This window comes from Sarcophilus harrisii, chromosome 1 (genome assembly GCF_902635505.1).
Source record: "Sarcophilus harrisii chromosome 1, mSarHar1.11, whole genome shotgun sequence".
NCBI classification, from domain to species: Eukaryota; Metazoa; Chordata; class Mammalia; order Dasyuromorphia; family Dasyuridae; genus Sarcophilus; species Sarcophilus harrisii.
In genome coordinates, this window is record NC_045426.1 from 20,177,604 (window position 1) to 20,249,692 (window position 72,089).

Here is a 72,089-nt window from a genome sequence, read left to right on the forward strand (position 1 = left end):
TTTCTAAATTCAATGATTCCAGATGTGGCACTTTTTGTACCTATCTGTGTACTTACCATGTTGTCTTCTCCAAAGATCCCTTATTGTACTTTCATCCCTTCTAGGATAATATCAAAATTTCCTATCAGAAACATGCACCTGAGCATTAGGTATATTTATTTCCCCTTCATTTTTCCCTTCACTCCATCAATGGACTCTCTGGGAACATAATTTTCTTTTAGTCCCCACATAACATTGTCTAATTCATCATCTTTCCTTTATTCCTCTTCTTAGTATATTAATATTTTATTAATTAATATATTAATGTTAATTAATGGGTTGGAATTTAGATATTTGTTTTTCATTTCTTCTAGCCAAGAAAAAAAGCTAAATCCATCAAACTTCAGGCATTTAAAGAAATTAGATTCAGTTAATTAAATTCACAGGGTGTATCTGAGGGCTTATTTTCACATATGTGTTTCCTTGCAGGGAAAATGCACAGTAAACACAACATAAATACCAAGTAGATAAATGTGACCATTATTTGATGACTTAGCACAACCATATTTTGGTGGGAAATAGAAACTATTTATCAGCCTCATGAACCCCACATTTTGCAAATCATGGACTCCATCTATTGTGATAATATGTGCTTTGCAAACCTTAAAGTTTTAGAAATTTTCAGAATCTGGTAACCTTTAAAGTTATAGAAATGATTATTATTTTCATTCTTATTATCTCTCATTTACATGCTGTCCTGGACACACTAGGGATAACACTTGGTTTTGTGCTTGGTACAGTATTTAGGACTTCATTGTAGGATTTCACATAGACCTAGAAAAGACAGTAGAGATCATCTAATCAATCACATTTTACAAATGTGGAAACTGAGGTCTAGATTGGTAGAATGACTTTTCCAAGGCCCTCATTTTCAAAACAGCAGACAAAGGAGTAGAAACTAGGTGTCCTTACTCCCAACTGAGTACCATTGATTTTTATCTTGGGGCTAAAAGCTGAAGTTTTATTTTGGTGTAGGTAGCCCTTTCCCCCATCCCTTTCCCGAATTTTCAAATTATTCTTGATCAAATAGAACTGAGACTCACAGAAAGGACATTTGAAGACCTCATCCTACCCGGAGCACGGGTCTCTTCTACAGTGCTCTTATATATGATTATCTAGCAGGGGTCCTCAAACTACAATCCACGGGCCAGATGCAGCAGCTGAGGACGTTTATCCCCCTCACCCAGGGCTATATTTAAAGGCTCACAAAACAAAGTTTTTGTTTTTACTATAGTCCAGCCCTCCAACAGTCTGAGAGACAGTGAACTGGCCCCCTATTTAAAAAGTTTGAGGACCCCTGTCGCCTCTGCATGATTGTAGGAACATGTTCCTACATGATATGTAGGAACAACTAACACACTATTCCAGAGGAAAGATCAGTTTGTTTTTTGGAAAGTTTGAATTATTGGATATCTAATGAGGGATATCAGCTCAAGGATGTAAATCTAACCTCATACATATCCCTGAGATTTTGATAGAATGAGACATGAATATAACATAAAAAGAATATACCTTATTCAAAATAATTTTTAAATTATAGTATAGTATAGTCACATCAAGAAATTAATCTGTGCAGAAAGTCTTTCCCTTTGTCTAATTAAAGTCCTCAAGCAACTTCCATCCAATTGTACTATTTTTGCCTTTTGAGATGAAATAGAATCAATCTATTTTTTCTTCTACCAGTTCAAAATAGATATTGTTTCTTCTTGTTTTGGCTAAACACTCATTTTTTTTAACCAATCCTCACAGAATCTAAGAATTAGAAAGGTATCCCAGTCAGATCATTCTATATCATAGTCAAAACATGGTCATCTAGCCTCTGCTTGAAGACCCCAAGTAAGATGAAACTCATTACCTTCATCTGTAGCTTTTTCCATTTTCTAATTGTTATGAAAATTTTATTTCTATTTAGCTGCAATCTTCTTCCCTGTAAATTATACCCATTTCTCTAATTCTACCTACTGGGACCAAGTAGAACAAGAAAAATGCCTCTTCCACACGACAGACTTTAAAGTATTTGAAGATGTATATCATATTTCCCCTATGACTTCTTATTTTCAAATTAAATATTCTGAGTTTCCTCATACCATTTTCTTGTAGAATGATCTCTAATTCATTGGCCGTAATCTAGTTGGCTCTTCCAGCCTAATCTGCATCTAGTTTATGTGCTTAATTTAATTCGATAAACATTAAACATCTCCCATGTACAAGACATGATGATGAATTCAGAGGATATGTAAATACATGAAGGATTTAAGATTTCATTAGTGTGAGGGAACTTTATATGTGGGAAATCCAACCCCCAATTTAGATTTAATCCATCTTTGATTTAATGGATAAGTCACTGGGAAAGTTGAGACAAGAGTTATTAAACTACCTATATTCTTTGACCCAGCATACCCACTACTTAGACTGTTTACAAAGATGGTTAGGGATAAAAGGAAAAGAACCTATTTGTTCTCTTTGTAGTGGCATCAAAGTGGAAATTACAAAGGCACCCATCAATTTGGGAATGACTAGATAAGTTGTGGCCTATGATTATGATAAAATACTCCTGTGTTATAAAAAAAAAAAAACGATGAGTTCAATGATCTAAGGAAAATATGGGTAAAACCAAAGACTATTGTATACAATAATAGCAATATTGGTTAAAAATGACTTCAAATGAATGTCATTTTTACCATTGTAAATATCCAAATTTACTATAAATGACATTAAGAAAGAGCTATTCACATCTGGAGAAAGAACTAATAACTAGAAATATATATATATATATATATATATATATATATATATATATATAATCAAACGCACACACATACATATTTATATGTGTCTAATGGTAGCCATGTCTAGGGTGAAGCTAGGGAAGAAAAAAAGACAAGAAAAGTTCACATAAATTTATTGTGCATATATTTTTTGCTGAGGCAATTGGGATTAAGTGACTTGCCCTGGGTCACACAGCTAGAAAGTATGGATTTACGTTGAATTGTAGAGGAATAACAAAGAACCCTTCAATTCACCAAGATCTGAAGAGCTTCATTTGGGGAGCTAATTGATTAATTAATTGGGAGTGTTTTACAGCAATAGTGTGATATTTCTTGGTGGTGTTTTTCTTCAACATTTTCCATTTTGTTTTGCTATAACTGGTCTTGTTTCATGGTGGATTTGAATGACCCTTAAAACACTTGATTTCTCCACACCAATAGTCCTTGTAATTAGTCTGATATTGAGGGGGGGGAGAGAGGGAGAAGTGGAAGAAAGAGGGAGAGAGCAGGAGAGGAAAGTAGGAGGGAGAGGAAGAGTGTGAGGGAAGGGGGAGACAGAAATCAGAGGACAGAAAGGGGAAAGAGAAGAGGGAAAGAAGAAGGAAACGAGAGAGAGATAGAATAAGATACATGAAAGAACCTGTGGAAAGTCTTTGTAGGGAAGGTGCCCAATGACTTAGGCATCGAAGGACAAGAACAGAATTAACAAATATGGAGATGGGAGTCAAGAATAGGGTTCAGAGTCTATCACCATTGCTCTTTTTCAAACATATGGTGAAAGATTTATGAATAATAGAAAGCAGAAAAAAATGTTGGTTGAGTGGAAAGAGAATGTAACCAGAATTCAAACTCTGGCTCTCATTCTGTTCACAGGTATAAATTTAGTTGGATAAGTGCCTTCCCTTCTCTAGCTGGCTTTAATTTCAGCATTTGTAACACTAAGGCATTAGATCCCTAAAATTCTCATCCAGCTCTAAATTCTATGAGTTGATGACTCCAAACTGCATGGAAGTACTTAGAAATTGGCTGGAATTATGATGAAGACAAGGAAATGGATTATATTCTAAGCCTTCAAGAATAGTAAAAACAACAAGAACAAACAAATCAAAACAAAGCAAAGACATATCAGTACATATTACCTTTTTCTAATCTTCTGGACTCCAGTCTTTATATTGTCTTGCCAAAGACAAAGCTAAGTATTGAATATTCAAAAGCCACATGCAAACTATCTTCTTATTTTTTTTATTAAAGTTTATTTACAAAATATATGCGAGGGTAATTTTTCAACACTGACCCTTGCAAAACTTTCTGTTCCAAATTCTTCCCTCCTTCCCTCCCCTCCTCTAGATGGCAGGTAGTCCAATACATGTTAAATATGTTAAAATATATGTGAAATCCAATATATGTATGCATATTTATACAGTTATCTTGCTGTATAAAAAAAAATCAGATCTAGGGAAAAAAAAAAAACCTGAGAAGGAAAACCAAATGCAGGAAACCGTCAACAGAGAGTGTGAAAATGCCATGTTGTGGTCCACCCTCATTTCCCACAGGCCTTTCCCTGGGTGTTGATGGCTTCCTTCATCACTGAACAATTGGAACTGGTTTGAATCTTCTCATTGTTGAAAAGAACCACACCCATCAGAATTCTTCCTCTTATAATCTTGTTGCTACATACAATGATCTCCTGGTTCTGCCCATTTCACTTAATGTCAATTCATGCAAGTTTCTCCAGGACTCTGAAAACATCCTGTTGGTCATTTCTAACAGAACAGTAATATTCCATAACATTCATATATTATAGTTTATTCAGCCATTCTCCAATTGATAGGCATTCATTCAGTTTCCAGTTTCTAACCACTACAAAAAGGGCTGCTACAAACATTTTTGCAAATGTGAGTCTCTTTCCCTCCTTTAAGATCTCTTTGGGATATAAGCCCAGTAGAAACACTGATGGGTCAAATGGTATGCACAGTTTGATAACTTTTTGAGCATAGTTCCAAATTGCTCTGGTTGGATCTCTTCACAGTTCCAACAGCGTATCAGTGTCCCAGTTTTCCCACATCCCCTCCAACATTCATCATTATCTTTTCTTATCACCTTAGCCAAGCTCATAGGTGTGTAGTAGTATCTCAGAGTTGTCTTAATTTGTCTGAATTTTGTCTGTTCATACCATTTATCAGTTGGAGAATGGCTTGATTTCTTATAGATTGAGTTAATTCTCTATATATTTTAGAAATGAGACCTTTATCAGAACCTTTGAATGTAAAAAATATTTTCCCAGTTTATTGCTTCCCTTCTAATCTTGCTGCATTACTTTGTTTGTACAAAAACTTTTTAACTTAATATAATCAAAATTATCTATTTTGTGTTCAATAATGATCTCTAGTTCTTCTTTGGTAACAAATTTCTTCCTCCTCCACAGAACTGAGAGCTAAACTATCCTATGTCCTTCTAATTTGTTTATACTATCTATCATTCTTTATGTCTAGATCATGAACCCATTTCGATATTATCTTGGTATACAGTGTTATGTATGGATCAATGCCTAGTTTCTGCCATACAAGTTTCCAATTTTCCCAGCAGTTTTTGTCAAATAGTGAGTTCTTATCCCCAAAACTGGGGTCTTTGGGTTTGTCAAACAGTAGATTGTTATTGTTATTGACTGTTTTGTCCTGTGAACCTAACCTATTCCATCTTCTCTATTTCTTAGCCAATACCAAATGGTTTTGACGACTGCTACTTTATAATATAGTTTTAGATCAGGTACAGCTAGGCCACCTTCATTTGCTTTTTTTTTTCATTAGTTCCCTTGAAATTCTTGACCTTTTGTTTTTCCAGATGAATTTGGTTGTTATTTTTTTTCTAGAGCAATAAAATAGTTTCTTGGGAGTTTGGTAGAGCATTAAATATATAGATTAGTTTAGGGAGTATTGTCATCTTTATTATATTTGCTCAGCCTATCCAAGAGCACTTAATATTTTTCTGATTGCTTAGATCTGACTTTATTTGTGTGGAAAGTATTTTGTAGTTTTGCTTATATAATTCCTGAGTTTCCCTTGGCAGATAGATTCCCAAATATTTTATACTATCGACAGTTATTTTAAATGCAATTTCTCTTTGTATCTCTTGCTGTTGGATTTTGTTAGTGATGGATAAAAATGCTGATGATTTATGTGGATTTATTTTGTATCCTGCAACTCTGCTAGAGTTGTAGATTATTTCTAATAGCTTTTTAGTTGATTCTCTAGGGTTCTTTAAGTATAACATCATATCATCTGTAGAGTGATAATTTGGTTTCCTCATTGCCTACTCTAATTCCTTTAATCTCTTTTTCTTCTCTTATTGCCAAAGCTAGCATTTTTAATACAATATTGAAGAATAATGGTGATAGTGGGCAACCCTAATCTTATTGGGAATGATTCCAATCTATCCCTACCTTCAAGGCACTTACATTCTAGGAAGAGAGATGTGTGTATGTGTGTGTGTGTGTGTGTGTGTGTGTGTGTGTGTGTGTAGGGGAAACAAGAAATTTACAGGCAAACCAATATAACACATATACAAAATAGTTAAAAAGTATTTGGGGCATAACAGAGCGGGAGCTTGTAGTACAAGGAAGATCAGGAGAGATATCCTGAAAGAAGTGGGACTTTAGCTGAATCTTTAATGGAGTTAAGGAGCTTGAAGAGAAATGGGACCGAGGCAGGAGAAGACAGCCTGTACAAAGGCTTGCAGATAAGGTGTCCATTACTGTGAATTGAAAGTAAGCCAGTTTGCCTAGAACAAAGACAAAAATTGAGAGGAGTCTTACATTTAACACCAAAGGGAACTTTAGAGGCTCTCTAACCTCTTTATTCTATAGGTAAGGATATCAAAATCTAGGAATGGTAAGGGCAACAGTCACACAAATAGTATTTAAGCCAGAGGCTGGATTTGTACCTGGGTTCCCTGATTTCCAGGTCAGGGCTTTTTCTGCTGTAAGAAATTAATTCAGAATGCTCAACAGAGCAATGCATATTTTATCCTGGAGGAAATAGGAAGCCACTGAACTTTTTTTTTTTTTTATTTTTACTTTAGAGTTTTGTGCTCAGGGAACTACTTACCTGGCAGTTTCCTATGTTGGGCTCAGCTGCCGGAGAGATCAGGACTCAACTTTGAAGTCCATTACCCCAAAAGTCTCTCTTGCAATGAACTAACATTATCTTGTTTCTTCAAGAATTTAAGGTAAATTTGAAAGAAAAAATTACTGTGAGAGTAGGCTGCCTTTCCCCCTCTATCTGTCCAAACTCAAGTACATTATCAGCTCTGGCTCTGGCTAGAGAGGAGAGTCATCCTAATAGAGAGAACTATTGTATTAAATGTTAAATAACCTTTAACGGAACCAAATATTTAATCATAAAAAATGAAATTGACAGGAGCGCGGTTCACATAGTATCCCTTCAAAAGCCAGACAGCCACATTTCTCATAGATATTGATAAGCACAAGACATCCATAAAATCATAGACTCTGTAGTCTTCTATTTATGAGCGGTGAGCTCAAGCTCATTCATTGTGGGTAATATCAGTAAGTCAATTCAGCTGAGGTTGATAGCTCATAACTTTGCCGACTGTTGTATTTACCCAGCCATAGACTCTCCTCCCTTCAAGAGTACTCAAGAAAATCACTTGTAAGACGATTTCCTTTTAAGATATAATCAAGTGCTTTAGAATGAACTGCTTAAAGTAAAATCCTAAATAGTATTAGGCCTTAGTAATAATATAACTAGATAAAAATATTGCTTTAATAAGACTTAGAAATTTTCATGAGGCACCCCCAGCTTTCCTCATGTGAGCTACAGTGACTTCTCAGACTTCTGGTCCTATGGGCAACTGTCTATTTCTTAGTTCTTTTGGGAGGGAAGTGTTCTGGGCTATTTCAGTTCAGTTTCCTGCTCCATCTAGTCATCCTTTGGGCATTTAACATCCTTCATACTCTGGTTATAGGATAATAACATCCTTCTTCTTCGCTCCTACACACTTTATATATTAACCTTTCCAGTCAACTTGTTGCCCATATGCAGCCCTCTTTCTCCTTCTAAATTATCTTGCAGGTCTGGAATTAAATCCTTAGCTGGCTGTCTCCCTTGACCTCATCCTTTTGGAACTCTTTGCTGACTTCAAGTCTCAGTTCAAGGGCCATCTATCATATGAGGCTTTTCTTGATCTTCCTGAATTTAAATCTAACCTTAGACAATAACTAGTTGTGTGACCCTGATTAAGGCACTTAATCTGTGTTTGCCTCAGTTTTCTCATTTGTAAAATGGGGATAATAACAGCAGCTCTACTCTCTCAAGAGGTAGATTATAAAGCATTAAGCATGGTGCCTGGCTCATAGTAAGTACTATATATATGTTAGTTATTATTAGTGTTACTTAAAATACTTTCCCCATATGCTTTTTTCCTCCCACCCAATACTGTGTCTATCTGGAGCGCAGATAAATAGGAACCTTTCAAAATAGTAGCAAGGAGCAAGAAGTGATAAAAATAACCACAGGCTCATAGATTTAGAAATGAGAAGGAATCTATAGGCCATCTAGGCCAACACTTTAATTAGTTTGAAAAAGTTCCTTGCAAAGCTTAAAGTACTTTAAAAATTTTAGTGCTAATCTTTATCAAAGCAAAACTCATTAAAGCATCATTGACATCCAGGTTCGCAAGACTTTTACAAGTGTCTGAGGAAGGATTTGAATTCAGGTCTTTCTAAGTCTAGCATTCTAGGCTGGCATTTGTAGCCACCACTGGGGAGAAAATTGCTCTAGAGAAGGAAATCACCTTCCTTACCATTACCAAGACCAACTGATGGCCAACTGCTATCCATGGACAAGTAAGCCCAACAGCCCAGGTGGCAGTGGCACTCAGATGATTAATCCTGCTTCCAGTCCAGCTCCTAATCCCATGGTCCCCTGTGGCGATGTGGTACCTGCTTCTGAAGATGCTGTAGTCCCAGCTACTGAAGACCTAGGAAGGTCAATTCTCTCCACCATAGACCTGGGCCCTGTCAAATGATTCAGCAGCAGAAACTGATTTAATTTCAATTATTTGTTAAAGGAAAAGCACTGCTACCTGCTTGTATCATACAGTAAGGATCAAGGGAAACTTTCTATCTGCCCTGTAGCTGAAACTTCCCATGTGTGCTATTTCCTCCTACTAGACAATTCTTGTACATCACGGACTGTCATATTTTACTATGTGTATCTCCAGCACTTAATACATTGTATTGTGCATTTTAAGTATTTCATAAATACTTCTAAACTACTTAATTAATCCATCCATTTATCCATTCAAGGCCAAACTAATACTATCATAAATAAAATAAGATTTCATATATAAAGCACTTTATAGATTTTAAAGCATTATACAAAATGTCAGCTATTGTTCTGTGATCTGAGGAAGACTTTAAAATCTGATTTTCCTGACTCCAAGTCCAGTGTTTTACCCATGATGCCTTGCTTCAAGTGGCTACAACAGGTAGTATGGGGTAGTGCATACATTGTTAGACCTCCACTCTAGCCACGAGAAAACCTGGCCTTCCATTTCTTGCAACCTTCATCTATCCATTTTATTCAGTTAATCAATCAACAAGCATTTAATGGAGCCAAATATTATACTTGACTTTGGGGATAAAGAGACACAAATGAAAATAGCCTTAGCCCTTCAAAAGGCTAGTCAATTAAATTATCTGTCCCTTAGTTTCCTTATCCATAATGTTGGGATCAAAATATCTCCAGCTCTTCCTTCATCAGCTTATTTTGAGACTGAAAAGGGATGATATATTGATGTCGACTGTTATTATTATAATAAGCCTTGACAAAATCTGGTTTAAAGGAAGACCGGAGGGAGCAGCTTTTTCCTGTTTTTATTGTTATTGTCCCTTCTATGAAAGATCCATAACTTGATCTTTGAAACCTTGGCTGCTGCCTAACTACCTAACAAATGGATCTGCAAGCCAGGAAGTATTTGAACACTGTGTCTTTAGAATACCATCTGCTGAATGTGGCCTGGCACATGCCAACTGCTTGACTTTTGGGATGTGAAAGTTATTTATGTTTCAGATTCCAATTCTAATCTCCTGGAACATTCTCACTAGTAGGAAGCCTTTCCTCCCTTCTTTCCTTTCCTTGCTTGTTTCCTTCTTTCTTTTTTCTTTCTTTCTTCTTTCCTTCTTTAGTTTGAGATGCTTTCAGAGTGGTTCAGTGGAAAATGTCACAGCAATTCAACTGATCGTCTTTGTGTTGATGAGGAAATAAAACAAAAGTGGGTAGAACTGAGGAATGACTATAATAATACCTGACTGGCATCTGGAAACATAGCCAGCCATCCCAAATTGTTTCAAGCAGGTAGGCAGGCTTCCAAGTTGCAAATACAATCTTGAAAAAAAAGAGGCAAGAGTCATTGATGAAATTTGCTACCTCTGGGGTGGAACCAAATGGCTGCCAAGTTCACTGGTTCCTAAATCAAGGTAGTAGAAAGATTGAAGAGACAGAAGAATCTGTGCCTTAGACTTAGAGGTAGAAGAACCTTTGGAGGTCATTGAATTCATTTTACTCACCTGCAAGATAAAGAAACTGAGTCCCAAAGAACTGAAGTGGGCCTGCTAAAAATTACCCTGCTAACAAGGGAGCAGAAACAGGATTGGAAGTCATAAGCATGAACTTGGATGTTCAAATTGGGATCTGAACAAAGAATCTCTGCTTTTCATCTTTAGTCCCTTGGGATACTTAATTAAGGACAGATGGAGTGTCTTGAGTTTTAGACATGCCTTCTAATTTAGGATGCTATTTTTAGTTTCTTACTATCTGGATGAGTTGCTTATTCTGTCATGGTCTCAGTAATCTCTTCTGTACAATGATGAGTATATGGGGTTAAAGGAGATTTAAGGTTCTTTCCAGTTCTACATTTATAGGAAGAGAGATGAGAAAATGAGAGCCAACCAATGAATATGGTTCCCCTACAGTGTTAAGAGATCAAAAAGAAGCTTTATCACAGCTAGTGGATCCTCATTTGGAGGGATGACAAGGATATGAGCAAGAGCCACTAGACTCTTAAAAAAGCTTAGGTGGATAATGATTTGCACCATTAAAGAGAGTGATTATAAAATAACTTCACACTGGATTGTGATAATTGTTATTATTTTTATAGATATCAGGTGTCCTGACTGTTGAGCACAGGGTGAAGTAGGATTTCAGAATCTCAGAATTTCAGGCTTGGAAAAAGCAGCAGATATTAGCTAATTATACCTCTTAATTTTTAGCAAGATTTGCCTTGAACCAGGAAAAAATTGATTTCCCTTGCTATTTGTAAGAAGCAACTTGGGCTAGAACTCAGTTCTTCTAATGATATAATATAATTATACATATATCCAATGATATAATCAGTAATAGGAACCAATTCTTATTTAAGAACCTCATTTCCCTGCCCTTTTCCTCTCATTTCTAAACAAATGCAAAATTCTTGAAAACAACAGATCCTCCAATTCTCTTTTCTTTTCCCTTTATTATTTCTTCATCTCTTTCCTTGACTCCTCCTATTCAAGATTACTGATGGGAAATGGAGGGGCAGTCAGGATTGGGTAGAGGAACAATCAGGAGTAGGCATAAGTCTTCAGATGAGAAAAGGAATCTACCTTGATCCTTTTATTCCTCTCCCAAATCATGTCTGAGTATCCTAAAGCCATAGACCACTGTCACATGGCATTGAGCACATAATATTTTATTCTTTTGTACTTCAGGATTTTCTCCAAATCAGTTTCCTCATGTGACTTTAGACAAATTACTCAACTGATCTGAGACTCGGTTGGTCTATCTCTAAAATGAGGAGGTTAAGCTAGATGATAATAACTCACATTTGTATGGGGATATATATACATATAATATTATATATATAATAACAATAATACTACTAGTAACTAGCCTCATGCCTTAAGGTTTTAAAGGATGTTTACAAATAGTATCTCTTCTGATTCTCATAAAACTTAGGAGAGAGATGCTGTTATTATCTCCATCTTATAGATGAAGAAATTAAGACTTAGGGAGGTCTAATAATTTTCCCAGGCTCACACAACAAGGATATAAACCCAGTCTTCCCTATTCCTATCTGCCTTAATATACTTAATATAATCACAAGTAATATTATACTCAATACAAAACCACCAGAGCTAGCAGGTCCCAGGGTTACAAAGATGGAAAGAAAATACAGTCCTTGGCTTCATTGTCCCATCTAGTAGAAGGATGAGACATTAATACAAATAACCATACAAGGCAGATGGTTGTTATAAATAAAAGGCCAAATTATCTAATTTAAGTGGGGATCACTTTTAGTTGGAGAAATCGTGGAACCCTTCATAGAAAAAAATGGCAACCAAGTTGGGCCTTGATAGAGGGAAAGGATGTCAGTGAGTAAGTGGAAAAAGTCAGCTGGGAGTGGGCAGGTGGATTATTCCAGGACCAGCGGACATCATGTGTAATGGTATGAAACTTATGATGAGATCAGATCGCCTTTGACTGAAGTATAGAATATGAGAAATATAATACTGTGAAATAGATCTGAAAAGGAGGTTAAAGGCAGATCATGAGGGCTTTGTAGAATCTACTGGCCTAATGAGTGGAAGTTAGAGCAGGAGAAGTCTTGGAGTCTTTTATAAGACTATTCCACAAGGGTTAGGCAGATGGCAGGTAATTTGAAGAACTGTATGCTAAGAAAACAAACACTTCTGCCATCAGAATTAACTATTTGACAAAAATTGCTGGGAAAATTGGAAAATAGTATGGCAGAAACTAGGCATTGACCAATACCTAACTTCCTATACCAAGATAAGGTCAAAATGGATTCATGATTTAGACATAAACAAATTAGGAGAAAAGGGTATAGTCTACCTCACAGATTTGGAGAAAAGGAAAGAATTTATGGCCAAAAAAAGAACTAGAGAGTATTATGAAATGGAAAATGGATAATTTAAATTATATTAAATTAAAAAGATTTTGTACACACAAAACCAATGCAGACAATATTAGAAAAGAAGCAGAAAATTGGTTAAAATATTTTATTGACAAGGATTCTGATAAAGGCCCCATTTCTAAAATATATAGAGACGACTCAAATTTCATTTGACAAATGGTCAGATATAAATTTTCAAATGAAGAAGTTAAAACCATTTATAGTCATATGAAAAAAATGCTCTAAATCACTACTGATCAGAGAAATGCAAATTAAGATAACTCTTAAGGGTGACTACACATCTCTCAGATTGGCTAAGATGACAGGAAAAGATAATGATGAATGCTGGAGGGGATTTGAAAAAACTGGGACACTAATACATTGTTAGTGGCGTTATGAACTGATCTAACCATTCTGGAGAGCAATATGGAACTATGCCCAAAGGACTATCAAACTGCATAGTTCTGAATCACTAGTATCTTTATCTGTACTGGGTCTGTATCTCAAAGAAATCATAAAAAAGGAAAAGGATCCACATGTTCAAAAATGTTTGTGGCAGCCTTTTTTGTGGTGGCAAGGAACTAGAAACTGAGTAGATGTTCATAAGTTGGGGAATGGCTGAATAAGTTATGGGATATGAATGTAATAGAATATTATTGTTCTCTAAGAAACAATCAGCAGGATGATTTCAGAAAGACCTGGAGAGATGTACATGAACTGATGCTAATTAAAGTGATTAAAACTTAGAAAACATTGTACACAGCAACAAGATTGTGCAATGATACACTCTGATGGATGAGATTTTCTTTCAATAATGAGATGGTTCACACCAATTCCAATAGACTTGTGAAGCAGAGAGCCATCTCCATCCAGAGAGGACTGTGGGGATTGAATATGTATCACAACATAGTATTTCCACCTTTTTTGTTGTTGTTGACTTGTTTTTTATTTTCTTTCTCATTTTTTTCCTTTGTGATCTGGTTTTTCTTGTGCAGCATGATAATTGTGGCAATACGAATAGAAGAATTGCACATTTAACATATACTGAATTACTTGCTATGTAGGTGAAGGAATGGGGGGAAGGGAGGGAGAAAAATTTGGAACACAAGGTTTTATAATGCTAAAATTATTTTGTATATATTTTGAAAATAAAAATCTATTATTAAAAAAAGATAATAAAATAATGTAGACAGCCAAAGTAGAAAAAAAAAGAAAAACAAACAAGTAAATAAATAGATGAGTAAAGCCATTAATAGATGGTAGATAGAAATATGGATGAATGAATGAAGGAATGATAAATAGATGGCTAAATGAATAAATGAATAGATAGATAGAAAGATGGATGAATGCATGAATGAAGTCTGAATTAGATTGATTCAGTTAGTTTGCTGCTGACCTTGGCAGGGTTGTTTGCTGTACTAAAGGATACCCAGTGGGGAGCACCAGAGACCATTCCAGCAATGTAAGATGCATTACTGATCCCAAAGCCATAGGAGTCTGGGATTAGACAATATTTGGATTCAGTAGTCCTGACCCTAGAAAGAGACCTAGGCCTCCCAGGTGTTTTCTTTAGGCTTTAGGCTAGCAGAGTTTCTGCTCTAGTATTGTTTTTTGTTGTTGTTTATGGAGTTTTGCCTGAAATCCACCCACACAAAATGGGTAATGGTGAACACCATGGCTCCATCTAGTAGGAGATGTTCTCCATTGGGTCAGTTACATCAGTGATAATAGTTCATTAAAGAAGGGCATTTTTTTTCTAGAAACTCCTAGTAGTTTTTTTAATCTTACCTTTTAATAAATAAGTAGAACCAGGGAAAAACAAAACCACATATTGACCATGTAGGAAAATGTATGTATCTTTTTGTATCCTGAGTCCATCACTTATCTGGCAAGAAGTGACAAACATGATGTACCATTTGTCCTCTGGAGTCATGGTTGGAGATGACATTTATTAGAGTTTTTAAATCGGGGTCATTGGTACACAAGCTTAAAACTGGAAAGTATCTTAGAGATTATCTAGTCCAACCTCCTAATTTTATAGGTAAAGAAACTGAAGTTAAAGAGACTAAATGATTTACCTAAAATCATATAGTCAAAACTGTATAAATGTGTATTCATATATTATATTTAATATATATTTTAACATATTTAGCATGTATGGAACTACCTTCCATCTAGGGGAGAGGATAGAAGGAAGGAGGGGAAAAGTGGGAACAGAAGCTTTTACAAGGATCAATGTTGAAAAATTACCCATGCATATGTTTTGTCAGTAAAAAGCTATAATAAAAAATCATATAGTCGAGTCTCCTGAATTCAAAACCACTTTCCCCCATTGTATCGTGCTACTTCCCCAAGTCTCTTCTTTTCCTTTATAATGTAGTCATTTTGAACAAATTATTCTTCTTGTACTCACTTCAGACCAGATTGGTTCCTATAAATCTTCCCAGATTTCTCTGATAGAGTACAAACTTACAAATAGGAACCTTTTCATTTTTTCTCTTGTTATCCCAGGCCTAACAAAGTACACTATATATAGTTTTTTGATGATTGTTTTTATTAGAGGCAGGATTGTGCAGAGAAGGCATGGGACAATTGGTGGATTCCTTCTAACCACAACCTTCCAGGACAATGTCATTGAGGGAAAGATGATAGATAAACCCATTGATGGTCTGAATTAGAAGGTTAGACAGTCTCTACCTTTGACCTTGCAGTTACATCAGTTTCAGTGATGATATGTGTTAGAAATTCTCTTACTAGGGAGCCACTCAACCCTAGGAAATCAAAATACAGGGACAAGCAAAGAACTGATTGTTTTTCTGATCCAGGCTGATCCCCTAAATCTTTGCTATTATTTATTGCATCTACTTCTATTTGCTGAATGCTCCCACAATTGGAGCTACTACATGTTTAAGGTTGAATTTGAACTCAGCAAGTTGAGTCTTCCTGATTCCAATACCCTTAGTGCTGCCTGGCTGCCTCATGAATGCAGACTACAAAATGTTATTCATGGTAATGGGCTTCACTAGACTATATAAGTTGTCTGGGATACAAGGTTAATTAAACATTTCTCAAGCAGATAACTGCCAGTGTCTTTTCTAGCTTTATAGAATTTAGAGATGGAAGAGACCACAGGGACTATCCAGAGCCATTCCTTCATTTTACAGATGAGGAAACTGAGGCTCACTATAGTAGTGGTAAGTAGGCAGTAAGTAGCAAAGCTCACATACAAATTCAGCACTCTGGAATCTATTTCCAGTTGCCATAAGTGTCAATCAATCTCCATTAATTAAGTGCTTGTCAGGGATGCTGGGGATCCAAAGGAAAAAGTCAAACCACTTCTGTGGAGGGTCACAGATAGTGGGGAACCCTGAATGAGGTATAAGACCCTTTAGTCCAGTGGAACTCTGCTAATGTGTCTGGTTTGGCTCCCCATCCCCTTCTAGGGGTGTCTCAGCATTTCTGAAATCTGTGTTGTAATTAAAGCAGAGTTATACTAAAGTGGCAAGGAAACATCTGCACAAAATAGCAAGTTGTTTATGTGGTCCCACATGTGCAGTATCCTATAATTAATGTATTGCAGTGTGCTATAGTTATGTAAATGTATGCAGGGGTCCTCAAACTTTTTAAATAGGGGGCCAGTTCACTGTCCCTCAGACTGTTGAAGGGCCGGACTATAGTAAAAACAAAAACTTTGTTTTGTGGGCCTTTAAATAAAGAAACTTCATAGCTCTGGGTGAGGGGGATAAACGTCCTCAGCTGCCACATCTGGCCTGTGGGCCGTAGTTTGAGGACCCCTGTAATAATTAGGGTATATACGGCTGAGAAAATTCTGAATAAATGGACTCCTGTTTGACCATCTCCATGAATTCTGCCCCTTTATTGTTCACCCATGATCAGGATTTAGGTTGGTACTGAAATATCCCAGTGAGCAGGTCCAGACATACTTCCTGCACAGTGATTTGCAAGGTAGCAGAACAAGATGGACTAGATTTTGCTCTTGGCATCTACTCACAGAAAAACCAGAAATACCCATTTCCTGAGATGATTCTTTTTGTCAATTTATAAAGGATAGGAAGGAAAAAAACTGTCCTGGGGCTCAGAAAACCTAGGTAGTAAGACAGTGAATACCCATGGAAGTATATATAAAACAAAAGGAATCAAAGAATAAAAAGAAGTATCCCATTTATTTCTGTGGTGATGAAATGCCTACATTTTAGACTCTTAGAGGAAATAGCCAGTCTTTATCCCGGGTGCCTCTCTTAGGCTACAATTGCTCATGGCACCATGTATTCTTAATATCATCATTAATGTTTTAGCCTTGTTACTATAACTCATGGGGGGGGGGATGGAGAAAAACCTGTAGAACTAGGGCTTCCTTTCCTGAGTGTTCAGGAACAGGGATTTAACTCAGTTTATTTAAACTGGGGCATTGGAAAGTCAAATGAAGGAAAGGCAAAAGATAGTGCCCGTTGTTATCTGGTTGGAGATGTCTGGGTAAAAGGCAAGTACTAGAACCCTGGGAAAAATGTATAGGGAAGGGAAGAGATTGTCGATCGGTATTATAAGAAAGGCCACTGGAACAGACAGAATTGACATGCTCCTTTAACCCTGGGCTTCATTGCTTTCCGGAAGGAACACTGTTTAAGAGAACTCTGCAGTTTCAGATCAATACAGAGAAGAGTCAAGAATTAAGTGATGACAAATGAAGGAGGGGCTGCTGCCTATTCAGCCCTCTCCTCCTGGTCCCACACTGATGGCTGCCTTTGTCTATAAGAGGGGGATAGCTGAATTCTCTCTCCCCTTTATCTATCCTCCATTATGTAACCATGCTTTGCCCTGTCCTACTACCCTGTGCTGCCCTGTCACATCATTCTCATCCTTTTCTTTATTTCTCTCCTTTTTCTCCATTTCTTTTATTTTTTCTTTCTTTTTTCTATTTCTCTTCTTCTTCCTTCTCATCTTTTCTCCTCCTTCTTTATCATTTTATCTCTATTCTTCCTTTTCTAGATTTTCCTCTTCCTTCTCTTCTCCTTTTTTCTTTCTTTTTCCCACTTTTTTCTCTTTCTTCCCATATTTCTTTTCTCCTTCCTCCTTTATCTTTCTCCTTTTTTCCCCTCTCTTCCCCCTAATCTTCTGCCCCTTCATTCAAGAGATAGATGATATGAATTCCCACTTCTGGGAGATAATAAAACTTGTGATATATTTCTTTTTGGGCTCAGGAGCAGCTGGTTTTCGTGTTCCCAGTTTTTCATGACTAACATAGTCATATTTTATCATCTCTTAAGTGACAGCCCAATGCCTTCAGGGTCAGAGGCAGTTTAGATTGAACTAGTAGAGATGTGAGCAGACACTCAAGCTGGCCTGAGGTATCGGTTCTCCTACAGAATGCTTGGGTCTCAAACTTGGAGATTGGGAGTTGGGAGTTTGCATTCCAAGCTGAAAACAGCATCTCAGCTACAGAGGAAGTTCCTGTTGTTAGTATGTAGTGCAAATAGGGTACATTTAGGGAGGAATTACTTGTAAGCTAAACAGATGCTAAACAAGGGCATACAAACATATTTTACTGCAACTTTATTATTGTGTTGGCAAAAATTGAAATGTAGGGATGCCCATTAATTGGGGGAACAGCTGAACAAGTCATAACATATAAATGTGATGGAATTCTACCATAAAAATGATGAAAGGGGCAGTTTCAGAGAAATCTAGGAAAATCTGCATGACCCCATACAGAATAAAATCAGCAGAAACTGGAGAATCATTTATACAATAATAACCATACGGTAAGGATAAACAATCTTGAAAGACCTAAGGACTGCAATCAATACAATATAACCCATTACATGTCTGGAATACTGAAAAACAAGGTAGCTATTCACCTCCTTTGATTGACAAAAAAAGCATAGATTTTCTGCACATGGCCAAGGAAAGATTTTGTTTTGCTTAACTGCATTTTTATTATAATGGTTCTTTCTTTGTTTCTTCCTTCCTCCCTTTCTCCCTTTCCTTCTTTCTTTCCTTCTCTCTCTTTCTCCCTCTTATCCTTTCTCCCTTTCTCCCTCTTATCCTTTCTCCCTTTCTCCCTCTTATCCTTTCTCCCTTTCTCCCTCTTATCCTTTCTCCCTTTCTCCCCCTTATCCTTTTTTCCTTCCCTTCCCTTATCCTTCCCTTACCCTTCCCTTATCCTTCCCTTATCCTTCCCTTACCCTTCCTTTATCCTTCCCATACCCTTCCCTTACCCTTCCCTTACCCTTCCCTTACCCTTCCCTTCCCTTCTTTCTTTTCTTTCTTTCCTCCACTCCCCCCAGTGAGGTGGATATAAGAGGGAAAAAAATCTGTAAACTAAAAAAATATCATTAAAACAACATTTTAGCCCTGAAATCAGGAGGACCTACATTCAAATCTGGCCTCAGATACTTAACTTCCTAGCTATGTGACCCTGGGCAAGTCACTTAATCCCAATTTCCTTAGCCAAAATAAAAATAAAAATAAAAATAAAAAAAATAGATCTTCCTTCTAGATGTAAGCTTATTATTTCATGATTGTTGTTAGAATCAAAGCAAGGTGGTATTTGCAAGTTGGAGTAATCAAATAACAAGCATTTATTAAGTGCTTACTATGTGCCAGGCACTGTTTTAAGTGCTGAGAACCAAAGGGAAAAATGTAAATATCACCTTCTGCTACAATGCTTGTTATGCAGCATAGCAAGACAAACCAGGTCCCCCTTCACAGAATTTCTAGAATTGTCAATTTTTTGGGTAGCTGTTTTCTAGTCAAGTTTGATTTTTATAAGCAAAATAAACTCTTCTTTAAATCATCAATAAAAGTATTAACGAATATCTTCTAAAAGAATTTTGTAGATGAAACATAAACTTAAACCAAAAGAAATAGGGAAGAAATTTCTGCAGAATTTACCTTGGCTCTATTCTTTGTACAGTTTGGTTTGCTATACATTGCTATTTACCTTCATCTAGACTACGGAGGCCTTCTTTTTGTTCCTGGATCCTCTCCAACTATTCAAATTTCGGGCCCTAATTCTACCAAAACATGACTATGGGAGTTTGCAGCTAACTGAATCCCTGTACTTAAACTATTAACTTCGTGTCTGAAACAGGGACTAATGACAGAGTGGTTTCTTCTCCATGTTTGCTGTCTATCTGATGCCAACCCCTTTTTTCCCCCTACAATTGTATTTTAGCCAAGGAAAGAAGAATTGCCCTGTGCAGGGTGTGAGGGGTGTACTGCTTTATATGTTTTATTCCCTCTTTTTCAAACTTCTCTGCTCTGACTTCCCTTTCAAACTTCCCTAACCTTAGGATTTTCTTGGATCACCTAAGATCTCAGGAGAATCATTTCTTTACATTTCTTATCAGATTAAAATGGTGTATTTTCCCCTTGAATCTTTTTTTTTAAGCTTTTTATTTTCAAAACATATGCATAATGTTAACTACTGGCTTATATCCCAAAGAGATCTTAAAGAAGGGAAAGGGACCTGTATGTGCAAGAATGTTTGTGGCAGCTCTTTTTGTAGTGGCAAGGAACTGGAAACTGAATGGATGCCCATCAATGGAGAATGGCTGAATAAATTGTGGTATATGAATATTATGGAATATTATTGGTCGGTAAAAAAATGACCAACAGGATGATTTCAGAAAGGCCTGGAGAGACTTACACGAACTGATGCTGAGTGAAACGAGCAGGAACAGGATATCATTATATACTTCAACAACAATATTATATGATGATCAATTCTGATGGACCTGGCCATCTCCAGCAATGAGATGAACCAAATCAGTTCTAATGGAGCAGTAATGAACTGAACCAGCTATACCCAGTGAAAGAACTCTGGGAGATGACTAAGAATCATTACATTGAATTCCCAATCCCTATATTTTTGCTCGCTTGCATTTTTTGATTTCCTTCACAAGCTAATTGTACAATATTTCAGAGTCTGATTCTTTTTGTACAGCAAAATAACGGTTTGGTCATGTATACTTATTTTGTATTTAATTTATACTTTAATATATTTAACATGTATTGGTCATCCTGCCATCTAGGGGAGGGTGTTGGGGAAGGAGGAGAAAAATTGGAACAAAAGGTTTGGCAATTGTCAATGCTGTAAAATTACCCATGCATATAACTTGTAAATAAAAAGCTATTAAAGATTTAAAAAAAATAATTCATCCTTTAAAAAAATATGCATACATAATTTTCAACATTCTGCAAAACCTGCAAAACCCTGTGTTCCAATTTTTTCCTCTCTTTCCCTCACCCACACCTCCAGATAACAAACAATTCAATGTATGTTAAACATGTGCAATTCTTCTAAATATATTTCATCATTTTTTTGTGCTGCACAAGAAAAATCAGATAAAAAAATGAAAAACAAAACAAAATGCAAGCAAACAACAACAGAATGAGTGAAAATGCTATGTTGTGATACACCCTCAGTTCCCACAGTTCTCTCTCTGGGTGATGAAGGCTTTCTTCATCACAATATCATTGGAACTGGTTTGAATCATCTCATTGTTGAAGAGAGCTACGTCCATCAGAAGTGATCATCATATAGACTTCTTATTGCCACGTATAATGATCTTCTGGTTCTGCTCACTTCACTCAGCACCAGTTCATGTAAGTCTCTCCAGGTCTCTCTGAAATCATCTTGCTGGTCGTTTCTTACAGAACAGTAATATTCTATAACATTCATATACCAAAGCTCATTCAGCCATTCTCCAACTGATGGGCATCCACTCAGCTTCCAGTTCCTTGCCACTACAAAAAGAGCTGCCACAAACATTTTTGCACATGTGGGTCCCTTTTTAATGATCTCTTTGGGATATGAGCCCAGTAGAGACACTGCTAGATCAAAGGGTATGCACAGTTTGGTGGCATTTTGGACATAGTTCCAAATTACTCTCTAGAATGGTTGGATCAATTGAATCTTTTTTTAAAGAGAGATCTGCATAAACATTTTTTTAAAAAAGCCTCATTGCATAATTGAAATTACAAAGCATTGTTAGACAGTGACTTAACCTAACCCACACAGTTTTTATTTCATGGCCCCAAAATTCACTATCTCATATTTGTCAACCTGGTGAGGAGCCCTTGAGTATTTCAGCAAGCTGAGCCTCTGACTGAAGACACAGGCCATTGTTGGAAACACATTCAAAGCCTTTCTAGCTGTCTGTAGAGTTTGAATTTGCTCTCCAATCTGTCTCTTTGTCCAAGTACTTTCTGTTAAGTTCTGGTTGCTGGAGAAACTACAGAGAGATAAAATGAGGCCTGTCCAGCTGCTTCATCTTATTTATTACTCCATCTTTTTTGGTCCAAGAAATGAAGGCTATATTGACTCTTTTAATTATTCAACCCTTCTTATTGAGCTAACTCCAGCTGCTTCCCTTTAAGTGAAAGTCAAAACTCTGAAGATAAAAATATGGATCTAAAGCCAATATAATTGCTCTTGAGTGGCCGAGAGGGTGGACATGTGTATATTGAGCTCTCATTAGGAAGACCCAGTTGGGCTTTCAAGGCCAAATCTATGAAATCTTTGTGGATGATGCTGAAATAGCATCTCTGCTAGGAAATAAAGTTTAATTCAGAAGATTACAGTTTATGTGAAGCTTCCCTTGATACTCTTTCAGAACCAAGGAGAGAGCAAAATAGGAAAAGAGCATAACAATTTCCCTGACTCTACTTTGTGCATTCTAATGAGAAATCAAGGACATTAAATCAAGCAGAATTCGTTCAATGTCAAGAAGAGTTTCAAACACAATAACAGCTTGCATTTATAGGTGGAAGTTCATTTGGAAAAAAAACAATCTGGAGGTCTTAGTGGAATGTAAATTTAATAAGAGTCAATAATGAGATACAGCAGCCAAGAAAGCAAATGTTCTCTTTGATTTAATTATGAGAAGTGTGATGGACAAGGCAGGGAGGTCCTGTTGGATGATGCCCTCATTGTCACACACATGGAGCATTGTATTCAGTTCTAGACACTGCAATTTAAGAAGGATATCAGTGACCTGGGAGATCATCCAAAGATAGGCATCCAACATGGCAGAGGACCCAAAGAGGGATTATGTGACTTAAAGATAATAAGTATGGGAAAAAAGGAAACTTAGTAGTCATATGATAGCTATTGTCTTCAAGTACTTGATTGAAAACCAGAAATTTACATGATAAATTTATTATATATTTAGAAGGAATAGCAAATTGTACATAATAGATTTTCAGTTTCATGTGTACTCATCTTTTCGATATTCTACTGTTATGAAGATGCTTGTTTTATTTCATGAATTAAAAATACCTATAAATAAAACTTTAAAAAAATCATCACATGGAAAATGTATTCATTGGTTTTGTTACCTTTTCCCATCATTACTTTCATTTCCCCATCTAACCAGACAGAACTAAAAGCAGTGAATGGAAGTTGAAGAGATGAATTTGATGGAAGGACACACTTCCCATCAAGATCATACAGAAGTGGAATGGACTGCCCCGAGACAAAGAGAATTTCTTTATAATACTTAAGTCAAACTTGGGTGAGCACTGGTGGGGTGGTTGGAGAAGGTCTTTGTGTTCAGGGTTGGATTCATTTCTGAGTCTGATTTTGTGAACCCAGCTGGAGCAAGGTCTACTTTTCCCCAGTGATTCCTTTACCAGAGTGGAGGAGCTTGGGTTTGTGAGTCCCATGAGAACTCTGAAGCTCAGAGAAGTTTTAATTCACTCATGATCAGAAGCTAGCAATTCTTCACCCAAGTTTTTCACCTAGGTCTCCTGAGTCCGAACCTGAATACACTATCCAAGAAACCATCCTTTTTAATGGGTTGTTTAAAGACTAGCCCATATCCATCAGCTATATAGAGCATGAGCTGGGCAACTATTTCAAGTATAGGAAAAATATGAATGGTTTCTGCTAAGTGTTTGTCATCAGGAGGGGGAGAGTTAGGTGACTCAGTGGATAGACAATTGGGACTGGAATCAAGAATAAGTGGATTCAATCTGATTTCAGTCACTTACTACCTGTGTTCTCCTCTTTGTCATTTTATCCTGTTTACCTCAGTTTCCTCATCTGTAAAATGAGCTGGAGATGTAAATGGCAAACCACTCTGGCATCTTGGCCAAGAAAATCCCAAATGGGTTCATGAAGGGTCAGACAAGACTGAAATGATAGAATAATAACATCAGCAGAAGATGGGTTATTGAGTGATTTTAAAACATTATTCGACTGGTTGCCTTAGTGATTACAATATTGACTTGTTCTGCATGCCACATTGGTTAGGTTGATTTCTTGAAGAACAATGGGGATTATGATTTGCTGCCCCTTCTTTGTCAGAATAAAAACTAGATGGTTTTATTCATTTTCTTAAGCCAGTGGAAGCTATTATGCCCTCATTAACCGAACATTGGATTTAGGCAGAAAGCAAAGCACTCTGTTGTCTTCTTGTTTCATAATTTAAAGAGTGCAAACCCCACAAATATCATAGAATCCAATAATTGCATACATTAGCAAAATAAGGCATAACATTTCATATCAATCAACTGAGAAGTACTTCTTAAGCAGCACCTGTATTCCAGACACTGGCTAGGGGCTTTATTTTTAAATGAAGTAGAAATAATCAGCAAACAACAGGCAGACATTTTAAAAAATATATATGTTTTCTCTGCATCCCTTTTCAAATCCACCTGAAACCAAGTTCATTAAATAGGCATTTCTTAAGAATTAACTATTTTGAAGCACTGTGTAAAGTGCTAGGGATAGAAAGACAAAATGAAACACTTCCCACTCTTAAGTGAATTTAATATATCTATGTAGATAAAGATATAGGAATAGATGGTATACATATATAGGTTTATATATAGATATGTATATATAATTCTATAATGTATATAACAGCATATTGTGTTTTCTAATTGTTAATATGTGCATATATTAGCTACACACACATATATGGATTTTTATATATTTTATGTGTATATATGTATATATAATATATGCATGAATATACATATATAATTTGCACATGTGTGTATGTATGCCTGTCTATATAGGTATGAGTATATAATTATATGATATATAACATTACATCATATGTTCCATTTCATCAGTGTGTATATATAAAAATACATATCTATGCAAATAGACATATGCATATTTATATATTTTATACATGCATATATGTATATTTATGTATATAGCTGCCTATATTACATTATATTTTCTATTTCATTTATATATACATATCTATAAATAGACACAGATAAATATATATTTATATATTTTATGTGTGTGTATGTGGAAGAAATTCTAAGTCCTCCTACCTGTTACTTTTGTTTTCTTTTTTTCCACATAATTGTTTCCTTTTCACATCCTGTTTCCTCCACCAACCTTTCTAGTCTCTTCCATATTATTCACTTTTCTACACTCTGTGGAGAGGAAGGAAAGGAAACAACATTTATTATGTGCTTCCGTGTAGCCCATATCACCTCTTATCTTCACCTCTTGTCTCTGTGACTTTGTTCCATCTGTTGCCCAGGCCTGGACCTCAGTCCTTTCTCACCATGAGTGCTTAGAATTTGTTGTTACCAACAAGGTCAAACTCAAGTATCTTCTTCTTCATGAAGTCATTCGTGATCTGAGCCCGCTATGTTCCCATGCTCTCCTCTTACTCTTATTAATGTTGCATGTGTTCTATATGCATTTACAAGTCTACGTGCTTCCCCCATTAGAAAGCAAGGTTCTTGAGGGCAAGAATTGTTTCATTTTATCTTTGTATCTTTAGGCTTAGTATAGTGTCTTGTTTATAGTAGAAGATTGACAAAATGAAGATTGATTCTGCATCATGTTGTTCCCTCTACTTTAGTTCTTCAACTAGTCTTGTTGCCCTTAATACTACTATTTCATCTACCCTATTCTGTTCTTTGTTCTATACTCCCCCTAAAATATACAGAAAGGAAGCTATCTATTTGCTCAGGTCTTTGAAAACAGGCACCGACCCATTTATTCATATGTAGTATGCCCCTACTAATAAATGTTATCTTGTGTGAAGATCTGCCTCATTATACCTCTTTGTTAAATTCCAGTTGTGACAAAATTAATACATGCTAATTGATTTTGTTGTTGTAGTCAGAGTACACATAGATCTGGTTCTACTAATCTCACTTTTTTTCTTAAACAGGCTGTCATTTTTTGGTTTGATTAGACAGTTTAATCCATTCATATTTAAAGTTATGAGAATTAAATTTATGTTTTCCTTCATTTGTTTCTAATATTATTTCCAAGTTATTTTTCTGTTTCATCTGTAAATACAGTAGATGTCTCTTCAATTGATTTGGCTTAATCTTTTTTTAAAGTGGGCCTACATCTACTGGCTCTCTTCCCTTCAACCCTGATCCAATTCCTGTAGGTGACAGAAAGGATCTTCCCTTTTTTATTTTTCCTCTCCTTGGTCACTGTCCTTCCTCATTCACCTCAAAATTTCCTCCTTGGGTCCATGCTTTTTCAGGCTTCAGTTGCCCTAAGAGATCCAAATCTCTCATTCCCAAAGCAGGATGAGTGGTGTTCTCAAACTCCAAAATCTACAGACAAAATCCAACACAAGAGCCTCATCTCCTTTCACAAAATATTGCTCATCACCCATAAGAGCAATTGTCAGTAGAATCCTTCCTTATCACCAAAACAAAACCTCTCTTCCCTCCATACTCTCTGGTCCTTCCTTCTTCCTCTTTACCCACCCCTCTGTGTGCCTTTCTCTCCCTAAATGAACACATGGGTCACCTTCCCCTCATTGCTAGCCATCATCTTAAGCAGGGCACATCACTCAGTCCCCCTATTTTTCTCTTCTCTTTTCACATGCCTTTACATTTTATAATATAGTCCCACAGAGAAAGAAAGGAAAAAAAAAAAAAACATTGATTCACCTGTGGGCAGGGTGCTGCAAGGTTCCGTCCATAGTACTCCAAGTGCTCCAAGGCTGCCTCTCTACTATTCCTTCCACCTGATTTCCCCTTTTCCCTCTCTTATTGTATACATTTAGAAAGGATTCTCTTATTTGTCTCTGTTCTGTCAGTCCATTTGTGTTGCTGTCCTTGGTTGCTATATTCATTCCTGAATTTCTTTGTCTGAGGTATTCAAAAAATAAATAATCTCTTTAGGTCTGTATTTCTTTTTAGAATGTTTTGAATGCCTCTTTATTACTGAATGTTCACCTTTTTTCATTTATGGTTAAGCTCAGATTTGTAAGGTAGGTCACTCTGGACTGCACTCTGAGTTTCATTGTTTTCCTGAACACATTATTCTATTTCCTCCTGAATTTTCTTATAGAGAGATAATAGCCTTGCCTTATTAGAATTTGCTTTCCATTGTATTAGAAGGTCTTTCTCCTTTTTGCTTGAAGGATTTGCTATTTTCAAATGGAGTTGTCAAATTTAACCCTCTTGTGTCTTTGTACCTGTTTTTTTTTTAATATTAGGATGCTCTCTATATAATTTCAATTGGAATTGTGTTTTCTGTGTTCAGAAGCTCTGGGTGGGTTTCTCGTATTATTTCTTTCATTATGGAATTTGGGTCTTTTGACTCATCATGTACTTCTGGGCGACCTATTAGGTTGTTTCTATATATTGTTTTGCTTTGTTTTGCTTAGATAGAGGACATGTTTTCTTTCAGTTCTATTGATTTATGTTTCTCTTCCGGATTGTCCTTCACTTTTGTGGATTTTTATTCCCACGATGTCATCTTCTCTTTTGTTTCTTTGGTGAGATTTGCATTGAAGAATCACATTTTTCTAATGTGTCAATTCTTTTGAACATCGTCTCAGAAGTCACTCTCAATTCCTTTTTTCCCCATTGACATTGTGAAGATATGTGGGAAAACTGGGAATACCTGGTGGATACCTGTCATTTTGCATCTTTCCCATATGACCATAGTGGAGGGGATGTGGGCAAATTGGTATACTAACAAATTATTGGTGGAATTGTGAACTAGTCCAATCATTCTGGATTTGTAACTATACCCAAAAGGCTATAAAATCATTCTTATCATTCTTATCCAAACACTTTGTGTCCCAAGGAGAATTAAAGAGAAAGGAAATATACATATATGTATATATATATATATATATATATATATATATATGTTGAGAGAGAGAGAGAGAGAGAGAGAGAGAGAGAGAGAGAGAGAGAGATCGAGAGCGCATTTTTGTGGTGGAAAAGAATTGGAAATTGAGGGAAAGCCCATCACTTGGGGAAATTGCTAAACAAATCATGGCATATGATTGTGGTGGACTACTGTTATTTATAAGGAAAGAGGAGGAGGATGACTTCAGAAAAAAACTTGGGAAGATTTATTTGAAGTGATACAAAATGAAGTAAACAGAACCAGGAGAACATTGTACACAGTAATAGCAATATTATGATAATGATCAGTTGTGAAAGACCTAGCTATTTTGATCAATACAATGATCAAGGACTATTCCAAAGGACTCATAATAAAAAACATTAGCTACCTCCAGAGAGAGAACTGATGAACTCTGAGTGCAAATTGAAGTATAATTTTCACACTTTATTTTTTCTTGTTTTTCTTTTGGAAACATGGCTGATATGAAAATATGTTCTGTATTATTTCACAAGTTTAATTTGTAGCATGTTGCTTTGCTCCTCAGTAAGTGGGAGAGGGATAGGCAGAAAGGAGGGGATTTGGAATTTAAAATTTAACAAAAAAGAATGTTAACATATATAAAAAAGAAAAAATGAAAAATGTTAATAATATAAAATCAGAACCTTATTGTTTACATGTTGTACATATGTATGCAGTTTGAGGTTGGAGAAGAGTCAATGAAATGATAAAGTTTGAATTCTTGTCCAATAAAACAAATATTTAACCAAAAAATCTGCTTGTTAATGTCCTTGAATCACTAGTCCATTTGGGAATGTTTATTAGCCTTAAAGACATGTCGATATCTTAGAGATTTTTTGATCTAATTTTTATTTTTTTTTACTTTTACATCCATGTTATCTGAAAGAATTCCCTAAGAATGTTAGTAGACAAACAATTTTAAAAGATTTGCTAAACAAAACAGGGAAGAAGATTCCTTAGGATTATAAAATGATAAGGGAATAACTCAATGAAAACCACTGACTTCAGTGGGAAATGTGACATTCCCGAGAGCTACAAATGGCCTCTGCATTTTTCTTGGAAATATTTGGCTTTTTTTTTGTTTTCTCCTCTGTTCCACACAATAGGGTTCTGGCTAGGCCCCAGGACTAGAGAGTAGCACAACTGTGAGAAAGGCTGCCCATGTGGGGCTGGTTCTGGAAGCAAATTGAAGTGCCAGAAGCCTTGTAAAGCTTGTCATCTCTCTTTCTGCCTCCAATTTCCAGGGGTGTTTTGCCCTTCAGAAATGGCTACTTTGTGAAATGGAACCCTTGGTTTCAGAGGCTTTTAGTGAACCTCCTTTCCCCCATCTTTTTGTTCACCCACTGTGGAATTGAAGGGGAGAAGAAGGGATGGAAAGAGAAAGAAAAAAGGGCTTCTATTTCAACCTTCAAAGCTGAAAATCTGCACAGCATGAAAAATAGAGAAATATTGTCCAAAGCAGACAGGTTTTCATTAGTCTTAACTAAAATATTGACATGTTCTATTGAATTCTTGGTGGTAATTACTTTGTTGCCCTAATACGAAATGCCCAGTCAGGCTAACCCACACATTGCCTGTCCTACATACTTCAAAATAATTAGCAAAAAATAGATGACTTTAGATAGAGATAAAAATGGAAAGTACAGACACAAAGAAGCCAATAGGAAGAAGGAGGTTCAATTCAATCCGTTTTTACTAAGCACCTAGGATGTATAGAGTGTAGTGAATAGAGAACTGGCTCAGGAGATCTGAAACTCTGGATTCAAATCTAAACTCTGATTGGGTTGGGATGAAGGTACTTTAGAAGCCACCTAGTACAAACCTTGCATTTTAATTGAAGCCTGGGAAAGCTGACTTCGAGGCTATGGATTATTTCATTCTTTATATTTGCATTATGCCAGATAGATAGAGAGTACTTAAAACATATGTGAGTAGCTGAACTTTGTCCAAGGGTTTGAACTCAGGTCTTCCTATCTCCAAATCCTGGGCTCTACACCATCTAGCTGTCTGACTCAATGTCATTTGCATTTGATCCACTTGTAATAGTGAATTCTAATCACAGCTCTCATTTATATAATTCCTTCAAGGCTTGAAAAGTGTTTTAAAAATGCTATCCTATTTGATCCTCACAATGGCACTGGGAGGAAAGGAATTATTATTATTCTCTTTTATGGTAAAGAACTGGGGGATAGAATAGGTGAGTGACTTGGCTAAGATCACACAGCATTAAAATGCTGGGGAGAGAAAAGTGTAGTAAGAACCTGCTGATTTGTCCCAGCCCCTGCATACTCTAGGTTGGTATAGTCTCATCTCAGGTTAGAAAACTATTACTCCCATTGCTTTGCCACTCCTTCCTTTCACCAGCTGCTTCCAATTAGATGTTGCCACCTGTTAGCTCTGGGCTTCCCAGGAGAAACTCCTAGCTGGACCAGGACCTTGCCTCTATAACTCAGTGACTCCTCTTGGTCTTCTGGTCCTTGGTGCCTTGTAGCTCATTTTCTGCCTGTCTTCCTGGATTTCTGAGTCACAGCCTCATAATGACCCGGGCTAACCGTAACTTGTGTTTTGTCTCTCTGGATTCCTGGCACCACTTTGCCCTGCAGTGAGGTAATAATATGTTTTTTTTTCTTTTTAAAAAAACTTTCTCTGTATCCTTTATTCTCTTATCACCTTCACTCCTGAATATATCTTGCCCATTCTTCTCCAATGATCCATCTCTTATGATAATTACAGAAAAGGATGTGGGGATAAAGAGAGTGTGTTGCAATTCTCCCAATCAACATCACTCAAATTGGATAGAAGTTGTAGGAGTCCACACCTAATGGTGAGTTTTTTAGCTTTGCTTGCCTACTTGGGTCTCTGGTGACTGATTTTGCTCTCTCTGCCCTCCCTTTAACCCTACCTTAGTTATTCTCTTTTTCTATCCTTGGCCCCGGTACTAAGCTTACTGTTTCTCTTATGTGTAGCTATTTCAAGGCTTCCTTTTGCTTTCATTTCTAGTATTGTCAGCTCTCTAATTATTGCCTCTGGTCTCCCAACTTCTCCCTCTTTAAACTTTCCCTTTATCCAAACTATTTTCTTTTTTTTTTTCACTAAGTATCTGATGTATGTCTCAATTTTTCTCCAACCAGCTTTATAACCTCAAAAGCATCTTTGATTCTTCCCTTCTCATCCCTTCCCCCAATCCAAGCAGTTGCCAAATCTTCCCACCATTCCCACTGCTAATCACCCTAGTTTGTGGACACATCACCTCTCGCCTTGATTATTTTAATAGTATCTAATATGTCTCCTGCTTCCAGTCTCTCCCTTCTCCAATGCTCCACACAGCTGACAAAATAATCTCCTTGAGGCACAAGTCCCACGATGCTAGTCTTTTGCTCAAAAATCTTTGTGCCTCCCTGTTGCCTTTAGAGAAAAAAAAAACAATCCCAGCTCCTTAGCTTGCTGGCCTCCACCATCTGGCTCTAAGAAACCTTCTTCACACACCATATTGAACATTCCTCACTTCCATTTTCAGCTAAACCAACCTACTTGTTTTGCCCAGAATTTGACAGCCATCCTCCCATGGTGAAGCTTTTCCACAGGCTGTTTCCTGTGCTTAAAGTATGTTCTGTCACCCCTCCTGCCTCTTGACTTCTTTCAAGGCTCAACAAAATGCCAAATACGATAGAAAGGTTTTGCTGATTCTTTCTGCTATTTCATGCTTTCTTCCTTCTCAAATTATTCTATATTGAAATATCTCTGTGAATGTTGAATCTCTCCAAGAAAGAGAATGAATTGTTAGATCAAGGCACCTCATTTCTGCCTTTGTATTGCCAAATATGTTATATTATAAAATGAACAGATTTCTTTTGGGTGGTTAATGGAACTGACCTTATTCTTCCAATTCCTTCTCCCCACCTACTTTTCATTATCTGCTATTCTGCATGGTATAAGCTAAGACTTGTGTGAACAGCTACCAAAAGTATCAGGAATATGATTTGCTCCATTAAATCTTGGCTTTGTGGGGTTGGATTTTTATTTCTAAAACTATATGGGTGTAACATTTAGGCAAAGCATTAGAGTGCGGGTAACTTCTTTGACTCTTGGCACATTGTGAGTGTGGAGAGGTACACTGATCAGTGGATAGAGCTCTGGGCTTGGAATCAGGGAGATCTGAGTTCAAATGTCACCTCACTAGCTATGTGACCTTGTCAAGTCATTTAACCCAAATTGCCTCACTTTTCTCATTTTAAAATGAGGTGGAGAAGGAAAGGGAAAGGAAACCTCTCAGTATCTTTGTCAAAAAAGGGGGGTCATGAGAAGTTAGACATGACTGAAATGATTGAGCAACAATAACAACAACTGGGAGTAGAGATTCACAATTTTTTTCTTTCATAAAGAAATACAAACTGGACTTACTGCCATATTTACTAAAATGAGATTGGGAATATAAATGTGATTTCAGTAATGGTAATCAGAAGTTCTCCAATCATTATAGTCACGATATTAACATGTTATTAGTAATTTGGCAGATTCCAGATCTCACTGAGGTAAACATTTCATTCCTTGGCTCATTCAGGTCATCTTATTTGGTGAGATTTTTGTCTCCATATCCTTCTCACCACCAATAAATCCTTTAATAGAGATCTACTCACACCATTAGAGGTTTTCCTGTGAGCATTTTAATGATTTATGAATACCAGTACATCCCATATATGGATTTTTGATCTCGTTCCATCTCCTTTTTTGTTTGTCCATGTCATCTAGGATATTATATTTCACATCTTCAGTAACCTACTATAGCCAACTTCCATTTACCATGTATGTTTTCATTTTGGATCCCCTAGAATTCTAATTCTTCTGAGATATTTCTATTGTTTCTGGGACTGAATACAAAATGCACTGTTTGGTACTAAAAAGTCCTTTATAACCTAACCTCTGACTATTTTGCCAGTTTTCTTTCACCCTACTTGCTGCCATGTACTTTTCCATCCAGTCATCCTAGCCTCCTGGCTTGTTTGTTGCACAAATAAGGCACTTCTTTTTCCAGCTCTGGGCATTTTCTCTACCTGGTATGCTCTTCCTCCTTTGCTCTAACTACTGACTTTCCTGACTTGGTTTCAGTTCCAGAACCACAAGAACATTATTCAGGAAGCCTTCCCCAGCCCCTCTTAGATCCAATGCCTTTTCTCTGTTAATTATCTCCTATTTATCCTGTATATAGGTCTCTCCCTCTCTGTCTCTGTCTCCGTGTGTGCGTGTATGTATGTATGCACGTGCATGTTTTCCCCCTTTGGATTGTAAATTCCTTTAGGTCAGGGACTGTCTTTGTCCTTTTTTCCTATACTCAGTGCTTAGTGCCACACCTGGTATCTAGTAAGTGTCAATAAATATTGATCAGTTGGTCTGATTTGGAGAATAGCATTGCAGAAAGAAGGGCTTTGGGAGCAAAAAGCTGTTTGATGTCACTGCAAGCATGGTTCAGTTTCTAAAATGCAATTTAACCTATGATCTTCTAGGTGGCAAAGTAGGCAGAATATCAGACTTGGAATTAGGAAAACTTCCTTTCAGATTCTACCTCATATACTTACCATCTAGGCAAGTCAAATAATAGTTCTATGCCTCAGTTTTCTCATTTGTAAAATCAAACAATTAACTGACATTTATTAAGTACCTAATATGTGTTAGGCACCATGTTGAGCAATGAGGATTCCAAAAAGGATAAAACACTGTCGTTGCTCTCGAAGAGGTTTCAGTCTAATAGGGAAGATGACATGAGAACAAATATATAGAAAGCAAGTTATATAGAGTGTTTGGCTTAATGGTTTCTCAAGGAAACTCCTAAGTCTAATGTCTATCATCATATTAAATTCTAGATTCTCTTTATAGTTTATCCTGAGATATAGATGCAATGATAGATTAAGAATTTGTCCATCAAATTTCAAATCATAATCTGAGCAATAGATATTATTTATGTAGTTTGGTTTTCTGTGGAGATTGTTTAGTCTAGTTCTTATGCAGCCATTGAAGTCATTGAAGAAACCACATAATGTTTGGGAGCTCAATACAGTGAGCACAGTGTCATCGATAAATAGGAACACCTGAAGAACTCTCTCCATCTATAGGGAAATATTTTTTCACTGAGATTTTGTGTAGTACATCTATAAGCCAACACCTATGTGTATTCTATGACTCACTTGAGATGGATAATCAGGGAATTACTTAACCAACATCTCTGGGGTCACATCTATCTATACACTGTGTATGTTCTTAATATAGAAATTAAAGATGACATCTTGAGACCCTTTACCAGCCTCAGGCACTTAATACTTCCTAGCTGTGTGAACAGTGTGCAAGTCACTTAACCCCAATTACCTTTTAAAATGATTTTTTGCATGATCCCAAATGATTTTGGAGGGATAATCAACAAGGAATAAATATACCCAAACCATCAGTCAGTCATGTGACTGTGAAAATAGCATCTCCCAAAGGAAATCAGCAATTATTTCTGTGTGCACAGAACATTCTCATGGACATTTTATAGTAATAAGAAAATGAGTCTCAGGTTTGCTTTGCATTGAATTCTTGTTGGTAGCCCTCTTTGCTATTTTAAGAAAACGATATCATTTACAATGTTATCCCTTCTTTCTTATTTTTAGCACTTTAATATACTTTTAAAATAGGTCCTCCAAGTACTTTTGAAATGTAGCATAGCCAACAAAGGTTTCTTCTATATGCATTTCATTAATATCAACCATTCTTCATAACTCAATCTTCTCGAGTGCCATTTTTATTTTCTCATATGGCACATTGGGAACTGAGGCAGGCGAATTCAAAGATGGTAGTCTCATTTTTCTCAATAATGATAACAGATTGTTATGGAAATGCTGTCAATTATGCTCCAGTGCATATCTATATTTTGACCTTCTAGTCATATCTAGATATTCCCTGAAGGTGATTGGGCTTAGTTGAATCTCCTGCTATGCTTTCTATAGGTTTGTTTTCTCCTCCACTGCATTTCACTGTTTTGTGAGGAGTTACTGCTCATAATCTCCCATCATCCTCTTCTATAATGGGTTTTCCTGGGAAGGAGGAGACAAATAAAATTGTATTCTAAATCACCATTGCCTTTGGCTACCAATCTTTCCACTTGTCAAGTCTCTTAAGTGGAAAATTGCTGGATGAAATATTTTCAGGGTTTCTCTGGCCTCCTTGTTGTGTGATATTTACATTCATTAGACCTCCTTAGAAATAATAATAATCAGACTCAACATCTTTTTTTTCATTTGCTTACTCTCTACCAACTTCTTACTCCAGCTGAGACTTGAAGCAAAGGTTGACTTTTTGCTTGAAGGTTAAACCAGTCTAATGTATCCTCATAGAGCTAGTAAGGTTTTGAAAATGAATTTGAGGCAAATTTTGCCTGCCATATGAGGACTAGTTTAGCAAATGCAGGGGACCTATCATCCAAAGTCTAGTCATGGAAATTCATGAAACAGATCCAACTAGAGGGATCTTTATTCATTTTCTTCAAGGATGGTGGCAAAGTGACTGAAAAGAGGACAGAGGGTACAAAGAATGTATTTTTTTGAGAGTAAATACATTAATCAAATCAATAAACAAGCATTTATTAAGCACCTAATGGATGGAAAGTATACAATTGTTGGTGTTCTAAATATGAGCTCATTGTTCAAAGATCATTGAGTTGATCGCTACTGAAGAAACGGAGTCCATTTTCATCGATACTTTAGCTAGAAATAAAACAAGAAGAGATAAAGAAGGTTCAGATAGTTGGAAAGATCACTTATAGGCTCTGCTTGGAGAGAAAAAAGTTAGAAGAATTGGTTTTAATGTTCTTCCAAAAGGAGAAAAAACAGTTGATTAGATTGTCAACTTGCTGCATTTGAAATCAGGAAAACGTGAGTTTGACTCTTTCCTGACATACTTACTAGCTGTATGATTATGTATAAGTCATTTATCCTCTTCTAGCCTCAGTTTCCCCAGCTATACATGGAAACAATTATATCTACCATATAGGATTTTTTCTTAATTGAGATAACGTAAAATATTTCACAAAACCTGTATAAAGGCTGTATAAATGTGAGGTATCTATTGCTGTTAATTGAACTTTATGTGATAAGCACAAGCAACCAGACCTCCGTGAAGATAATTGCATTTTATGCATTCACATTTGGTATAGAGGATGAATGATGAGAATTCAATGAAAGACTTGACTTAGAAAATCCTGCCAATATATACTTTGATGCTTGATGACTTTAATAGGAAGGATCAAACAATCATCAAGAATTTACAAAGTGCTTACTGTGTTCCAGGCAGTTTAAAGCACTGCAGATACAAATTCAAAGAGAGAAACAATCAGGAATCACAAGTGGCTTACATGCAAATGGAGGAAACAACCACAAAACATTGGGTTGTGGTTGGGGAAGTGAATCAGGAATGCTCCAAACAAGATATCCAAACAACCACCATGTCATAAAATATGGTTTAAAATAAAAGCAAGAAGAGTCACAAGCTTGTGGATTACTCAAAAGCTAAACACTAATATATCATGAATATTCTACTCAAGAAGAATCAGAAAGCACTGAATATGGCCAGCTCTAAAATAACATTTTAGAAATGAAATTGACTGTCACTTAATGGACAGAAAATGTGTACCAACATGGTTTCTTTTCAGAATCTACTTTTTGTATCTTGTTGAATAATTGAATAATTAGAACAAACTCCAAATTAGAAAATAAGGTAATGTAAGAAGTCACTGTGGACATTTGCAAAAATGACAATCCTCCCTATTTAAACAACTGGAAATTGAAAATACATCATATGAAGATAATTAAGCCCTTGTTAATTTATATCTCTGAAAATTTGTCTAGTAAGTATAATTTTTTTTACCATAAATTATGTCCATGATATTTAAATAATTTTTAAAATTATGCCAAATTATCAAAATTTAGCAAATATACAAAACACAAACCATTTTCTAACTTAGTGGGCATGTGACTTCATATTCCAGATCCTCATTTATGGGAGCAGATTATTGCTCATCTGTGCCCTACCATCTATGTCTTCTGTATATTTTCAGAAAGAATCAACTCAGTGCAGGGGAAGTCTTCCTCTGGTTTGTTTAGTAAATGTAGATACCAGTGTAGACGCAATGTAGAGTCTTTATTCAGTAAGACCTGGCTTCCAAGACTATATCTGAGACTCCTCAGAAAGTCATTTAATCTCTTAGTGTCCCCATCAACTCTCTTTATAGAGGGTTCAAGAATTTGTGTTTTTATTAAACATTTCAATAACCACTTTAATATAATTGTTTTCCTTTGTAATGATGTGTACTTTCGGCATTTAAAAACATTCAGAAAAAATTTCTTTAGGCTTTTCCAGAATATCAAAGGAGTCTAGCACGCGCACACACACGTTGCAGAACAGGTGCTATCCTGAAAAGGCAGAAGGCTTGTCTAGGTTTATACAGCTCTCATAAAACATTTTTACTTTGTTTTGTTTTAGAGGGGGATATTTTAAACTTACTAAAACATTTCACTAGAGTGAGGGAACAGAGGTGGAGAGATTCGAAGCAACTTTAATACCATCAGTCAATTTTTTCCTATTTCACTGACCTGGAAACAGATATAAAACTTAATAGATTAAGTGAATTGTCCAGAGTTACTCAATTAGTAAACCTTTATTAAGTTTGTTCTATGCTCCAGGCACTGGGCTGAATATTGAGGATACGAAGAGTGAGAAACAGACCCTGTCCTTAAGGAGCTCCTAGTCTAGTGGGGTCAACACTATAGAAAACACTCGGTCCAAAGAAACACTAGACAGGATCAATTGGAGATAATCAGTAGGGAATGGCCCAAGCATTTAGCGTCACACAGATGATATAGAGCAAAGCCATAATTGGCACCCTGCTTATCTCCCTCCAAATATTACACTCTTTTCATTGCTTTGCCATCTTGATTTGTTGTTCTCCTTTCGTTTCTGGTTTAATATACCCTTGAGAATGCCATTCGATATCCTCTTGGTGTATAAAGCCTTGCCCAGCTTTCCTGTTATTACCAGCACCTTGGCTTTCTATGCCCTTTGGGTGTCGTGCATTCATGATTTGTCTGAGATGGTGGTGTTCCGTATTTTATAGGTGAACAACATCACTGCAGCAACACAGGTATTGGAAAAATGAATTTCCTGTTCTATTCCAAACACTGTTATTAAATACCTATTATACCACAGGCATTCTGCTAAGTGAAGAGAATACAGAAATAAATATATTTCTAAAATGACTACTCTTTTTTTTTTTTTTTTTTTTAAATTTAATAGCCTTTTATTTACAGGATATATACATGGGTAACTTTACAGCATTAACAATTGCCCAAACCTCTTGTTCCAATTTTTCACCTCTTACCCCCCCACCCCCTCCCCTAAATGGCAGGATGACCAGTAGATGTTAAATATATTAAAATATAACTTAGATACATAATAAGTATACATGACCAAAACATTATTTTGCTGTACAAAAAGAATCAGACTCTGAATTATTGTACAATTAGCTTGTGAAGGAAATCAAAAATGCAGGTGTGCATAAATATAGGGATTGGGAATTCAATGTAATGGTTTTTAGTCATCTCCCAGAGTTCTTTTTCTGGGTATAGCTAGTTCAGTTCATTACTGCTCCATTAGAAATGATTTGGTTGATCTCGTTGCTGAGGATGGCCTGATCCATCAGAACTGGTCATCATCTAGTATTGTTGTTGAAGTATATAATGATCTCCTGGTCCTGCTCATTTCACTCAGCATCAGTTCGTGTAAGTCTCTCCAGGCCTTTCTGAAATCATCCTGTTGGTCATTTCTTACAGAACAGTAATATTCCATAATTTTCATATACCACAATTTATTCAGCCATTCTCCAACTGATGGACATCCATTCAGTTTCCAGTTTCTAGCCACTACAAAAAGGGCTGCCACAAACATTCGTGCACATACAGGTCCCTTTCCCTTCTTTATAATCTCTTTGGGATATAATCCCAGTAGTAACACTGCTGGATCAAAGGGTATGCACAGTTTGATAACTTTTTGAGCATAGTTCCAAACTACTCTCCAAAATGGTTGGATTCGTTCACAACTCCACCAACAATGCATCAATGTCCCAGTTTTCCCGCATCCCCTCCAACAATCATCATTATTTTTTCCTGTCATCTTAGCCAATCTGACAGGTGTGTAGTGGTATCTTAGAGTTGTCTTAATTTGCATTTCTCTGATTAATAATGACTTGGAGCATCTTTTCATATGACTAGAAATAGTTTCAATTTCTTCATCTGAGAATTGTCTGTTCATATCCTTTGACCATTTTTCAATTGGAGAATGGCTTGATTTTTTATAAATTAGAGTTAATTCTCTATATATTTTGGAAATGAGGCCTTTATCAGAACCTTTGACTGTAAAAATATTTTCCCAGTTTATTGCTTCCCTTCTAATCTTGTCTGCATTAGTTTTGTTTGTACAAAAACTTTTCAGTTTGGTATAATCGAAATTTTCTATTTTGTGATCAGTAATGATCTCTAGTTCTGCTTTGGTCATAAAGACCTTCCCCTTCCACAGGTCTGAGAGGTAAACTATCCTATGTTCCTCTAATTTATTAATAATTTCATTCTTTATGCCTAGGTCATGAACCCATTTTGACCTTATCTTGGTGTACGGCGTTAAGTATGGATCAATGCCTAGTTTCTGCCATATTAGTTTCCAATTTTCCCAGCAATTTTTATCAAACAGTAAGTTCTTATCCCAAAAGCTGGGATCTTTGGGTTTGTCAAAGACTAGGTTGCTATATTTGTTGACTGTTTTATCCCTTGAACCTAATCTATTCCACTGATCAACTAATCTATTCCTTAGCCAATACCAAATAGTTTTGGTAACCGCTGCTTTATAATATAATTTTAGATCTGGTACAGCTAGGCCACCTTCATTTGATTTTTTTTTCATTAATTCCCTTGAAATTCTTGACCTTTTGTTTTTCCATATGAACTTTGTTGTTATTTTTTCTAGGTCATTAAAATAGTTTTTTGGGAGTCTGATTGGTATAGCGCTAAATAAATAGATTAGTTTAGGTAATATTGTCATCTTTATTATATTTGCTCGCCCTATCCAAGAGCATTTAATATTTTTCCAATTGGTTAGATCAGACTTAATTTGTGTGAAAAGTGGTCTGTAATTTTGCTCATAAAGTTTCTGATTTTCCCTTGGCAGATAGATTCCTAAATATTTTATATTATCAGTAGTTACTTTAAATGGAATTTCTCTTTGTAACTCTGACTGTTGGATTTTGTTAGTGATATATAAAAATGCTGATGACTTATGTGGGTTTATTTTATAACCAGCAACTTTGCTAAAGTTGTGGATTATTTCTAATAACTTTTTAGCAGAATCTCTGGGGTTCTCTAAGTATACCATCATGTAAAATGACTACTCTTAAGGAATTTACAATCTAATGGGGGGGGGAGGAGAACACAAAGGGATTTTTAAATGTATGGGTAAGGAGAAAGTATTGGGGGGGAGAAGGATTTGGGGGAGGGGAAGCATGATAAAGATAGCCAAAAATGTCTAAAAGCAATGCCTTTGGTAGGAAATGGATCCCTTAAATCCATTTTTCCTTAAATGGAAGTTTTGGAGCCCATGGCTCTGTCTTCCCGGTCAGAGGGTCCAATCAGAGAGCAGATGACCAAGAAGATCCAAGTATGGAGGCTGACTCCATCTTGAAGGATAATGAGATTTTCCAGGAATGAGTTTCCTGGGTCATGAAACCATCATGAAGAAGTCTAAAGAAATCTCAACACAGTATAGTATAGGGGAGATGGTGGGCATTGCCAAGCACTGGGGTTATAAAGATAGAGTGAAAATTCCTCCCAGGGAGATTCATGAAAGGTGGTGTTTTTCTATTAACTTGGGTCAGGAAAATCATCACCATCACCTCCACTTTTACCACCACCTCACTAAATAAAAGCTCTAAACCATCGACTGGGATCAATAAGGGGCTTTTGCACACTGCTCAGATTGGGAAGAGTGTCAGTAGCTGCTGAAGTTTATTCTAAGCCAAATATATGTGCAATTAGCTTGTTGGATTTCTAAGACTGGATTACATTCTCTTTGCTTTTTTATATAGATAAGAGCTGTTTGTGATTTGCTTATCTGCCTTCCATTTACTGTCAATATGTACTTAATAGAATTCAAGCTAGAGTTTTAAAAATGGATCAGTAGCATTGATTTACATTTTATATGAACCCTATAATGTCTTATTGTAAATGATCTGTTCTGCTTTGATAGATTGATAAGCTAAGGTTCAGAGACATGAAGCCCAGGGTCACAAGGAAGGGAAGGAAACACAGATCATAATGGTTCAGAGATTGAATACTGGGGGGAGGGGACCTCAGAGATTGTTGCTGACCCCCATTTTTTGGTAGATGAAGGAATTGAGGCTCAAGAAGAGAAATGACTTGCTCCACACTCATGCAGATAAGTGACAGAAGTTGGTTTTGAACCTAGGTTTTCTGATACTGAATTCCGTGGTTTTTTTTTCCTATGGAACCATAGGACCTTTATAGACTCCCAGTATCCTGGAATTTATGAATCATTTAAGTTGAGCTTCAGAATGAGGTATGACTTTTTTTTCTTTCTTTTCTTTTCTTTTCTCTTTTCTTTCTTTCTTTCTTTCTTTCTTTTTTTTTTTTTTTTTTTTGCTTTGCTAATTATTTTGTCTGGTTAAATATTAAAATAAGCTTTCATTCATTAAGAAAATCCAGGTTGTTCAAAGAGGTCATAGGCAGGTGAAGCTTGCTGAAATGTCTTTGTCCAGATAATCCATATGTGGATAATAGGAAGTTGATCAGGGCTGTAAAGTCATACACTGAAAAAGAGGTGGTTCTGAGGGCTAGAGATAAGGGTTGAGGAGATATGAAAAAAAATTATGATGCCAATGGTTTTGAAAGTAATGAATTATTTAATGAGTGAGGGCTGACCAAGGCTCTGCTCAGGAGCCTTTGTTGAATATAATAATGAGCCTCTTCCTTCAAGTGAGCTGGGAGTGCAACCCAATTTTGTAATCTGAGAAAATGCTGTTATGTTTTAAAATCAATTGCAGAACACTCTAGTTGGCTGCTCTAATTCCTATTATTCCTTAGTGAACTAGTACTCCTTTCTGTCTTTAATGTGAGGGCACTTCTAATGCAAGTGGCAATTATAGGATATCAGGAAGATTGAGCCATTGACTAAATAAGACACAAACATACCCCTCATGTCAATAAAAACTGTCACTGACCCTTCACCCTACTGGGAAAAGCAGTAGGGGATACATGGGGACTGCATCTTTTGCTGAAAGTGGTTTTTTTTAAGATCCAAAATTTTTACTGTTTTCCATCCATTCTCATGGCCCCGCCACTCCTCTTTAACCCTTATACATAGCAGAAGAAGTGTCATGGAGTCATGTCCCACCTCTCAAAAAGCATTCTGCTTCTATTTGGTTTTGGCTCATCCCCCGGGGGCAGGTGTATTTCCCTAAAAGGCTTGCCCTTAATCTTTCTACAATGTTTTCTTTATTCCCAATGTTAAACTATATGATTATATAATTTATTACCATTATTATAAGTTAGCATTTATAGAGCTTTTGAAAATATGCCAATAACCAATTATTATTATTATTAGAAAATAGTTATGAATTGAAAAGAAATATGGATTTTTTAAAAACAAAGGCAAATGAGAGAGCATCCGTATTTACTGATCCATGGGCCTATTTTCTCTTCATTATAAAATCTTTATGAGAATGTTCTAAACATGTATCATGGTTATGATTGATGAAAATAGGAGAAGGGAATAGTCAGACTTGTGCTAGGGACTTTTTTTAATATTGAAAACATTTTCTCCAACTTAAAATTGATCGGAAAGTATAGAAAAAAGCAAGATCCTGTTTTGTTTATTTTTTTAAAAATCTAGCCAAGAAGCCAGTGGCAATATAAAAAGAAGGTGAGTATATCTTGTTAGAAGATTTTTTTCTAGTATCCCTGTATTCTAATTCCTGCTCCAACATGATACAGACACACAGAAATACACACACACACACACACATACACACACACACACAAGACAGTACATCCAGTTGCCAAGGAAGTATAAGAAGAGATCTGGAAATCAGGAACAAAGTGTGTTTATTTAATTCAGTTATATAACTATCTTTTTCCATGGTGTATGCTTTATAAATTAAATACCTTTTTTCTCCTCCCCACTAGGACCAAGATGACAAGCAGCCTAGGAAGGCCATAGAACTCTCTGAAATTTTGAAGCGTGATGAAAAATGGGTAAGTCTATATAATTAGATTATTGGATTTCTCCCGGGAGATCAGATTCTGTTTGCTTTTGTATAGTTATGGGATGTGTGTTATGTTCTGCCTTGAGTTTGGTGTCAGCTAAATTTAGTTCCACTACACTCAGCATGGTGACAGAGAACCTGGGGGTGACGAGGGAACTACAGGGGAGTATCTAGTGATCAGTGGCAAGGAGACACAAGGTGAAGTGATCCGATGTGATCATCAGAATTTGCTGGTTTCTGTTTTTGGTGGGGTATAGATGCTGAAGAGTTTTTCAGCAGGGTAATGATTTGATCAGATGTTTCAGGAAGATTGTCTCAGCAGTAATGTGGAAGATGGTTTGGAGAGTACAGAGATTCAAAGTAAGGACAGCATTTAAGAAGATCTTGCAATAGTCTAAATCTAGGGTCTCCAAACTTTCTTGATCACGCGCATCTGTGAATAACACATTTTTGAGCATGATCCCTCCCAATCTGCAATTTAGTTTTTTATTACTTATGTAATATAATCTTAAATTAATTCTGCACATTTATATAAAGACATAAATTAATGTGGAAGATGAAAAAATATTTTCTTTTGTTCTCACTAAAATGTTACTATTTATATTTTGAAAGGAGCAATATGATTGAATATGACTCATTTCTAAAAATTCTATTTTAACTTTGTTGTATGGTCATTCAAAAATATGGTTCTAGGTTCAAGTTATTTAGTTCTTGGTTTTGCTGCTTGTCATGACATTAAGAAGTCTTTACCTTGGAGCTTCAGTCTACCTTTCCAGACCAATTATACTTTTCTCCCCTTCAGCAAGTTAGCCAAACTAACTTACTTGCTATTCCTCATGGTACATCATTCTAGCTCCTATCTTTCCATGGAATCTCTCCCATGGTGGGAGTGAAGTGACTTCCTACTTCTGCCTCTTAGTATTCCCAGCTTCCCTCCAAGATCTCATAAGGTCTTTCCTAATTCCCAAAGCTCCTAGTGCGTGCTCCTGTTATTACTTTGTATATATTTGGTATTTATTTATGTCCTCCCAATAGAATGTAAGTTTCTTAAGGGGGCAGAGATCTTTTCCTCTCTTTATATTCACAATATCTGGCACAACATATCAGATGTTTAAGAAAGGAGACCTTGTGATGACTATGATTGTTCCATACCCATGGAAAAGCCTATGTAAGTTTAGAGAAAAACATCACCAGATTGGTGGTGGGGAGAATTTTTCATTTCTTTTTTTTTCTTTTTCTCCTTTCCTTTATCCATCTCCTCCCATTCCCCTTTCCCTTCTCTTTATTTTCAGTTTCTGCTTCCCCTTTTCTAGTCTTCCTTTTTCTCTCTCGTTTTCTCTTCCCCTACTCTCCCATTTCCTTTCCCTTTTCTATTTCCTTTCTCTTTCCTTTTATTTCCTTTCTTTCTCCTTCCCTTCCCTTCCTATAACAGAAGTTTGTGAAGACTACATATTAATCATGAGAGGGCTTTGCAATCTCAATCAGCTGAAGGTGTTTCCTTCACTTATTACATTATGGATCTTAAAATCTTCAAACTTGAAGTCTTAACTTGCTTAAAATCTTGACATCTTTTCTTGGTGACTACAAGTCATGGCACATGATCTATGTTGAAGAATCAAAACTAGAGGTGATCCAAAAGACAATGGAGAAACAATTGGCAAGTATACATCACCGAAGCTTGATACCAAGGATGCTTTGGGTACAAGAAGTGCTAAAAATTCTCATTACAAAAGGAGGTAAGCTGGTTCCATAATGAAAGTGAAGAACAACATGTGAAGAGATCCAACACTGGTACACAAGAATGTTGGAACCAAAACGAGGGTGCTCCGTGTGTATCAGATCCATGGACCAGGATCACAGCTTGAAAAGCCATGAATAAGTTAGGATCTAGACCACTGAGAACACAGATTCATTCATTCATCATATATTTATTAAGCATCTAATATGTGTCAGATAGCATATAAAGACAAAACCAAATGTGAACCCATCTCTTTGCTGGGGGTGGTAGAGCCATTCCATTAGAGGGATCCAATGATGCATTAAATTGAGTTATGAATTTAGCTCCTAAACCATGGCAGTCCAAGGATACTTTTTGGTGCTTGCTTTCACCGTTATTATCAGTAACAAATGATCCCACCTGGAGCTCAGCATATATCTTCTAGGATGAAGTGACAACACAAAGGTAATCCAAGGGAATTCAGAAAGACATTTGGTTTAGTGTACTATGTTTGGGAATGCCATTGCCTTGGGTTTCCTGGAATATGTAGTGGGGAGGAGGAGGGAAGGATGTGTGAAAGAGTGATATTTTAGGTAAAAAAGCATAGAGTTAATTTTGGTTTGAAAGAAATTGTGGTGATAGTAGGTGGTTAATGTTTCACTGGGTAAAGATTCTATTTTCTGTGAAAGTCAGATGGAACATTTTTATAGCTAATCTTTTGATTACTTGACCTGACAAAGTAAGTAGAATGAGCTCCAGAAGGATGGAAGTCATTTGCAGCAGTGTTCTGCATTTCCAAGAAATCAAATATTTCAATAATTCTAAGAATGTAATTATTCTTTTTTTAAGCTGTGGAAAACAGTGATAGAAGAAGCATGACAATATGTTTCAGATATTGAGGGAACAGAAAAGGCTTACATTTGTCCTCCTAGCCAACAAAGCTAATTTCATAACTCAATTTAATCCTTTAATTCATCCCTCCATTAGAATGAACCTGCTACCCCCATAAGTAAAACACATATAACTAATATTAGAATTTAGCACAAATATTTGAAAATAAATATGTAATGTAGTTTATCCCTCAAGGACATTTGCTATAGTTCATCATGGTACAGGGACAACTTTGTGCTCCTGAAGATCGTACCTTTGAACTTGAGCTTTGGATGGTCAGATACTAAGTCAGAGAAGCTTTGAATATAAGACTAGTTTTAAGCTATTTGCATGGCAAAGACCAGCTTCCCTAAACTTGGATTCATTACTAGACTATTGATTACCCAGTGCTGAATTATTTTGTTTACTAAAATTCACAATGATCTATATGAAAACTTCTGGTCAAAGTTAAGCCCAATGCTTTTCCCTAGTAACTTTTAAAATGCAAAGCATAGAGTTCTAGACTTGATTACATAGATGTTGAATCGTATTGTTGAAATGTTTACTTGATAGAAGAAATAGTCAAAGCATTGAAGTTTCAAGAATAAAATCTAGAATTCATGCTTTTCAAAGTCGGAACAATGCAGTAGACAGGATGAATGCATCCATTAGTTCAAATATTGGATAGGGAATGGTACTAGAGAAAGAGAATTGAATTTGAAGAGAATATTGGATTGGAGTATATTGGGAAAAGTATTCAGTGTTTTCACTGTTCCCAAATGTTCTTGATGCCAGTCATCCTTTAAAAATAAATTGTATTGATAGCTTTTGTTGTTGTATCAATTCTATTGTATCACACTGATTTCCTCTTAAGGAGCTGTGCCTTATAATATAAAATAAAAAAAAGGAGAAAACTCGAATTGATAAAATTAACACATTTATTGAAAGAAAGATCTGAAATTACATTCAATGTTCCATATGTATAGTTGCCCACATTTCTAAAGAAATAGGAGGAAGGTGCCTTTTTTCTCCATCTCTCACCCTGAGGAACAAGGTTGCCTATTATCATTTCATGATATTCACATTTTTTTGCTGTTGTTCTTTCCATTTACATTGTTGGAATCGTTATGTGTACTGTTTTCCAGATTCTGTTTACTTCATTTTGCATCAGTTTGAGTCAGACTATGTCATGTAGATGGCATAAGATTTGCACTGGTTATCTGTGGGAAACTGGTATCTGAGGAAGTTCTTTCATGTGTGAACTAGATCTGCTATATGAAAACTCATAGGAATCATAAAGAATAAGAAGACAAGAGAGGGACAATGGCATTGATCTATGGTAATGGGAAAGCATCAAATCTAACGAGATGGCAGACTCACAAAATTGTACACCAAATACTCATACGTATACACATTAATGCATCATACACAATGTATATACATATAGACACAATGCACACAAACACACTTTTTAAAGGTGTCAATGGAGAGACTTCCTCTTGTTTTTCTTTTTTGTCATCTCCTTTTCCTCCTCCTCCTTCATTTTTCTTCTTTCCTTTTATTTTTTCCCTTTTCTTTTTCTCTAAACAAGTGTTGCTTCATATAATCAAGTTCCCCTGGGTACCAGCTAAAGTATATTCAATGCTCTACTCTGTTTCCCAGAAGCACTTGCCCTGAAAATTGTGGTCTTCACTCTTTCTGCTCTCATATCTCTGTGTATGAATATCTTTTTTGTCTTGAGTAATAGTGTTCTTATCTTCTCTTAGCCCCGAGGACATTGAACATATCCAGTTTCTGCCATATTTGCTGACTTTGAGTGAATTAAGACATCTTGGACTTAATTCAATTTGTATCTGTCTTTCTATTACTGGTGCCGTTCAATTTAATCTAATTCCATGAGCATTTATTAAATATATGCATATGCAAGGCATTCTTCCAGGTACTGAAGAAATTTTGATGATTCTGTGATCTCATATATTCAGGTAGTCCTTCTCAAGATACTGATCATAGCCCATTTATATTTCCAATCCTATGTCACTGATGTTCATGTTCTTCCTTTTTCTGTGAATAAATACTTAATAAACAGTCCACTCCATATGTTAGAGTCTTTCTCAAGATGTCTGGATTTTTTAATATTAGTGGAGAAAGGGGATTATCATACCCTCATGCTGCCTGAATAGTTTATTTTTCTCCATTCTACATTTTCATAATGTCACCCTATATATCACCTGACTTGCATGACTTTGCACTTCTTACATCTTTCAGGCTGCTTGTGCCCATCATTAGCCTCTTCTCTGTTTCAAAGGTGATTTTCAATTCATATTCTTTTTTTTTAAATTGTACCAGAAAATCCTCCCTTGTCACAAAGAAAAATATCCAAGATAAATCAGACAGAATGACATTATTTGACATTATACTCAACATTCTACAATCAGAATCCCCATCTCTCTAACTAAAGGAAGACATGTTTCTTCAGCTTTTATCTAAAACAGAGTTTAATTAATATAAATTGCACTGGATTCAACTTTCAAATTAGAGTTATTGTTTATTGTACTGTAATATATTGCATGTGTTATTTATATTATGTTATCATAGCCATGAATATTTTTCTCCTGATTCTGCTAACTGTATTCCATATCAACTTCTTAGTTTTCCCATTACATTTTATTTTTCTTACTGGAAAAAAAGTATAGCTATGTATATTTCAGCATATATATGCAAGAATATGCATATATTATATATTATGTACACGCACATATGTGTATATATGTGTGTGTGTGTGTGTATTTCCAACTCTTTGGGACCTTATTTGAAGTTTTATTGGTCAAGACACTAGAGTGATTTGCCATTTCCTTCTCTAGTTCATTTTATAGATTAGGAATTGAGGCAAATTAGGGGCAAGTGACTTGCCTATGGTCACATAGCTTATAAATGTCTGAGGACAGAATTGAACTCAGGAAAATGCATCAGCTTGATTTCAGTCTTGGTATACTCCTGTGCTGCCCACTTAGATGCCCCCACTTTTCCCATTTTACAACCTTGAAAATATTTAAAGATAGCTTATATACCTCTCCTTCCTCTAGTTCCCCCCTCTTCTCTAAACTAGATATTCTGAATTCCTTCACCTGATTCTTATAAGACATTTTCTTCAATTCATTAACACATCTATTTTTTATAGACATCCTCTCTGTCATTCCCAAAATGCAGTGCACACATCTGAACCCAGGAGTTCAGATATGCTTCACTAGGATAGAGTGTGGTGGGATAAATTGCTGTCAGACGCTCATATGTTATGTGATGACCACTAAAACCTACAGCTCTTTTCATAGGACTTATCACCAGACCATGTCTTCTCCAAACTGTATCTGGGGAGCTGATGATTGGAACAAAGGAAAACTTTTACATTTATTTCTATTAAATGCCATCTTTTCTGTTTTAACCCACTGACATCTCTTATACCCATGCCTTGTCATTTTAGGCATCAGCTATCCTAGATTTTATGCCATCTGCATATTTGACAAGCATGCAAGTTACTAACAAAATGTGTGACCATAGAGAATGTCCTGAGCTTTTCCACTACCAAGCTGCCTCCCAGATGACATCAGTACATTAATGGTTCAACCAACCAGTTCCAAAGCCATGTGACTATCTATCTGTGCTTTGAATTAAGGAAAGAAAAGTAAATTTCAAAGAGAGAAGTTATGGGTAAAGAAATGGAAGGATCATTCTTGAAAACAGAATAATAAATTTCAAATACTGGTTTCCACAGTGTAAAAACAACATGGCATCCACACAGATAAGTGGTGGGATCATTAGGACTTTCAGAGACTTCTGATCTTTTCCCTATTCTCATATAGATCATCTCCTTCCAATGCATTCAGGCTTTCTTTTGCACCTTGATGTATTTGTTTGTTTCAACATACAATTGCCTGGTAGATCAGCAAACTCTGGGAATTTAGTAAATGCACTTTTTTTTTTACTCCTTTCTGATTATTTATAAAATTGCTTTTAGAGGTAATCCTTCTTCCTTTGGGACTAAGTTCATTTCATCTCTGCTGACCTTTACTCTCATAATCCATATTCCAGGACAGCATGTGTTCTCATGGGAATCCAATTTTGTTTCTCTCAAATGTGAAAAGATTTTTGAGCCACTAATTGTTCTGATGGAACTCGTGTCCAGGACGAGCTCTATACTTGTCTTGTCCCCATGATCATACAATTCTTTGAATCATACTCTTGGGCTTTCCAGTGTCCTTGGCTTGTGTGGGGAGATTTATGATTCCTGGGATGGGTAACATCTATGCCATCTGTTATTCTCCAATCATCTTTTATCCTCAAGTAGAGAAACGTGTTTCTTTGGATGGTGAACTCGGATTTCTTGACAGGATCTGGCCCTGCAAATACATGGAGTAGCTACTGTAATTAAATATTGATTTTCATGTAATGTGGGTATACAGAAGGAGGTACTTACCTCATTTGCTGACTGTTATCCGTTGGTAGGACAAACTGTGTGATTATCAGTGGATATCCTGTGGCTATCTCTGTTGAACTCGATGATTGCAATCTGTCTAATTGTAGGGACAAGAATAACAAATGTAAGAATGCTTTCTTTTTTCTGAATATCCCCCTCTGTGCCTTCTGGTGTGATTTTGTTTCCCAGGAAGAGCTCCATGGATGCTCATTGCACCTCCTGCTTGCTATAAATTTGGCCTAGGAAAAATGGGCTCTGGGAAGAATCCACTTGAAAGGTCATTCTACGAACAAAATATCCTATAGATAGCAAGATAGCAATAGCAGCAGTTTTCAGGCAAGGGGAGAGCTAAAAAAATCTTGTCATCAATTGAGTGCTGATTGTGACTGGGGAGATGGATGAACAGGTCGGGGCATATGAATGTAATAGAACATTATTGGGCAGAAAGGAATGGGAAATTTGCAGAACTCAGAAACATGTCAAAGTTTTCATGAACTGATACAGAGGGAAGAAAGCAGGATAAGAAGGACATCACTTCTTCATTTATGACTACATATCCCAAAGACCAAAGTGCACATAATGGGCACTTTTTACATTCTCATTGATCTATCTAATTTTTATTTTCTCTCTATGTACATAAAAAAATCTTACAAGCCAGTGAAAACTAGTTTAGTTGCTAAGGCCCTCATCTCTAAGATACTAAGACTAATTTTCAATTGGATCAGAGATTAATCATTGCTCCCTTCCCCAGACTCTTACTTGCTTTGATAACTGGAATTAACTGCCTAAGTCCCTGCTTTTTACCCTTATTTCTTGTTAGATAACCCAACAGCTATCCTGATTTCCATGATCCAGAGCCATGGCCTTTGCTCCATGAATGGTAGACCATTCTCCTCCAAGTCACTTCAGCTCTTTGCCCACAACTCTTTGTTTCTGAGGCCTGAGTAGTCTAAGGTCATGGATTGGAGTTTATAGAATGTCACATATCCACTAGCCTGATAAAGGACTTGGAGACAGTTAAGGTGGGCTGAAGGGAAGACCTTATGCTATTCTGTTAGCATCTATTCCCTTCCCAAGGCTGCCATCCCTTTGTGATAATTTTAGCTCTCATCATTGAGAGGTGGGAGGCTATGGGTATGGGATAGTGTATATGCTGTCCTACAGAGCACGATGTTGATTTTGCTTCATTGTTTTTTTTTTTCTTTATTATAAGGGAGAATTCTACTGAGGGTGGGGGTGGTGTTTATCAGTTAATTAATTATCAGTTTAAAAACATGGAGAAATGATCCAACTGCTATGGAAAAAAAATAAACACTTGCATGGTTATCTTCCCTTACATTTTGTCAACGTCCTTAACATTTATGTGGGGAACAGACAAGATTTTGGTAAAGAGTGAACAGCTATAGAATTAGGGACTGGACAACATTCTTCAAGGGATTTTTACACTTATTGGTCTCTTAGACCTTTAAATACTTTGGAACCTTTTTCAAAATAAGATTTTAAAATTTATTTTAAAAATACAAAAGATTACAATAAAAACCAATTATTCTGAAATGCTAGTCTTCTGTCACTCTATCATCTATTCTTCAGTCATCTATCTAGCTAACTGTCTATCATTTCCCTCCCTCTCTCCCTCCCCCCTTTCTTTCTTTCTTCCCTAAAAGAAATTCATCACATAAAGATTTCCTGGATTTAGATAGCCTATAAAGAGTTTTCCTGCTCAGATATGCTATATTCTGGGTACTATGATCCCTTGTAATATCAACATTTTCTGGTTGTCTGGAATCTGTGTTTTTAGCCATGGAAGAAAATATTTGTTGACTCCCTCTGGTCGATGGGCCCATATATTGAAGTTGGTATTGTCATTTTTATCAGCTTTGAATAAAAATAGTCTTTGGAAGAGAAAATGGGAGGGGAACATGACATTTTGGAAGGAAAGTAGCCCATGATTACTACTGCAATGTAAGCCTGAGGAACCAGGATCTAAGCCAGGAAAGCATCTTCTACAACTCCCCCCAATTTTAATTGTGTGATTTCTCTCTTGATTTGACAGTTTCATTTCTATACAGCCACTGGCTGTCTCTCAGTGGCAGAAAGGGAGATTCAAAATAAAGATACATGTTATTTTTTCTTTTTGTTTCTGTGGCTTTCTACAGAGGGGTTGGAAGAAAGAATCTATAGGTAGTCTTCTTGCTTTTTTTCTGCTCACACTTTTGGCCTGGGGTAGCAGGTGATGAACAAATTAAAAAGTCTTGTTTTATGTACTGGTACTTTCTCATTTAACTCGGCAGTCTCATCCTTTCCCTACTGGTACCCAAAGCAATTTTCACAAAGTGCTTTTTCTTTATTACCTCGATGTAAAAGGATTAAAAAATAATACCTGTAATAAGGTCTGGTGTTTGGGGGGAAGTTTCCTACTCTGTACAACATTGTGGGTTATACCTTCATCACTCAAAATGAGTGACTTATAATCTGAAAGAAGCTTCTTTTTATCACTTGCCACTCCCTTGGTGGATTAAGAGGGAAAGATTGAAAGGGGATGACATAGACAACTATGAAAGAAAAACAAAATTGCAGGTGGCCTCTTAAATAATGTCAAAATGGAGGTTAGTGAGTAAGTGTGGCTGGAGCTAGGATCCTCTATTTTCCAGCTTATATCAATGGCCAAATGAATACAATGCTATTTATTCCACTTATGATTGCAAATTATACTTTTGCTTCAAGGAGATATGGTATCATGACAAACCGGTGGAAATAGAAGGGGGATTTTTTTTAGTAGGAAGAATTTAGGGGTGTATATCTCACTTTATATCCCATGGTGCCTCACTTATCCTATTAAATGCTTAATTATCCTTCATGAGGGTTCATTCTCCATGACTTAGAACTCTCAGAGTTTTCTATCCTTCTTTTTCTCCCTGTGCCTCTCATCCCTTTTAAACACATTCCCTATCCTCACTATAACCTTTTGTTAATCAAAGCTTTCCTGGAGTCCTAGATTTAGAGCAGGAAGGAAGATTAAAAGTCATTTAGTCTGTTCCCCTCATTTTAAAAAAAGAGGAAGTTGAGTCCCAGAAAGGTTAAAAGTGACTTGACTGAAGTCACAATTTAGATGCCTAATTTTAGTAGGCATCAGAAGTGGGATTTGAAATGAGGTCCTTGGACCCCAGAACCATGATTCTTCCCAGGTTAGTATAGTACCCCAGTTTTCTCCCTTTTCATTCTTGGTCTATGACAATCATTTTAATGATTCAATTCCAATGTCACCTGTTTAAATATTTCTTGATTTCCCCAGTTTAATATTTGAGAAGCAAACATATCAGTGCTTTATTTATTCATTTACTCATTTATTTGTTTATTTATTTACTTATTTATTAATTTATAATTCATTTATTTATTTTTACCAGAAGCCAAATCACATTCCCCCTCAACTATTGTAATGGAATTTTTTGGGGAAAGTTTTATTGAAGCTTTTGAGTTTTGGAGAGGAGTTTTAAAAATATTTTATTTTTTTAATGCATGCAAAGATAGGTTTCAACACTCATTTTTGCAAAAACCTTGTGTTCTAAATTTTCTAACCTCTTCTCCTCATCCCCAAGACATAATCCAATATAGGATAAACCTGTGCAATTCTTCTAAACATATTTACATGTTCATCATGCTACACATAAAAAAATCAGATCAAAAAGAGGAAAGAACTACAAGAAAGGGAAAAAAATAACCAAAAAGTGAAAATACTATTCTTTGATCCATGTTAAGTCCCCATAGTTTTCTCTCTCTGGAAGTAGATGGCACTTTCCATTACAAGTCTATTGGAATTGCTTTGAATCATCTCATTTTTGAATAGAACCAAGTCCATCACAACTGATCATCACATAATCTTATTGTTATTGTATATGTAATGTTCTCTTGGGTCTCTTCACTTCATTCAGCATCAGTTCATGGAAGTCTTTCCAGGCTTTTCTGAAATCAGCCAGGTCATTATTTCTTACAGAACAATAATATTCCATTACATTCATATACCATAACTTATGTGGCCATGCTCCAGCTGAAGGGCATACACTCAATGTCCAGCTCCTTGCCACTACAAAAAGGACTGCTATAAACATTTTTACACATATACATCCTTTTCTCTCTTTTATAATTTCTATGCAATACAGACCAAATAAAGATACTTCCAGATTGAAGGATAAGCACAATTTGATAGTTCTTTGGGCACAATTCTAAATTGCTGTCCAGAATAGTTAGATCAGTTCACAATTCCACCAACAATGCATTAGTGTTCCAGTTTCCCCCTATCCCCTCCAACATTCATCATTATCTTTTCTTGTCATCTTAGCCAATTTGAGACATGTGAAGTGGTATCTCAGATTTTTCTTAATTTGTATTTCTCTAATTAATAGTGATTTAGACATTTTCCCACATGACTAAAAATGGCTTTAACTTCTTCTTTTTAAAACTGTCCATCCATATCCTTTGACCATTTATCAACTGGGGATTCTTCTAAATTTTTGTCAATCTTTTCTATATGTGAAAAATGAGGCCTTTATCCGAAACACTGGCTGTACATTTTTCCTCCAGCTTTCTGTTTCCCTTCTAATCCTGGCTGCATTGGTTTTGTTTAGGCAAAAACTTGAATTTAATGTAATCAAAATTATTCATTGCCTATCATAATGTTCTCTAGTTCTTTGGGCATAAATTCCTCCCTTGTTCACAGATCTAAGAGATATCTCTTGTTCTCCTAATTGGCTTATAATCTCACCCTTTATGTCTAAATCATGAACCCATTTCAACTTTATCTTGATATAGAGTAGTAGGTGTTATCCACTGCTTACTTTGTGCTAGGTTATTTTCCAGTTTTTCTAGCGATTTTTATCAAATTGCTTTTGGGGTTTTATTTACAGTGATTAACTAACAAACATTCCCCAACCCATTATTACTCTCTATTTATTTTATATATTTCTTGGTCTTTGTATATATTTACTTAACTTATTTTCTTCTCTACTTCTATGGAAAATATGGCAACACACATGTAGCATAATTTATCAGAAATTGGCTCGATTTGACATTTCAGGAGCAGGGTTTTGAATCACAGTCCTGCCAGTTACTATTTGTGCAGTCCCAGTCATTTAATCCTCATGGTTCTTAATCAAACAAAGATCACATGACTGCTAAGATCTTTACTACCTTTCCTTCCCATTATTCATTCATTAGAAGAGCTGTGCTTAGGGGAAGTTAGTCTGGTATTCCTAATTTTCTGGTTTCTAAAATGAAGGGGTTGGGCTCTCTGACTTCTACAATCCCTATTCTTTCCTTAACCCTTTGTTTGAGCAGAACTTCTAGGCAAAAGAGAAAATTAGTTTGGTATTTTTTCAAGTTTTTCATTCTTACCATTGTAAACAATATGCCTAGAATAGTGCTTGGTCCCCAGAAGGGATCTGATAGGTGTTTGCCCAATTGAGTTTATTTGAGTGAAGGAAATCAATACATTTTATTTGGAAATTTATAAAAGTCACCTTCCAGACTTCTTGTGGGAATAGCAAGATATGAGTCAATTAAGGGAGAAAAAAAATACTAAGTAGCTATGAATGGATCCATTAAAGCTAGTGGTCTTAATCCAGTTATGAACCTCTTTGATCTCTTGTAGCCTTGGGTGCTGGTTCCCACCCCTTCTGGATTCTGTTATCTCTTGGATCCACACTCTACTGTTTCTCCTTCTATCTCTCTAGCCATGCCTTTATTAGGATGGGAGGAGTCCACTGGAGTAAATGACAAATCATGCCTATTATATTCAGTATTATTTCTATTGAGTTCATCAATCAGAGATATGAACTTTGTATGAACAAGTCCTAATGGAATCAATCAACCAATGAATCATATTTTAATAAGATGCCACAGAAAGTAGTAATATGGTTGAAGATATTCAGTCATATTCTGTGGGGGGCTTGTATGAAACTAGCAAGCTAGTTTATACAGATTCAAATGATGAGATAGCAATTCTAATCAAGCTTCTGAAAAGATAATATGAAGTTGAATCATATCCTTCCCCACTGCCTCTAACCAAAAGGGAAGCTGGTGACTTTGGAAAAGTTTCAAGATTCAGTTTTTACCAGTGTCTTCAAGATAGCAATGACTGGTAGTGACATCTATATTGTGGCAAAGTAAGGATAAATAGAATACATTGATGGGAGGTGACCTTAGGAATTGTAGAAGGAGTGCATCAGGAAAACAGCATTGTATATAAGAGAATATCTTGAGAACAACAGAAAAATTTCTTCCAGGAGTAAGAAGTTATATCCTTCATTGTATGTGTTTGTAGCTTCAGACCACACTCCCCTGAATTCTGTATGGACTGGTAAAACAATGTTATAGACTTCTGATGGAATAATTTTGAATCGATCATTCATACTTAATTAGCCTTGAGAAAGAAATAATTACTAAGGTACCATCCCCTAGGTATGTGGAAATGCTCATGAGACTAATATATCTGTTTTCCATGAATTACCTTACTTTACAGATGCAGGGGGCACAGAGTAAGGTTGTTTGCTGAAAAAAAGCAAATCAGAAATCTGCAGGAGGCCAAAATTTTGCTCACTCCCAGATGCCTTTGGTGGTATTTGCTAACTGATCTTGCTGAGCTACGTACTTCACACCAGCTCAAATATGTCTTATGGACAACTATTCCCATAAAACATGCTATTTCCGTGCCCCACCTGGAAAAGACTATCCATTCCCCACCATAACATCTCCCCTTGGTGCTTCTAAGTGTACATTGTCTCTGACCCTCCTAGGCGCGAATTAAGAAATAATTTTGTTCTGACTTAATTCAGGACTCCATATTTGAGGCATAGTATGTTTTTGTTTTGCAAAATATCCCTTTTTAAAAAGCTTACTCAGTTTGGTTGATTGATGATAGTTTAACTGATAACAACTCAAGGGGGAAATCACAGGGGTGAGGACTTAGGGGGCATATTACTAAGATAGATACCTTAATCCTTCATGGTCACCTCCTAAAACCCTGAAATGATATGCAGCAACCACTGTGTGAAGATCCAACTGCTTGATTCTATTTATAAGTGTGAGCTGGGATTAGGATTGTCTTTTACTCTGCCCCAAATCCACCTCCCCTTCCAAATTTATAAATTGCTGCTCTTTCATTGTCTCCTGCACTGACCGTAAGAATTTCAGGAGCCTCTTAGAAGCTCTTTTCAAGTCCACTCCCTCCCTCATCCAGTCCCTTTTTAGAGATGAGAAGGACCTCAGAGTTCATTTCGTTCAATCCCCTGATTTACAGATGAAGAAATTGTGGCTTAGACAAAAAAGAGATTTGTTTAGGTTCACACAATGTTAGAATTGAACTATGCTACCTTCAACCTAATGGTTCCTTTGGGAATCTAACTTGATCTTGGTATATCACCACCAATCAGCTAAGCTAATCCACTTCTTAAAGTCAATATCTCCCCAAATTCTAAACTTAGCCTTTTTCTCTACCTTTTCTATCCCTTGGCAGTCTCATTCATTCTCATGTTTCCAACTGTGATCTCTACAGAGATCATTCTCAGATCTAGGAATCCAGCCCCAATTTCTTTCTTAAGCTCCACATCCACATCTCCAACTGATTACAGGTTATCTCAGCTTGGATGCTGGAAAAAAATCATACCCCATTGAACTTTATTATCTTTCATCCAAATCTATTCTTTTGACTGCTTTTTTTTTTTTTAGTGATTTCCCATTCTTTCAGTCTCACGTTTGACTTCTACATGTTGTTTCTCTAGTTCACCTCTGATAATTTCTCAGTTGACAAATCTTGTTGATTCTAATAATCATAAGATTGTCTTGAGCTAGAAAGAACCTCACATATATCCCTTTTTTGTATTTTTAATTTTTGCTAACTTTATATGGATCTTCATTAACATATATCAAGTTTTTCCAAAGTCATTCTCTGTCATCCAGTTCATTTTTTTTCATGCTATCGCCAAACTAATCTTCCCTAGCCTAAAAATGCTTTGCTCAAAACCCTTCAGTGGCTCCCAATTGTCTTTAATGTAATCAAATGAGATAACACAGGTAAAGAATTTTACAAGTCTTTTCATGCTATTGCCAAAGTAAACTTCCCTAGCCTAAAAATGCTTTGCTCAAAAACCTTCAATGGCTCCCAATTTCCTTTAATGTAATCAAATGAGATAATACAGGTAAAGAATTTTGCAAAGCCTTAAAGTATGCAAATATTAACAATTATTGCTGATGCTATGAAAAATATGATCTCTTTTGCCTGTTTTTCAGGCACTGGAAAACCTGGTACCTTTCCAGTCTTACCCTTTATAGCATCTGTCCTTCAAGTCTTAAGGGCAACAATCTATCGCAACTCTCCTTCCCTGGAGTCAGTGCCATTCTAGTCTCTAGTCTAGCCATTCTAATATACTCTCCTTCCTGTAGTTGGACCTGGCAGAATTCTGAGGTAATACTCTTCTAAGAGAATACAAACACATGGCCCATTCTCTGTGTTTCTGAAAAAAAAAAAAAAGATGGACATGGAAACACAAGGGAATTCAGATCCAGGACGCCTGGGTCCTACCACTGGGGGATGAATTGGCTTGCTGAGTCTGTGACTGTTACACCCCCATATTTGTAAATAAGTTGATAGATTCCATGCTGTGTGTCAGTGCAATTGGACTTGACTGGTTTCAAAACACTAGCAATCTCCTACTGGCGGAACCTACATTAAACACCCAGAGAACAACTGTGGCCCCCACGGCAGTAGAGTTCCCCCTTGATGTTCTCTCTAAGAATCTATATCCCTGGTGCCTTAGAGTATCACTTTTCCTTTTCTGTGCTCCCTAGGACTTGGAAACATGTCAACTGCATATTTAATTTTTAAATTAACTTTGGTTTCCTGCCAAATCTTGTTTAATGGGCAAACTTCCATAGGTTAAAACAATAATATTTATTTGGATAATTTTCCTGCATATCTATATGATTACAGAAATGTGGATTTTGATATCAGGAAGGGACCTTGAAATATATTTACTTAAAGGCTTCATTTGAAAATGAGGAGTCCAAGATTCAGAACAGTTAAGTTACCTGCCCAAGCTCACAAAGCTAGTTAATAGCAGTAATTGGAGCCAGCTTCTGGGGAAATTTCCACTGCACCATTTCTTCTTGGAATAATAAAATGTTTTCTTAATTCCTTTGTGGGCTGAGCTCCACACATACTATTTCCTAAGTTATTAGTAGTAGTAGGGATGATGGTGATGGCTCACATTTATGAGATATATCGGGAAGAGACATCATGGTATTTACAACAGATAATTAGTCTTAAAGTAAAACAAAACAAAACAAAACCTGGGATCAAGTGTTGCCCTGACACATACAGGCTGTGGAACTCTGAGTAAATTGTTTTCTCTCTCAGTGTCCCAAACAAGTTTCTAAGAATATAATTTTCAGAACTAGTAGCTATTGCACTGGTGGATGGAGTTTTTCTTTGGGAGTTCCCAATATCACTAAAATCACAACTCTCACTCCCCACTCCCCCAAATTGGTTTGAAAAATCTTTTCTAGACAGTGTAAAAATTTGATATCTTAAATATAATTTATTCCTATTGGTCTTTAAACAGTAAACTATCAGTGAATTGCAATGAAGGACTATATTTGAGTCCAGCTAGGAGTCATTCAAAGTGACTTTGTCCTAAGAACAAAGGATGGAGAATCAAATGATTCCACTCCTGGTTCTGACAGCATGTGAAATCAGCAAGGTTTGGCCTCTCAAAATCCTTAAGTGTCTTTTTTTGCAAAGTGAGCTTGGAATAGATGGCCTCTGAGGGTCCTTTCTAGCCCTGGATTTTGATTCTATGATTTTAAATCATTCTACTTGCCTGGGTCTCAGTTTCCTCAAATGGAAAAAAATGAGACAATTGGGCTGAATAACTTCTTATGTCCTTTCTAGCTTAAGATAAACAATCTTAAAATCATTAGATTGATAGGATATTGGTTAGTAATTCTTTAAAAAAACTAGTGCAATGGGACTTGCCTCAGAAGTTTAGCTCCTTCAGCTTCCAAATTCCCACCACCTTCCTCCTTTCACATTTGTCAATTGGTGAGCATCTCAGATGCTCTACCAGATAGTGACCTGAGCCATCTTTTTTCCCTGGCAATGTTCTCACCAGCCACCTTGCTATTGTGTGAGTCCCCTTACCTCACTGATTCCATTTCCACCTTCTAGTTTGGGAACCAAATTTAAATCATTCTTGACATTACTCCTAAAAAGAAAATTGTGCTTATACACTTTCCTAGAGTTCCATTCTCCATCCATGTAACTTTCCATGGCAAAATACTTCTCTTTATTATGATGTTTTTCTCCCTTTGTTGAAATGCAGACTCCTTGAAGACAGAGACCATCTTGACTTCTATATTTCCTTAACACAGTGGTCAGCAAATGATAAGAATTTAATAAAGGCTCTTCCACTCCTCAAAAGGGCTATTAAACTGCAAGAACAGACTTTGGCTACTTTTAATTATTGCTGTTTTAAAAAGCTACCTCTCCAAACCAATTAATTTTCTTTTTTTTTCTTTTGTAACCACTCAATGCTTCTGAATAGTAAGCTATACAGGAGAAAAAGTCAGTAAGTATTTCTCCGTCTTTTTGTTCCTGCTAAATTTTTTAAGCTTCTTTAATATCTCAGTATAAAATAGGAGTGAAAATGTCCTAGTTTTTGAAAGTTGTTATTGGCAGTAAATTGTACTGAATAGCACTATATGTGTTAAATAAGGAAGTATTTTCTTCATGGGTTTTTTCTTTCTTTTAAACGTTTCCTCTGGAAATATGTCTGTAGTGCTGACGTTACAGAAAAATATCAGTTTTCTGTCACAGTTGGTGTTCTTCATGGCCCACTTTAAAATGGATGTGCTTTTAGGAACGTGTGTGAGCTGTTATCTACATCAGAAAGGAGCCTGATGCTGAACTGGCCTGGAGACTCGCTGAGCTCTTGGAAGAGGTAATGTAATTTAGGGGGAGAAAATGGCCTCTGTTACGGTTTACAAGAACCCTTTTCCAATAATAACCACCTGACCCTGGTGGAAGCATGTTTTCAATTTTCCCTTTAAAAATGCCATGAGCACTGCTGCCAAAGAATATTTTTCTCTGTCAAGGGCTCTCTGATTTGTAGGGGTTTAAATAGTTCTTGGGTGTGTGGGCTAAGAGACATGAGGATCTAATGGTTACTCCTTCCTCATGGACTTGGTTCTGAGCTTTCATTAAAGAACAACTCTATATATTAGATTGCTGTTTGAATAGAAAGTCCCATTGTGGGACATGGTGAATGACAGCCCGTAGTTGGGTTAATGAGACTACAATACCCCAAATGTGTTGAGGAGCAGTGTTATATTCCCCTAGGCACCTTCAGCTAGCATTTATCTGGCTTCATGGAGATAAGGAAATAGTAAAGACCAATAGGCTACTTGGCTAGTTGAAAGCCACAAAATGAAGAGATTTTAAGAGAGGGAGAGGGAGAGAGAGAGAGAGAGAGAGAGAGAGAGAGAGAGAGAGAGAGAGAGAGAGAGAGAGAGAGAGAGACAGAGAGAGAGACAGAGAGAGAGACAGAGAGAGAGACAGAGACGGAAAAACATACACAGGAAGAGAAGCAGAAAGACAGAAACACAGAGAGACAGAGACAAAGTAAGACAGACACAGACACACAGATACACAAATACATACACACAGAGGCACAGAGAAACACAGAGAAGTAGACAGAATGAGGCAGACAAAGAAAAGGAGAGAGAGAGAAAGAGATGAAGAGAGAGAGATGGAGGGAAAAGAGAGAGAGAGAGACACAGAGAGACAGAGAGACAGAGACAGACAGAGAGATGCAGAGAGAGAGACACACACAGAGAGATGCAGAGAGCCAGAGACAGATACAGAAAGACAGAGAAAAAGAGATAGACACAGAGAGACAGACACAGAGAGAGACAGAGAAAGAAAAAGACAGAGAGACAGAGAGATGCAGAGAGAGAAGACACAGAGAGCTGCATTGAGACAGAGACAGATACAGAGAGACAGAGAAAAAGAGAGACAGATAGAGAGAGAGAGAGAGACAGACAGACAGACTTAGGAAGAATAATATATACATACATATACATATGTGTATATTTCAGTATAACCTGAAAATAACCTTAATAATACCAGTAAAAGGGGAGAGGTAGCATGAGTAGAAACTAGAGAGCTAACATTTTGCTCAGGGTACAAGTCTTGTCTCTTAAATATTGATTCTGGGATTCTGGTCAAGTCCATTAGACTCTTAGCGGCCCAGGTCCACTTAGATTTAAAAAAATCTCTTTTTCATTAGAATTATTTTCATTTCTAATTTCATCTGTTTTAAAGGCAGCTAGATAGCACATTTGGCAAAAACAACTATGTTGGAGTCAGGAAGACCTAAGTTCAAATTTGGCATTTATTTGTTGTATAATCCTGGGCAAGTGATTTAATTTGTTTCCCTCAGTTTCTTTACCTGCAAAACGAAGATAATAATAATGGATTATTGTAAGGATCAAATGAAATAATTGTAAGACCTTGGCACTGCCAGGAACAAAGATAATTATTAGCTATTATTATGATTATTTTATGCATTTAAAATCATTATTCTAAGAAGGAATCCATTGACTTAACCAGATCTCCAAAAAGAGTGAATAGCAGAAAGACAGAAGTTGAAAGAGCAAACAAAACTCAGAATATTTTGCTTAATCCTCTGATTTTCTAATGTCTTCTGAGTTTCCATTTTGATATTTTATAAATTACCTGCTTATTTTTTAAATTCCCTGTTTTTAAACATTATTTCCATCACAGTTGGTTTACTTGTATCTAGTTATGTTTCTTCCCCAGCAGGATCTCAGTTTATTATTAATAATAATATAATCACTAGAATTTAGATATCACTTGACGATTTGTACAGCACATTGCATATATTATCTCATTTGATGCAGCAACTGTGGGAAGTGGGTGCTATTTCTATTTTTATTTTACTGATGAGGAAACTGAGGTCAAGAGAGATTAAGTGAGTTGCTCACGTAGTTAATGAGTGTCAATCAGGATTCCAACCCAGCTCTCTTTGATTCTAAGTCCAACACTATATTCAATGCACTGCCTATCCATTCCCGGTTTCTACAGCTTTAAGCAGAGGAGGTCAGATTATTCTAAGCACTGAAGGCCACTCCTTAAGGAGAGTAGAGACAATCCTTTTTTGAAGGACAACAGTCTTGAATTCAGGTTGATCTTTGCCTCTTACCCCCTTAAAAAACCCCACCTTCATCTCAATCCAGTCACATGGCTGGCATTGAGTAAGACCTATGGGTCTGGTTAGAATCCCTGGAGAGAGATAAATTGTTAAGCTCAGCTAAAAGATAACTGAGTGACTTCCAAGAGGGTGTAATCAAGATGGTGGAATAGAAAAAGCACTCAGCTGAGTTTCCCCAACATTCAACTTGAACAACTTTAAAATAATGCTTCAAATAAAATTCTGGAGTGGGAAAGTCAGGAAAAAGCCAGAAAAAGACATTAATCTAGCCCAAGACAACATGGGAGATTGGAAAGAGGCTGACTTGGAGTCCACATAGACAAAACACTCATGGGTGGGAGTTAGTGGTAAAGATAGAGCAGGAGCTTCAGGAGCTCCCAAGGCAGAGACAGAAAAGGAATCTGGCACTAGTCAGAAAGAGATTATCAGGGACCCTTGTGATAACACAGGACACAGGAACAAACATTATTTGGAAATTTCTTTGTCCATAGCCACTTCTGGGTTTTAGTTCAAGGGTGTAGAAGAATACTTTTGTTCAAGAGGGAGTGGAAGTGCTGCGGGGCAGTCAGTATCACTTCTACAACAAAGGCATGGCGGATTTTAAGGAATAGTATTATTTGATCCTATGAAATCAGGTCCTTTTTGGGTAAAGATCAGAGTGCAGATCAAAAGAGCGGTGACCAAGGGCAACTAGGTGGCGCAGTGGATCTCTATCTTACCATCCCTCAAGTCAGGAAAACCTGAGTTCAAATCTGGCCTCAGACACTTAATTGTTCCTAGCTGTGTGACCCTGGGCAAGTCATTTAACCCCGATTGCCTCAGGAGAGAGAGACACACACACACAGAGAGAGAGAGAGAGAGAGAGAGAGAGAGAGAGAGCGCAGTGTCCCTTTCCCTAGATCCCAGCTTCTTAAATTATATGTCATGATTCCATAGGTAGTCTTGTAACTGAATATGGGGGTTGTGAGATTATAATTTATAATCAGTAAATGTTTAAGTTGTGTATTTATTTTAGAAATTTGGGGTCATGTAGAAATTCCTTGGGTGAAAAGGGGTCATAAATGGAAAAAAAATTAAGAAACCCTGCTTTAGATCATAACCACCTTGGAAGCACTTAAAGTTTCCAAATCTCCAGAACTAGCTCTGAAAACAGCTGTGTGAAAAAACCTGAAGCTTGAGAAAGTGCCTTTCCTCTCTATTCAGAGAACAAACACCATCAACATAAAGTTCCAAATCAAGAAACAGAGTGAGAAAATGTTCAAACAATCATGGGGCAATGAAAACATGACATTAAAAAAAGCTACTGTGATTACAGGGAACATTAAGACACAAACGCAGAAGATGACAGTGAAGTCAAAACAGTAACAAACAAAGCATTGAAGAAAAATGTGATTTGGACACAATCCCAATGAGAATTTCTGGAAGAACTAAAACATGCTTTTAAAAATACAATAAGATTGATAGAGGAAAAATAAGGTAAAAAGTGAAAGCAAAGCAAGAAAATTATGAAAAATTATGAAGCATAAAATAGACTAAAAAAAATCCTGTAGAAAATAGCAACTTAAAAACAGTTGACTAAATGGAAAATGATATGTGATGTGTTACTGATTAGAACACCTGTTAAAAAGAATGATTTGCCAAATGGAAAGAGATACAAAAGTTCATTGAAAAAAATTCCTTAGAAATTAGAATTGAGAGGAGATGGAGCCAAGATGGTGGAGAAAAGGCAGGGATTCACTTCAGATCTTCCAAATTTCCCTCCAAACAACTTTAACTGATATCTAAAAATCAATCTCTCAATTTTATCTCAAAATTTTGGAGTAGCAGAACCAACAAAAGGACAATATGAAATAGTTTCCCAGTTTAAGACAAATTAGAAGGTCAGCAGAAAAGATCTGTCACATGAAGGTGGGCTGAAAGTGGAGGATAGGCTGTACCAGAACCAGCCATGCCACAGCAAAACAGTAGAAGGCCCTGAAAGCAACTGAATTGGCAGCTGCTTCCAAAATTCTTAACCCACAGATGCTAAGGGGTCAGACAACAAGTATGAAGATAACAGAGGTCCTTTTGCTAGCACTAAGTGCAAGACTCTGTTGTGTTGCCCAAACTCAGAACCAGATTGCAATCTTAAGTTGCATTTCCAGGGGTTAAATGCACTAGCATACCAGAATTTGCATCCACAGTAGAGCAGGGACCCTGGTTTCAGTTCCAGAACAGAAAAGAGTACTTGTAGTCATTCATTGATCAGAGCAGAGGCCAGGACAATAGTAAATGCACTTCTGCTTAGATTTTACCATCTTAAAAGAGCTGAAAGCTTACAGACACTTAGAACTAGCTACACAAAAAACCTTGAAATATGGTATAGGGCCCCGCCAATTAGGAGCAGAGTCCAAGTTTAATTTAAATTTCAAAACTAAGAAATAGGCTGGAAAAATGAGAAAACAAAAAGAGCAACAAAAGATCTTGCCTATTAAAAATTACTATGATAATAAGTAAGAACAAAACACAAATTCAGAAGATAATAAAATGAAAACTCCTACATCCAAAGCCTCAAACAAAAAAAAAAAAAACATAAATTTGCCTGAGATGCCAAAACATTTCCTGGAAAAATCTCAAAAAGAATTTTTAAAATCAAATAAAAGAGGTAGGAAAAATTAGTAAACGAAATAAGAATGATGTAAGAAAATAAAAGCTTGGTAGATTGAGATATATATAAATACTGAAGAAAATGACACATAAAATACACCAAATGGTAAAAGGACAAAATCCTGTGAAAAGAATTCCTTAAATGGCAGAGTTGACTATATGAAAAAAGATGTATAAAAATTATTTAAAGAGACCCCAGGTTTTGGGATAAGAACTCACTATTTGATAAAAATTGCTGGGAAAATTGGAAATTAGTATGGCAGAAACTAGGCACTGAGCCACACTTAACAGAGTATACCAAGATAAAGTCAAAATGGGTTCATGATTTAGACATAAAGAGTGATATTATTAGCAAATTAGAAAATAAAACCATAGTTTGCCTTTCAGATCTATGGAAAAGGAAGGAATTTGTGAACAAAGAAGAACTTGAGTAAATTATTGAACACAAAATAGATAATGTTGATTATATTCAGTTAAAGTTTTTGTACAGACAAAATCAATAAAGAGAAGATTAGAAGGGAAACAATAAACTGGGGAAAAATTTACACTCAAAGGTTCTGATAAAGGCCTCATTTCTAAAATATGTAAAGAATTGATTCAAATTTATAAGAATTCAAGCCATTTTCCAATTGATAAATGGTTAAAGGATATGAACAGACAATTTTCAGATCAAGAAATTAAAACCATTTCTAGACATATGAAAAGGTGCTCTAAATCACTATTGATCAGAGAAATGCAAATTAAGACAATTCTGAGGTACCATTACACACCTGTCAGATGGGCTAAGATGACAGCAAAAGATAATGACAAGTGTTGGAGGGGATGTGGGAAAACTGGGACATTAATACATTGTTGGTGGAGTTGTGAACTGATCCAACTCTTCTAGAGAGCAATTTGCAACTGTGCCCAAAGGGCTATCAAACTGTGCATACCCTTTAATTTAGCAATGTTTCTATTGGTTTATATTCCAAAGATATCCCAAAGAGGGAAAGGGACCCACATGTGCAAAAATGTTTGTGGCAGCCCTTTTTGTAGTGGCTAGAAACTGGAAACTGAGTGGATGCCCATCAGTTGGAGAATGGCTAAATAAATTATAGTATATGAATGTGCTGGCATAGTACTGTTCTGTAAGAAATGACCCGCAGGATGATTTCAGAGAGACCTGGAGAGATTTATATGAAGTGGTGCTGAGTGAAATGAGCAGAACAAGGAGATCATTGCACATGGCAACAATAAGATTATATGATGATAAGTTCTGAAGGATGTAGCTCTTCAACAATGAGATGATTGAAGCCAGTTCCAAAGGCCTTGTGATGAGGAAATCAATCTGCATCCAGAAAGAGTATAGTGGGGACTCACTGTGGATCATAACATAACATTTTAACTCTTTTTGTTGTTGTTTGCTTGCATTTTATTTTCTTTCTCATTTTTTTCTTTTTGATGATTTTTCTTGTGCAGCATGATACTTGGAGAAATATGTATACATATATTGGATTTGATATATATTTTTAAACATTTAACATATATTGGATTATTTGCCATCTATGAGAGGGGTTGAGGAAAAAGGAGGGAAAATTTTGGAATACAAGGTTTTGTGCAAGGGTTAATGTTGAAAAATTATCCATGCATATATTTTTAAAATAAAAAAAGATTTAATAATAAAAAGAAAAAAAGAAAGGAATTTTGAAAAAAACATTCTTTAAAAATAGAATTGGACAAATAGAAAAGGAAATACAAAAGATCTCTTAAGAAAAAATTTTTCTTAATAATTAGAATTGGGCAAGTAGACTCCCTGAGAACTAAAGAGAATGAAAAAATAAAGGAAAAATGAAATATTTCATAAGAAAACAACTAACCAGGAAAATAAATTGAGAACAGATTATTTAAAAATTATTGGACTACCTGAAAATCATGAGTAAAAAAAGGAGCCTGAATATTGTTTCAAGAAATTATCAAGGAAAACTGCCCTGATATCCTATAACCAGAGGGTAATCCATTGATCCCCTCATAAAAGAGATCTTAATATGAAACTCCCTGGAATATTATAGTCAAATTCCAGAGGTTTTGGGTCACAGAGAAAATATTGCAAATTGATAGAAAGAAACAAATTAAATATTGTGGAGTCACAGTTAGGTCAACACAAGATTTAGCAGCTTCTACATTAATGGAATGGAAGACTTGGAATGTGATATTCTGGAAGGCAAAAGAACCAAGAATAACCTACCCAGAAAAGCTAAATAGAGAATGTTTAAGCTTTCCTGATGAAAAGACCAGAGCTGAATAGAAAATTTGAATTTCAAATACAAGACACAAGAGAAGCATCAAAAGGTAAACAGGAAAAAGAAATCATAAGAGATTCAATAAGGTTAAACTGTTTACATTCCTACATCGGAAGATGATATTTGTAGCTCTCTCATTATTAGGGTAGGTAAGATTATATATAGAAGATACAGGTGTGAGTTGAATATGATGGAATTATATATAAAATTATATAAAAATAAAATTAAGGGATAAGAAAGAGGAATTACTAGAAGAGAGAAGGAAAGGTGGAATAGGGACATGTTCAGATCTGTACTTTAGGAAAATCACTTTAATGGCTGAATGGAGGATAGATTAAAGTGGAGAGAGCCATGAGGCCAGCAGACTCTGCCACAGCTATCCAGGGTGAGCGAAGGAGGGATTGTACTCCATTGGACACAGTGTCAGAGAAGAGAAGGGGATGTATTAGAGAGATGATGCAGTGATAAAATCCCCATGCCTTAGCAAAAGACAGAATGATTCCTTGGTTGCGACTGAAGGAGTGGGAGGGGTGGGGTGCACCCCACAAATCTCAACTTCCAATGGAGGGTTGCTCTTCCTTGCTGTTGGTCCCCAGTTATTCTTCTGACTTAAGTCAAAGTTTCTACTCTTTTTAATTGAACAACTTTCAGAAACCTTCTTTTAGTGATTTTGTCAGCCTATTTAGAGGCTGTCCTTTCAGCAGAACTTGTTCTAACCAGAGCAAAGAAGCCAATAAACCAAGGAATATTCTTATGCTCAATCAGGATACTTCCCTGTGGTTTTTAAGAATCCCTGCCATCATATTCTCATTATCATGAAAATGTTGTGAGAAAGAAACATATGTAAAGGAGTGACATTCCGTACTGAGCTCATTGGGAAAGGGAAGGAGGATTGTTCTCTCTAAATGCACAATCAGTTCTACTTAAGAATGTCCAAGTTGCACAAATAGAAGGAAGGAACTGGGTTGGAGGGGGACTCAGTCAACAAACATTTATTCAGGGTCTATGTGCTGGGTCTGGGATTCAAAGATGAAAACAAAACAGACCCTGCCCTCATGCTGCTTTCATTCTAGAGTGGAATCATCATAATCTTAGATAAATAAATATAAAAAAATACACAGTGGTTACACTGTGGGACTTCCTTCCCTTTCCTTCCCTTCTCTTTCCCCTTCTCTTTCCCTTTCCTTTTCTTTTCCCTTTTTCCTTCCTTTACTTTTCCTAGTTCTTAACATAGTTCTTGGCACATAATAGACATTTAATAAATGTTTATTAACTGACTGGTACCAGTGTCATAGTTTTTCCATTAAATATATTTTCTACCAACTTATACCCATGGATTACAATTTAAGGGGTGGGAATAGGGTTGTGGAAAGCAAAGAGCTATCAGGAGAGGTTTAGCAAGGAAGATTACTCTTGACCTGAGCCTTGAAGAGTGTAGCATTTCTGAGATGCAGAAATGAAAAAGAAGGGCATTCCAGGTATGGGGGAAAGCACTGAAGTGGGAGGGGAATATTATGTTCAAGGGAAACAGCAAAACCAGAGGCATTTATCTTGGAGAAATTAAGATAAATCAGTATCTTAGAGACAATAAGCCATTGCAGCTTCTTGAGCAGGGGAGTGACATGGTTATATTTGTGCTTTAGGGATAATAATTTGACAGCTAAGTGAAAGATTGATTTTATGATCTTAGAGTCAATTCTGGAACTGAATTCTTCCTCTGATACTTACTGTCCACTTACAAGTCACCAACGTTATTTTGAGCCCATTTTCTCTGTTGTAAAATGGGTTTAATTATTTGTATAGTAGATTTATGCCAACACATGTCTAACATGATTGTTAAAAGGAGAAAGGACTTCCTTCCCTTCTCTTCCCTTCTCTTTCCCTTTCTTTTTCCTTCTTTTATTTTTCCTAAATCTGTGCATAGTGTTTGGCATATAATAGACATTTAATAAATGTTTATTAACAGACTGGTACCAGTGTCATAATTTTTCCATTAAATGTGCTTTCTACCAACTTAAATGGTAAGTTCATATAAAGATGAAAAGACCCTTAAAAGATATGTAATCTAACCCCTTCATTTCAAAGATGAGGAAACTGAGGCTCAGAAAAATGGCTTGCCCACTGTCATATTGGGCCTTCATTTCCAAATCCAGCATTCTTCCCATTGTAACATGCTATCTCACAAAGAACAGCCATGATTTCATTGAGGTTCAAACTCATCACTTATATAAATTGTAATTAGGCCGATAGATAACAAAACAATATGTAATTTTATGAATCCTATACAGCGGAAAATACACTGGATTTTAGAATCAGAAGACATGATTGGAGCCCCAAATTGACTGTTCCTTTCTCTATAAAGATGAGAAGATTAGATTAGATAGGCTATTGTGTCCTGCTTTGGAAATGCAATATCCTCTACATGGGCACTTTTCCTTTTCATCATTTATATTTTCTCATCTTTCTTGGCCCCTAATGAAGTATCCACTGGGAAACTGATATTCAAATAAAAAAAGGAATGAATAGAAAGAGAAGTAGTTTGTGAAACTCTGTTTAGGGACAATTCAATGTAACATTTATTTAGTACCTACTGTGTACAGAACACTCTTCTAAGTGCTAGGAAAATAAAAGGTTCATATAAGTCACTTTGGGGAGTTCATAAGATCATCATGGATGGCTGGGACTTCAGATATCATGCAGTCTAATCCCTCAGTTTTATAGGCGAGGGAAGTTAGTTGCAGATGATAAGAGACATAATTGGTTCAGTCATAGAAGTAACAAGTGCCTGGGCTTGGGTCTGAACCCATGTGCTTGAATTTTGAATGTAGGATTATTTTTTCTGTTGCAGAATAGGGCCCAGAAGAAAGGACTCAGATTATTTTCAATGCCTAGCTTACCTTCTGGCCAGGGCCTCAGCACATTGACCTACCGGGATATTGGATTCTTTCTTATTTTGTGTCCTTTAGGTATAGAAGACAGTTCATTTTGCAGCCCCTCACCAATGAAGTGGGTCTATGCCTGGAGCCTGAGCAGAATCCACTTTTCTGTTAATCAGGGACAAAACAACTTTGCAAATGCTTATCTGTTTACAGCAAGAGAGGGACTCTATTAGAAACATTGCACTCACTGATCACTCAGCCTGATTAATCATCCTTAAAAGGCTGGGGCATTGTGATACCCTCAAATGAATATTAATCAGATGAATAAGAGTGTGGGTGAGCCTGCGGCAAAGAGGAGATGCAGAACAATGAGTCCCAAACTTACTGAGCCGTGGAAGACAGTGACATAGTTAAAGGCTCAAAGAGTCGCCATTTTGAACAAAGATATCTGGATAATGTCAAGACTTCAGGGACAAATGATTAGCTGATTGTGACATGAAACCTATGAATGTATTGCTGTTGTCTCTCTAGATTTTATGGACCTTAAAGTTTGGTGTCTAAAACTCTAGGACACAGCATGGAAAGGGAGATTCAATAGAACTAAAAATGCCAAATTGGGAGTGAGGAACCATAGCTTGAATGTATAGGTGGCAAAAGTTACTAGAATAGAAATGTTAATCCTTGGAAAT